At 40.7% G+C, this 70196-nt stretch overlaps 2 protein-coding genes across 10 annotated transcripts in view; one reads left to right on the top strand and one right to left on the bottom strand.

Annotated features, from left to right (window-relative positions):
* Nucleotides 1-12284: 12284 nt before the first annotated feature.
* pom121 (POM121 transmembrane nucleoporin) lies at nucleotides 12285-56998 on the top strand. 9 transcript variants are annotated; one of them, XM_033046042.1, is made up of 15 exons: nucleotides 12304-12957; nucleotides 17282-17497; nucleotides 19921-20070; nucleotides 20437-20517; nucleotides 22091-22262; nucleotides 23903-24000; nucleotides 24752-24831; nucleotides 25902-25987; nucleotides 28506-28608; nucleotides 30136-30318; nucleotides 32184-33707; nucleotides 33849-34031; nucleotides 41902-41940; nucleotides 48198-48320; nucleotides 49607-56998. In XM_033046042.1, exons 1-15 carry the CDS (start codon nucleotides 12431-12433, stop codon nucleotides 49699-49701), a joined length of 3660 nt encoding a protein of 1219 aa, XP_032901933.1. In that variant the 5' UTR covers nucleotides 12304-12430; the 3' UTR covers nucleotides 49702-56998. The 9 variants fall into 9 exon arrangements, with proteins under 9 accessions (XP_032901927.1, XP_032901928.1, XP_032901933.1 ...); XM_033046041.1 differs by having other exon boundaries at nucleotides 25863-25987; nucleotides 49610-56998; XM_033046040.1 differs by having other exon boundaries at nucleotides 25863-25987.
* Nucleotides 56999-59952: 2954 nt separating this feature from the next.
* nsun5 (NOP2/Sun RNA methyltransferase 5) overlaps nucleotides 59953-70196 on the bottom strand; it is a 14556-nt gene continuing 4312 nt past the window's right edge. Inside the window, exons 5-10 of the mRNA XM_033046031.1 lie at nucleotides 67230-67368; nucleotides 65398-65513; nucleotides 64338-64516; nucleotides 63331-63544; nucleotides 61594-61758; nucleotides 59953-60579 (exon numbers count right to left, since the gene is read on the bottom strand). Of these exons, the coding sequence (XP_032901922.1) occupies nucleotides 60444-60579; nucleotides 61594-61758; nucleotides 63331-63544; nucleotides 64338-64516; nucleotides 65398-65513; nucleotides 67230-67368 (949 nt within the window). The 3' untranslated portion in view covers nucleotides 59953-60443. The remainder of the gene's footprint in view (nucleotides 60580-61593; nucleotides 61759-63330; nucleotides 63545-64337; nucleotides 64517-65397; nucleotides 65514-67229; nucleotides 67369-70196) is intronic.

Here is a 70196-nt window from a genome sequence, read left to right as displayed (position 1 = left end):
AGAATTATGTTCTCTAGTTTATGATTAACTTGTTGATTGCCTTGCTTCTGCATCTCCCTCCAGAAACATTGCTACACTATGCAGTATTGTGTTATTGGAAGACCCGTCATTCAGATAGAATATTAAATTGAGGCTGAACCTTCTCTCTGGCATGAATGGTCACAACCTCGCAGGTAATTAAATAGAAAAGCACTGAAATTTCCCTGACACTGGTTAATATTTATCCTCCAACAAAATCATTCAAAAAAAGGTCACAATGTTTGCACGTCAGCTTTGCTCAAATGCGTGGTGCTTCCTTCAGCAGTGTCTATGCTTCAGAAGTAACAAAATGTCAGACCATTTGTCCTCTCCCCAGGCCCACATTAATCTTGTGCAGATGGTGCAGCGGTAGAGACCCGGATTCGATCCTGATTACGGGTGCTGTCTGGTGTGATGGCGTGGATTTTCTCCGGGTGTTCCGGTTTCCTCCCACACTCCAAAGACGTACAGGTTTGTAGGTTGATTGGCTTCGGTAAAATTGTAAATTATCCCTAATGTGTAGGATAGTGTTAGTGTACAGGAGAGTGTTGGTCGGCGCGGACTCGGTGGGCCGAAGGGCCTGTTTCTGTGCTGTATCTCTAAAGTCTAAAGACTTTAACATGTGTCCAATTGTTTTCAATTTCCTGATCCCAGAGGTAGGCAAGGAGACATGGCAAGGCCTCAGTGATGATTAAGGACCCCATGATTCCGCCCAGGTGACATATTGTCTTTAGACTTCCATCTTTAGAGATACAACATGGAATCAGGCTGTTTGGTCCACCGAGTTTTCTCCACCCAGCGATCACCCCGTACACTAGCACTATCCTACACAATTTTTACAGATGTCCATGTCCACGTTTCCACTTATACAAATGTCCATAAGTCTATTTTGTCCTTTAGTTGGAAAAAACACAACAATATCTCGATATGGTAAGCATACCACCACAGTATTGTGATGAATGGCATTGAAAGCATCGAAAATTGACAAGAAGAATTACTAGAGATGGAGAGTGAGAGGAAACTACATGGAATAGTATAGCACAGTACGGCCCACAATGTTTATGCCGAACATGATGCCTAGTTAAACTGATCTCATCTGGCTGTACATGACCCATATCCCTCCATTACCTGCACTTCTATGTGCCTATCTAAAAGCCTCTTAAACGCCCCTATATCTGCCTCCACCACCACCCCTGACAATGCGTTATAGGCCCCCACCACTTTCAGTGTATAACATGTGCCCTGTACATCTACATTAAACTTTCCCCCCTTCACCTTATAGCTATGCTCTTTCGTGTTGGACATCGTGTTTGGAAAAAGGTTCTGACTGTCTACTCCATCAATGCCTCTTATAATTTTATATACTTCTATCAAGTTCTGAAATTCATAGGAACAAAAAACGTAAGTACGTCGGATTTTTGAATTTAATGATATGATGACAGCTCGTTTGTCTGCAGCGATGTTTTTTTTTAAATTTATTTATTAGAAGTAAGTACAATGCATTGGAACAAAAATTATGTTAACATATTACATTCTCTGTACAACTTCCTTTTTTTTTTGTAAAGAGAGAAGTGAGAAAAAAGAGAGGAAAAAGAGGTTGTGAACAGTGAAGAATAGTCTAGTGAACGTGAGAGGAAAACAGATAAAGAAAAAGTTTTAAAAAGGAATAAGTGAAGAAGGAAAGCAGGAGGGAGATTATTCATTCGCCACAAGGAGATGAATTTTTTATATTCTAAATCATCTTTCACCCATACCTGAAACTTTTAGTTTTCATGATACCATGTCACCACATGAATCCAATAAATCGATGTTCATAAGTTGGGAATTTCATTACCCAGGGACAGCGTGCAAATGCAATTTCTTTCTCATTATGAAATTCTCCAATTTAAAAAGATTTTGTAATATGCGATGGATATGGAAAACTCAGCCAGTGAGACTTGGGAGTGGAGAGACCCAAACACAAAGGAGCTGGTTAATTTTTCACAGGATTACTGCTCAGAATTAATCATTGCTTCCAGCAAGGCCAAACAAGAAGTTTAAGGTCAAAGCTGTGAAAATTCTTACTTCCTTTCAATCAGAAAATTGTGAACGTTTTTGCTGCAAAACTAAGAAGTGGGAACTCCTGTGGACAATAGAAAGGGAAGGGAGAGTGACGCATTAAAGTCATAGAGTCACAAAGTAGGGAAACAGGCCCTTCAGCCCAACTTACCCATGCCAACCAAGATGCCCCACCTACACCAGAGCCACCTGCCTGTGTTTGGCCCATATCCGTCTAAACCTTTCCAACCCATGTACCTGTCCAAATGTCTTAAATGTTGTTTATAGTACCCAGCCAAAGATCTCATTTCAACAAGAGGCAATCATTGTAACAAGAGGATTGCCTACATTATTATAAAGTATCCGTTGGCTTTAAAATGCATTTGAAAGTCTGTAGCGGCACCTAGTGGTGGTTTGGGGAGGTCAGAACCATCGTCATTGGTCGCCTCGGTCACGTGACCGCAGGGGTTCGTTCACGGGCTTTTTTGTTAGTTCGTCAGCGCTCCTCCCAGCAACAGGAGCTGTTTTGTGTTAGCTAGCCAAACACGCATACTGCACGAGGTTTTGTTTCATTTTTATTTGTTAATAAAAATTACTTCACTCAACCTGCCGGGTCCCGCTATAAAGGGCCTGTCCCACTTGGGCGACCTAATCTGCGAGTTCTGGCCAGTTTGCCCTCGACTCATACTCGCAGCATGGTCAACACGAGGTCTTAGGAGGTCTTCGTAACTCTCCGTCATGCTCGAGAGTGGTCTCCGCGTACTCGAGGCCTTAGCTAGGTTGCGGCGTTTTTTTCAATATGTTAAAAAATGCCCGCGAGTAGAAAAAGGTCGCCATGGAAAAAATCGATACTTTTTTTACTCGTAGGTTTAGTCACAGTAGGTCGGCATGTTAGCCGTAGTTAATCGAAGGTAGTCGTAGATAGTCTTCATCATAGTCAAAGGGAGGTCAAAGGAGGTCGTCTTCACTCTCCACTATTCGGTGTCCAATTTTCCCGGTTAGTCGTAGCTAGTTGTAGCTAGTCGAAGCTGGTCTTCAACATAGTCGAAGGAGGTCTTCTACATAGTCGAAGGAGGTCTTCAACATGTCATTTTTTCAAACTCGCCAATTAGGTTGCCCAAGTGGGACAGCCCCTTAAGTCCTTAGATTTTTGTAAGTGGCATAAATGCAAGTCCTTGCAACCACCAATCTACGCCACACCTATTACCGCCCTTTGCCAAATGAGCTTGTGAGCCGAGAAGTTATGGGCAATTGCTTACAAGTCATGGAAAATTATGATTCACAATGGAATAGAAAGGGTTTGATCTTCATTTACTGGGCAAGTTCAGGCTGTGGAAATTTTTACATTAATTTACATTAATTAACCAACTTGCTGAACGGCAACCAATTTCATTATTCACTCTCTTTCTGCATGAAAAGTCACAGAAATGTTGCCAGTTCTTCTAGTACTTTGCGTTTATTTTTAACAACAGTATTAATCATGTTAAATATAATTTTTTTAAGACACTGGCTAACTCTGAGCTTCAGGCATCTGCCTGTGCATGGATACGTGGACAGCGATTAGTCTACGGATATCCATAACTTAAAGTCAGGAAATCCACTTGTTTAGTCTGCTGAGCAATTGTTTCTAGTACGGTATGACTGGAATCTTTGTTTATGATTTAGGAATGAATATAGAATATGTTTATAACACATTCTCTCCCATTTAATTTGCACAGATTGTTTTAAATTACTTTGTCTCTGAAAATAATGAACAAAGAAATGAATGCAGTAAATCTTTGTCCACAATTACTGCAGTAATTTCAAGCTGCTGCAGCATTGCACTGGCAATTGGCAAGGATGCACTCCTGTATATTCCTGCCATCTAGTGGTCATTGTTATATATTGCAATGGGGACGGTTTAATCTGATGAGAAATGTTTCCTTTGTTTCGTAGTGAGAATCCTTTTCTTAAAGTTCGTACATCGGAGATCATTGATAATTATCCTTGATAATGTGACAATATTACCTGGGATTTATACAAATTTGTTTTATCCTAAGTTGTTTTATTGCACATTTATTGTATTGTTCCATACGCTCTCCCTGTGACCTGCGTGGGTTTTCTCCAGGTGCTCTGGTTTCCTCCTACACGCCAAAGACGTACAGGTTTGTAGGTTAATTGGCTTGGTAAAATTGTAAATTGTCCCTGGTGTGTGTAGGATAGTGTTGGTATGCGGGGATCGCTGGTGGGTGTGGACTCGGTGGGTCGAATGGCCTGTTTCCGCACTGTATCTCGAAACTAAACTAAACCTGGGATGGACACAGAATGCTGGAGTAATTCAGCAGGACAGGCAGCATCTCTGGAGCGAAGGAATGTGTGACATTTAGGGTTGAGACTACCTTCAGTTTAAAACCAGCATCTGCAGTTCCTTCCTAAACTAAACCTGGGTCTGCCACTGTAAAGCAGCGGTACGAGCTGCACCATTTTGCCACGTTTATAGGCATTAGATAACACAAATGGGACTTCAAGATAAAATTTGTATTTCTGTTTTTAAAAAACTACTTCATAATACTGAAAAAAATCAAGCAAATGTCATCAAAATGGGACACAATTAAATATAATTAAATCTAGAGAAGGGTTTTGGCCCGAAACGTTGCCTTTTTCCTTCGCACCATAGATGCTGCTGCACCCGCTGAGTTTCTCCAGCTTTTTTGTGTAACTACAATTAAATATAATCTGGATCATGTCTATTTTATCATAATTTATGTGATAAAAGATTTAGCAAACTGAAGATTTTTGAATGCACAGGTCAGGAAATTTGTGAGTACACACTGATGGTGATTTCAGATAACAAACTGAGAATTATTTGGAATACTGGTGATATTTTAATTTTTAACGATGCAGAATTAATTTAAAACCCAACATCCAACTTGTATCTTTTTCATGTCACTTACAAAATACGTCTGTAGATTTTCTGAGGAAGTGTAAACTGAAGAACACAATGTTTAATATTAAAAGGAGAGACACAATGGTAGTTCCCAGTGTGCTTAAGGCAGTTTACCTTGTAAAGCCACCAGGTTAAATCGAAGCCTCAGAAGTGCAGACACAAACAAGTTTCTCGAAACACTTGAAACATCTCAGGAGAATTTCTAAAACTGCCTTCCATCTGCTAACCTTCAGAAGATTAATGGTTTCAGAAACAGAAATTAATCTAAAATTTCCTTTCGGGGAGGATGTGGATGGGGCAGACCAAAAGGGGTTGAACTTTGCACAGAATAAACAGCCTTGTGGAATAAGCAGCTGCCTGTGAAACACAGCCAGTGACAAAGAAGTTTTGAACTTCCTCTGACCCTATAAGCTTTAGTCAGTGCAGGAGGATATTTCCAATAAATAACTCACATCCTTCACCATTTTGCTCTGGGTCCTCACACTTACATTTGAGGAGAAGCTATTTTCAGAAGACCTCCTTAGAATACCAGATGTTTGGCTCGTGGGCATGACTGGAGCATGAAGCAAACAGCAGAATAGACAGTGGACAAACAGAAGACAGGGTGAAGGGTGTGAGGTAACTCCTTGAATTGTCTAAAATTGAGGAATGTTGCAGGGACACAATTTCCATTAGCAATTTGTACTATTTAAAAATGTGCAGCTAGCACCAACTTGAGTGGTGCACTTAATACAATGGAATAATGTGACAAAACATAGACAGACTTGTTTAATTCAAAATGGTAAAATAGTCTTCTAAATGGCAAATTAAATGTTCAGTATAACTGAGGTGCTGCATTGGGGCGAGAAAATAAGAAAGGTACACACTGCCCACCAGAAAATAAAAGTGGGTTCAAGGGTCAAAGGGATGTCTCCACTTCCATTGTCAATCACCTTGCGAGATTATGTCTAATCACACACTAAGTTATGTCAATCACCTATATTGCCACCTGCCTGAGCTGTACCTAAATGTTAAAACTTTTTGCTTTGTTTTGAATTCCCTGTGTAGTCAAATAGCTCTGCATTCAATACGGTCATCCCCACCAAGCTCACCACCAAACTCCACCAGCTTGGCCTCAGCTCACCGATATGCGATTGGATCCTGAACTTTCTGACGGAGCGACTGCAGGCAGTGAGACTGGGCCTGCACCTGTCCTCCACTATCACCCTGAGCACTGGCACACCACAGGGCTGTGTACTAAGCCCCATGCTCTACTCCCTCTTCACTCACGACTGTGTTCCTGCATTCGACACCAACACCATCGTGAAGTTTGCAGACGACACAACAGTGATTGGGCTGATCACCAACGGTGATGAAACAAAATACAGAGCGGAGGTGCAGAACCTGGCGGACTGGTGCGCACGCAACAACTTGTCACTAAACACCTCCAAGACCAAGGAGCTGATTATTGACTTCAGGAGGTCCCATAATGGAGAACACGCCCCAATCTCCATTTACGGGGAAAGTGTGGAGAGAGTGTCCAGCTTTAAGTTTCTGGGCACTCACATTTCAGAGGACCTCACATGGTCCACCAACACCGCTGCACTGGTCAAGAAGGCACAGCAACGACTGTTCTTCCTGAGGGCATTAAAAAAGACTGGTCTGCCCCAACAGCTGCTGACAACGTTCTACCGCTGCACCACAGAGAGCATATTAATGTATGCCATCTCTGTGTGGTATCTCAGCTGCACTGAGGCGGAGAGGAGAGCTCTTCAGCGCGTCGTCCACAGAACGCAGAGGATTATTGGGACACAGCTACCAGCCTTGGAGGGTATCTACCACACACGGTGCCTCAGGAAGGCCGTCAGCATCCATAAAGACTCCTCACACCCCGGTAACGGACTGTTCGAACTACTTCCCTCCGGCAGACGTTACAAGGCCTTCTACGCCCGAACCTCCAGACTCGGAAACAGCTTTATTCCCAGAGCTATAGCGGCACTGAACCGGCGCTGCTGAGTGCCCCCCACCCCCCGGACTGTCTCCCTCGGATGGTCACGTCACACAGCTTATTTATTTATTTATTTTACTTTTCTTTTACATCGGTTATTATTATTATTATTATTAGTCACATCTCTCTCTGCCTTTGTAATCTCCCAATATATTGGTGCTCCTATTATCCTGGTTTCGTGAAGTTCAGCCTCCAGCTGCATACAGCTACCATGGTGCTTAGAACTAAAATTCCAGCAGCTCTTGTTTCACCTTTAATATGCTCTCTTTGATCAAAATTCTGGTCATCTGCTTCAATATCTCCTCGTATGGCCCAGCGTTAATTTTGTTTGATGGAGTTTGATACAGATTTACTTGGTTAATGAAGCAAAATAGTTTTTAAAATGCTGTGTACAAAATAAATCATTAATACAATGTTGGAGTAATTTACATGAGACGTGGGTGACAGTTAATTCTTCTTTATTTGCAATAACTTATCAGACAAGAATAGTCCAGCAGGAAACTTTTCAACAGATTCAAAGCATGGAAAATAAAACATTTTTTATTTTGTTTGTGCTGGGCAAGTTTTTTTAACACATTAAATATTAGGGGCCTGGAACACTTTGCCAGAGGTGGTGGTGAAGGTAGTTACAAAAGTGGCATTTAAAAGAGGCTTTTAGATAGGCACATAGAAGGATAAGGATAAGGATAATTAAATGCAGATGAGATCAGTTTTACTTGGCATCATGTTCAGCACAAACATCATGGGCTAAAGGGCCCATTCCTGTGCAATACTGTTCGATGTTCTAATGTTTAAGAACTCAGCACTATCCAGATGAAAACACCCCACTAGATTGCTAACACATTGACTAGTTTGAACATTCTTTGCCCGCAATAGTCTGCACCATGGCTCCAGTTCATACTGTCCTTTAAAAAATGCACAGTAATATATCATAAAGTCTGTTATGGTACAGCCTCTCAAACTACAACCTCAATTTCCCAGAAGATACATCAGCTGTCACCTCCCACAATAATAATAATAATAATAAATTTTATTTATGGGCGCCTACAAAAATTGAGCATGTAGAGGAAAAACATGTAAGGGGAATGAAATAAACAGTAGAGACATGACTAATACACAAAGTAAAGACAGAATTCAATACAAAACACAGTATGAGGCAATTAATGCACAGATGAAAAGGGACGGGGACGTGGGGCTAAGGATAGGCAGAGGTGAAGAGATGGGTCTTGAGGCGGGACTGGAAGATGGTGAGGGACACGGAATTGCGGATCAGTTGGGGGAGGGAGTTCCAGAGCCTGGGAGCTGCCCTGGAGAAGGCTCTGTCCCCAAAACTGCAGAGGTTGGACTTGTGGATGGAGAGGAGACCGGCTGATGTGGATCTGAGGGACCGTGAGGGTTGGTAGGGGGAGAGGAGGTCAGTAAGATATGGGGGGGCCAGATGGTGGAGGGCTTTGTAGGTGAGGACCAGGATTTTGTAGGTGATCCGGTGGGAGATGGGAAGCCAGTGAAGTTTTTTTTTTGAATGGCTCCTTAGTGTCAATTTTGGAGGTTATCCCAAATCCTCTGCATGGTAAAAATGTACGGAAAGAAAATGGTAAATTTCCACTCCACACCACCGAGAGGTGATTTCAATGTTGTCAATTCTTTCGGAGACTTTGTATATTTATGGAAACGTGGGTCCTTTAATCCCAAACCTACTTCAACCACTAAATGTACAAATATCTTTACAATGAAAACCAAGAATAATTTTGCTGGAGTATGATATATTCAGCATCTCACAAGCCTTCTACTGTTACTTGATATGAAATTATATATAAACTAACTCAAAACTAACACCATCCCGACTAAAGGATCTGCAGGTGCTGGAATTTTGACCACAACACAAAGTACTGGAATAACTCAGCAGGTCAGGCAGCACTTGTACAGGGAATGTATATGCAACGTTTGGGTTGAGACCAAAATGTTGCCTGTTGAGATTGTCCAGCACTTTTGTTTTGTCCATCCTGATTAAATATTTTCTCAATTTCCTAAATTGTTTCCCAGGGAACTCTCAGGATTCCAAAGGATTAGAAGAATCTCCGAACCAGGGAGAAGGCAATTCTGGATTTAGTGTTATGTAATGAACCGGATTTGATAAAGGAACTTGAGGTTAAGGAGCCATAAGGAGGTAGTGACCATAATATGGTCAAGTTTAATCTACAATTGGAGAGGGAGAAGGGTAAATCGGAGGTGTCAGTATTACACTTGAAGAAAGGGGACTATGGAGCCATGAGGGAGGAGCTGGCCAAAGTTGACTGGAAAGATACCCTAGCAGGGATGACAGTGGAACAACAATGGCAGGTATTTCTGGGAATAATACAGAAGGTGCAGGATCAGTTCATTCCCAAGAGGAAGAAAGATGCCAAGGGGAGAAAGGGATGTCAGGGACAGTATAAAAATAAAAGAGAAGAAGTACAATGTAGCAAAGGAAGCAAGAGGATTGGGTAATGTTTAAAGAGCAACAGAAGATAACTAAAAAGGCAGAGAAAAGATGAGGTACGAAGCTAAGATAGCCAAGAATATAAAGGAGGATAGTAAAAGCTTCTTTAGGTATGTGAAGAAGAAAAAATTAGTTCAGACCAAAGTTGGACCCTTGAAGACTGAAAAAGGTGAATTTATTACGGGGAACAAGGAAATGGCAGATGAGTTGGACAGGTACTTTGGATCCCTCTTCACTAAGGAGGACACAAAAAATCTTCCTAATATACTAGTGGCCAGAGGATCAGGGGTGATGGAGAAACTGAACGAAATCCACATTTGGCAGGAAATGGTGTTGTGTAGACTGATGGGACTGAAGGCTGATGAAACTACAGGGCCTGATGGTCTGCATCCCAGGATACTTAAGGAAGTGGCTCTAGAAATTGTGGATGCATTGGTGATAATTTCCCAATATTCTATAGGTTCAGGATCAGTTCCTGTGGATTGGCGGGTAGCTAATGTTATCCCACTTTTTAAGAAAGGCGGGAGAGAGAAAACAGGGAATTATAGACAGTCTGACATCGGTGGTGGGGAAGATGCTGGAGTCAATTATAAAAGATGAAATAGCAGCACATTTGAATAGCAGTAACAGGATCGGTCCGAGTCAGCATGGATTTACGAAGGGGAAATCATGCTTGATTAATCTTCTGGAATTTTTTGAGGATGTAACTAGGATAATGAACAAGGGAGAGCCAGTGGATGTAGTGTACCTGGACTTTCAGAAAGCATTTGATAAGGTCCCACATAGCAGATTAGTGGGCAAAATTAGGGCACATGGTATTGGGGATAGAGTGCTGACATGGATAGAAAATTGGTTGGCTGACAGGAAACAAAGAGTAGGGATTAACGGGTCCCTTTCTTTCTTAAACTGTGGCCCCTGTTTCTGGACTCCCCCAACATCGGGAACATGTTTCCTGCCTCTAGCATGTCCAAACCCTTAATAATCTTATATGTTTCAATATGATTCCCTCTCATCCTTCTAAACTCCAGAGTATACAAGCCCAGCCGCTCCATTCTCTCGGCATATGAAAGTCCCGCCATCCTGGGAATTAACCTTGTAAACCTACACTGCACTCCCTCAATAGCAAGAATGTCCTTCCTCAAATTAGGGGACCAAAACTGCACAAAATACTCCAGGTGTGGTCTCACTAGGGCCCTATACAACTCCAGAAGGACCTCTTTGCTCCTATACTCAACTACTCTTGTTATGGCCAACTTTCTTCACTGCCTGCTGTACCTGCATGCTTACTTTCATAGACTGATGTACAAGGACCCCCCAGATCCCGTTGTACTTCCCCTTTTCCCAATTTGACGCCATTTAGATAGTAATCTGCCTTCCTGTTTTTGCTACCAAAGTGGATAACCTCACACCAAAGTGGATAACCTCACATAGTGGAGAACCTATTATTTCTGTATAATCTTTTTGTTTCCCTGAATCTGTGTAAGTGCAATGCTGCAGCAGGCAACATATTTCATTGTACCTGTAGCTCACCGTAGTCTGCATATGACAATAAACTCGACTCGAATATCTAGTTGTGAAGGTCAGAACAAGTGAGACCATGAAGCCTCTGATGAAACACAACGTACCTTGTTCCATTTGAAACGCCACTGATTAGATATTTCCCTGAACCAGGGACATTATTAGCATCATAGAGCACGGCAACAGATCCTTTCTCCCAACTTCCCATGCCGACCAAGATGCCCATCTACATGTTTGGTCCATATCTCACTTAATGTTTCATGTCTTGTACTCGTCCAAGAATGATTAAAATAAATAATAAAGAGAAAATACTGTAAACACAGTGTGAGAAACAGAGTAAACGGTTCAGGTCGTAGACCCTTCGTTGGAACAATTAACATCATAATTTAACAATTACTTGCTTTGAAACCAGGCACAGCTGGTTGGGATCTGAAGAAGGGTCGCGACCCAAAATGTCATCTGCCCATTGCCTTGCCTTCACAGACGCTGCCTGACCAGCTGAGTTCATCAGCACTATGCGTTTTAATTGTAACTGCAAAATCAAAATCGCACCCTGGCCACTCCCTCTTCTCCTCTCGGGCAAAAGCTATGGAAGTGTGAAAACGCATAAAGATTCAGGGACAGTTTATTCACAGCTGCTATCAGGCAACTGGAACATCCTACCACAACTAGAGCGCAGTCCTGCGCTTCTGTACACCTAATTTGGAGAACCTATGACTTATTTGATTGGACTCTACTGGCTTTACCTTGTACTAAACGGTATTCCCGTTATCCTGCATCTGTACATTGTGAATGGCTCGATTCACGTTATTCCCTTTATCCTGTATATGTACACTGTGGATGTCTTGATTGTAATCATGTAGAGTCTTTCTGCTGGCTGATTAGCATGCAACAAAAGCTTTTGGTCTGAAGAACGGTCTCGACCTGAAATGTCACCTATTCCTTTTTCTCCAGAGATGTTGCCTGACCCGCTGAGTTACGTGACCCGCTGTCTTTCTTCGGTAGAAACCGGCATCTGCAGTTCCTTCTCACACACTGCGCTTTCCACCGTACATGTGACAATAAACTAAACTGTGAGCTTTATGAATAGGTAATTCGGAGGTCCAGCGAGTCTAGCTTTGAAGCTGAATCAGAAGGAAAGCTGGAGATGGGCCGCTGCTCGGGAACGGGGCGGCGAGGCGAGGCGAGGCGAGGTCAGCAAATGGCGGCGATGGTGATGAAGCCGTCTCTCCCCGTCGCCCGGCGACCAGCAGGCGCGCGCTGACCTGGCGTCACAAGTGCGCGCGGATGACGAGACGCACGTTGCCTGGCGATGGAAGGGGGGAGGGGGAGCGGTAATCCGGCGGGCAGTGGGTGCCGGGTAATGGCGCGCATGTGTGCTGTGTGAAGTGTCCGGTAATGGCGGACAGAGCGAGAGGAGAATGGCGGAGAATGAGACGGAATTAAAGCCGCCGCCGCCGCCGCCATGTCTCCCGCACACAAGCGGTCTTTGATAACGTGGGTGGCGGGGTTGAGCTTCGCTTTATTGCTTTCCTTCTACATCTTGGGTTGGTACTTGCTGGGCCTGCTGGCCGTGGCATCCGTTTGGGTTTATTATTATTATTATTCTCCGCCAGGCGTAGTGGGCCTCAGGCCCGGGCCGCAATTTCATCCAAGTCGCATCAAGGCGTTGATTCTCGGGACGCGTTGGATCGAGGTGGTGCACAACAAATTAAACGGTGGGAGCAGTCAGTGGAAGGGGAGAGGTCGGAGTGCCAGAGGCAGGCCGCAGCATCCCGGCAAGACGTCGGGTAACAGCTGGAAGTGGGAGGTGAACTGCGAGGAGCACAAACCGCTGATGACAGCGAACGAGCGGAGTCCGGCCGACCTCATGATGGGCAGCTACCTGTCGACCGAAAACCCGGCGCAGACCACGTTCTGCAGTCAGGAAGTGAAAAGACGCTACAATCGGCCGAGTGCCCTCCCATCCCCAACCAGGAGATTGTCTTTCGGGTAAGAGTCCGGAGAGATTGAATTAGATAAATTAATCACCTTGAAACCTCACATTGACCATAGACTCTTAATTGTTACTCTTTCGTGCTTCCATAAACATGAATCGGTTATACATCTTTATCATCCTTAATTCAATAAGTGAAAATGTTTACCTCTTATTTTATGCGTAACTTGGGAACATTTCAGTGGGTTGGCTGTAAATTTAAAAATCAAATGTGGAATAAAACTAGAAAAGGTGAGATGTGTATCGATTTCGAAAGAGAATGCAGTCCTGTACTTTGTTTATAATTCTTGTCAAATAGTTTCATTCGAATGTGTTACTGCACTTGTGGGAATTTCAAATCCTTTTATGCACCTGAATTTTTTAAAAATTTGCTAACTGATTTAAAGAAAGACTTGTGTAATATCTAGAACGAAGGTCGCATGTTCTGAAGCAGTTTACAGCCAATAGATGTGTTTGCAATTTCATACATGAGGTTTGGGGATATGAATATGAAGACAAGCTGATCTGTTTTGGGAAAATCCAGCAGAATAGTATAGATGCTGGAAATCTGAAAATAAGAATGTGAAACATTGGAATTACTCTGGAGGCCAAACAGCATCTTCTGATGGAGGAATAGGGTTTTCATTGGCATTGAAAGATCATAATTATAACGTCAAATGTTTGGATGTCAGTCGCGCTTTAGTCATTGTCACAGTAAATGACTCCCTTGGCCTTTAAAATAGTGCTATGAGATTCTTTACATACAACTGAGAGAATGAGTGGGTTCCCTGATGAATAATATCAAACAAGAGATTGTACTCGTTACATAGGATCTCTGCAGTGGCTGCCAGACTGGAATTTGTATGTCTTTGTACATTCTTCCAACGTGAAGTATTTTTGAAGTGTAGTCACGTTATGAAATACATACGCTTTTTATCTCATAAGGGGGATTATTTGAGATTAACTCGACACTGTCAAAATGCTTATAGTCTAGAAATGAAGAGCCATCTTAAAAAGGTGATATTTTAAAGGGATTGGGAATTTAATATGACCAGTGAACATAATAGTGGAGATCCTTGCTGGAGGCATATAATTGAATTACAGCAGTTTGTTAAAGTAAAGAACATTGGTTTCATCCCACATAAACTACTGTGCAGACCTAGTCTATAAATGACATACAGTGCCCTCCATAATGTTTGGGACAAAGACTCATCATTTATTTAGTGGCCTCTGTGCTCCACAATTTGAGATTTGTAATAGAAAAAAATCAAATGTGGTTAAAGTGCACAAAGTCAGATTTTATTAAAGGCCATTTTTATACATTTTGGTTTCACCATGTAGAAATTACATGTGTGTTTATACATAGTCCCCCCCCATTCCAGGGCATCATAATGTGTGGCTTCACAAGTATTTGTAATTGCTCAGGTGTGTTTCATTGCCTCCTTAATGCAGGTATCAGAGAGCACCTAGTCTTTCTTCCAGTCTCCCTATCACCTCTGGAAACTTTTATTGCCGTTTATCAACATGAGGGCCAAAGTTGTGTCAATGAAAGTCAAAGAAGCCATTGTGAGACTGAGAAACAAGAATAAAACTGTTAGAGACATCAGCCAAACCTTATGCTTACCAAAATCAAACATTATGGAGGGCACTGTAGCAGCACAAGATGAAATGGAAAATCATGTGTTGTGTCAGGACTGAGATTGTATTTAGTAGATTATTTTTCTTTTCGCTTATGATAGAATTTAATATATTGGAGATGATGTCTTCTTCATGAAGGACAAGTCGTGAGCGGCAAATACGATCATTATATAAATAAATCCAAGGAAGAGTTATGGGAAATCTCTTCACTACATACAGAATTAACTGCTGTTGTGGGTAGTTAAGGCCAAGAGTAATCGTGGATTTAAGATGAGGCTCAATAAACAAGGCAGAAAGGAATAAATAACTACACCTATGGAATGGGCAAAAACTTTTGTGAAGAAGAAACTGCAGAGTGCTGAATAGCCTGAGTCTGAGTGATATATTCAATATTACAGAAAGGAAGGACCTAATGTCATGTTAATGTTTCCTAATAATCTCTTCTAGAAGTCACAAATTGTAATTCATTTGGAAATGGTGATGTGATTGAACATTTTGTTGTAGAATCACTTCTGTTTGCTGCTACTGCTAATATTTTAAAAATATTTCTGCCAGGAAATGTAGAAGGCAGAAATATGGAGCATTTGGCAATTTTGTTACAATAAAACTTAATTTTATACTCCACCTCTTTCCAAAGGCATAATTTATATTGTTATTGAATTATATTGGTAATAAAGTCAGTGAGTACTAAGACGTTAAAATAATTTGGTTAACTATCTCACAATTAATTTGATATTTTAATTGTCTGGATTTTGTAGGAAAATATTGGTTATTCTACATAAGTGTCAAAGGTTTGGAATTCTTGCAAGCTCGCGCATTCAGAAACATTCATAGTTGGCATTGAGGCAGCCAGTTATGCCAGGTGTGCATCTTATTGGTCTTGGTTAATTTCAGCATTTCCTTGATAGAACCTCCCATTGATAACATTTACAGGGTTAAGGTTTTATACTTGTGGACTGGAATGGCATTTTGCAGGAAGATGACAATGGGCGAACCTTTAAAGCTATGTTCAGGATTTCCATGTCAGAAATAAGTGGAGGTGATTCAACTCAAATGCTGGGCGATACGTCGCCTTCATTTGACAAAAATGATCATGGCTCTTTGGATGCAATGACCTGCTTGAACTGAAAGGACAGGTGATTCTCCATGCTATTTATTACCTTACCATGTAAGTTAAATAAAGTGGTAAGTAAAGACTCCTATTTCTCATTACTTAAATGACAGGTTGCTTCGAAAAGGTAAATAGCAAAATATCCTTCACTCAAGCTATTATAAATCTTGGGTGCTACTTTATTGAACATTTTTGTTCCTTTTTATTTATTCACTGCAATTGTTATTATGATGAAAAAATCAATTGAATGATCTGAATTATTTCAACAAGATCTGTATGTATATATAAAGTAAGTATTAACCATCCTCTCTAAGTGGTTAACAGCTGCAGCCTTCGTTTTCCATTGCAGTGAAACTGAGTGATTGATGGCAAAATGTTTATGCACTGAAACCTGATTTGAGACTTTAAGAGATTGATTAGGAAATGGTTATTATATGTTAGATTTTTCACACTTTCACCATGAATCTGGCTTAGCATATTATTGGTACACTTGCAATTTTCAGTGGAGGTATGTGGAACTGATAACAACAGATGTGATTTTTGAGAGCATAAACAGAACTAAACTGTTAATTTGTTCACAGCTGCAGAAACACTTTCGCATCAATATCAAGCAAAGATATAACTGGAGGTGTACAGCACTACTATTGAGATTTTCTTTTGAGTCGTGTATTAGATGTGATAGTTTGGTCTGAAGTGTCGGTAGTTCATATAGTAAAACATAACAGAAAAGATAATTCATTACATTACTCGCCTCATAATATTGTTTTGGTCACAGCTGTGATGTGTTGATAAAATCTTAATTGGTATAGTTAAATAATCTTGTCAGTTTGGCTTCAGCACAAAATAATTTTCCCCAGTTAATCACATGTTTGTCAGAAAAAGTCTCGATCACAACATTTTGCTCGATCATTTTAGGACTTCAGAAGTTCACAAACTTTTTTGCCGATGTAGTCCTCTGTCCCTTTACAACCTTGGGATGTATTAACATAGTGGCAGAAATATCAAATACCTTTGAGGAGCAATTGAGGTGCAAAAGAATAACAGCCAGTTTGCATAAAACAAGCTTTCACAATCAACATGTGATGATGACCATTGAGTGAAGAATAAATTTTATGGAAGGGAGCATTGATGCTTGTACCAATGGAGAATGTATGGTTCTATTGATTATTGTTGTGCTGTTTGTATTAATTTAGAGATACAGTGCAGAAACAGGCCCTTTGGCCCATTGAGTCCACACCGACCAATGATCCCTTCGCACTTACACTATCCTACACACATTAAGGACAATTTACAATTTTACCAAGCCAATTAACCTACAAACCTGAACGTCTTTGGAGTGTGGGAGGAAACCGGAGATCCCGGAGAAAACCCACGCAGGTATGGGGAAAGTGTACAAGCTCCATACAGACAGCACCTGTAGTCTGGATTGAACCTGGGTCTCTGGCACTGTGAGACAGCGACTCTACCACTGTGCCAACGTGTCACCCTAAAATATTTGAGATATTTTGCAACTCATGAAATATCTCAAGTCTGTCAAAATCACTCCACAGCAGAGTTTAACCGTTGCATCTAAATTATTTTGTCTCCTCCAGGGAACATCAAGCTATGGTAAACAAATTCACAGTGACCCCTCGCCGTCGGTATCCTATCCATCAGCCCCAGTATTCAGTACCTGGAACCCTTCCAACTGTTCGATGGGATGGCTACCAGAAGAAAAATATTCTGTCCTCCAGAAACTCTATTATGGTACATAGTCCAGTGACTGTTAAAATTGCACGACCTGACGCAAGTATAATTCATTCACCACTGTAAGTAATACTGAGAACTATTTTATACAGTCAAAAATTTATTTGTACTTGTCCAGTTTATGTTGGGTGATCAGAATGAGTGCACAAATTAACCAGTTAATTCTTGAGAAATAGAATACAGGTCTTTCCCAGGTAAGAAATGCCTGATTTACAGACAGCTGTAACATGAATGAGCTTTTGGTAAACTGTCAAGATGGATTAGCTGGCTGCTGCAGGTATCTTCCATCATGTAGCAATTTGGTTCACGGCAATGGAATTGCACATTTCTGCAAAGTCTAAATGGTTGAGCTGAACAACCAGGTTTAATTGTATGTTGCCCTTTGTCGGCCTATGTTTTTAAAATATTGTTCAGAGATCATATTTCCTATTTGCAAGCTGTTCTTGGGTTGCAAACAGTTGTAACCTAGGGGGGGACCTGTATTAGGTAGTTTATGATTTGCAGCTATGAAACAGAATACAATCTGTTTGGGTTGCATTTCCATCATAAATATTACAGATTTAGATAAAATAGAATATTTAATTCTGTGAGCAGCGTCTTCACAGTCTTACCTCTTCCGTGATTGGAATGAAATTGTTGTCCAAAATATGGTTTACAAACCTTCATGTTCACATGACAAATTTTGTGGTAGAAATGACACATTTAAATAGAATAGAATAGTTTCTTTATTGTCATTGTAACATGAACCATGTACAACGAAATTGTAAAATGTCAGCCAGTCAGTGCACCATTCAAACATTTCTAAAAGCTAACGATACATACAAGGTAAAATATTTTAAAAAGATAAACAACTAAAATAAATATCATAAAAATAGCACGCATAAACACCCAGCCCTACATCCTTCTGTCGATTTCACAGTCTCTTAGTATGTATCGCCCCTGCGTTCCTTGGCGGCTACATTTAGTGCCTTTATAGCAGTGGGGTAAAAACTGTTTTTAAGTCTGTTTGTCCTTGTCCTTGTAGATCTGTACCGTCTGCCTGACGGTAACAGTTCAAACAGGGAGTGTCCGGGGTGGGAAATGTCAGGAACATCCTGACTGGTCTTAAATTTACCTCATTTTGTTTGTACTTTTTAATCTTCACGTCACTTTTTGTGGAATAGCTTCTTGAATTTACCTTCTGTTCAAATTGTGATTTAAATGCTACAAATAAATAATAAATGTTATTGTCGTTGGTTCAGCGATAATGTTACCCATATTTCTTCAGACCACTCTTTGCAAAGACCAGAAGTAATACTACTTAGCAGATATTAGTCCATTTAAGGGAAGTGTTTTTATATAGATGATATGCATGCTGAGGTGCAAAATACAGTAGAGGCAATCTTATTGTGCCTGGTATGCTTTGGGAGTTGCATTTCAATTTTATTACACCTGACATTCTTTAGAAGTTGTGTTTCAGAAATATTCAGCACTACCATGTGACCAAGAATGCTATAACTGGTCTTCATACTTTGACTTTGCAGCAGAGGCCAATGTGTAAAACAGGATAGGTATTATGGCCAATGTCACCATTCCCCTCCAACCTTTCCTAACCTCTGGAGGGTAAGAAGATTCCTCCAGGATTAACAATTGTCAGGTTCTGATGGAAGTTAATTGGCTTGAAATGAAACCGGAACATGTTTATGTTCAGAAAATGTTGAAATAAATTCTTCCCTTGTTCCTGCCTTCCCATCTAATTTTTCTAGTTGGATTGTTGCATAAAGTTCGAAGAAAAAATAACCAGGTGATAAACAAGTACTATATAGGAATTCACTTGGTAATAAAAGAAAATAGAATGGTGCTTTGCCATACATGGTTAATGCAGTTGTCAGTTGAAAGCTAAAATGAGGCCAAACATGATCTTTCACCCTATTCGGTGCAAAAGAGGGATGGTCAAATCTATGTCTTAACAGTGCCTGGAGTTTGAAGTTCAGTAAAACAGATGGAACCAAAATTCGTCAGAGGTCTGTAAATATGTGGGTTTATTGTATTATCAAAGTAGGTAATTTGACCAGGTAGAAATGGCACAAAAAAAAGTCATATTTTCTCCATCTCTCAATCTTATAGGAAATGCTTGAGGATGTTGATCTAAAGTTTTTTGGGTTTTTTTGTGTGTTCATTCAATATTCATGAATGCTTTCACTGGTGGCCATAATGCTACTAACTTAGTGAATCATGCAAGTTGGATTGTATGTCATAAAGGCTAACAAAGTCACAAAATGTTGGGGTGCCATTCTGAAGTCTGATGGAGCTCCACCATGTAACAAAATTATTCTGTCTTTTGCATTACATGTATGTCAATTGACCCCTTTTGTTTATTTCATATATACAAACAACCTGATTTAATCATAAAATGTCTTTGACATGTAGCATGTAATATATAAAACTATTAGATAAGTACATTTTCTTGTGGTAGTAGTGGACATGTACTTTGTTCACTTCCCAGATTAGACCATATGATGTCCCCTGCTGTGTCTCCTTTGATTGACCCCTGCTCAAAAACAACTGTGCTTAATGCATTGAAAGAAAGTCGGAAGAGAATGGTGGAAGATGATCCTGAAAGATCTTTGATCTCCGAACATGAGAATAAGCGCAGGTGCGTTGGTTAGTTTGAGTGGCATATTGAATCTTGGAAAATAGGTTTTGGAATAATTATGTGAATGCTTGTGGCATGATATAAAGATACTATATTGAGAGGTGGCATTTTTAATCCATAAAACTGATGAATAATATGTAGACCTAGTGTCCTATTAATTTTGAACTTTCCTGTGATTCCCACCTTATAGTTTAAACGAACAGAGGTTCTGCTCCAATTTGTCTCAAAGATTTCAGTTTGAAGAAATTAAATGGGATTGCTTAACAAAATTAGATTTTCATGGCTGCTTAAACCTTTTGATATATTTCAGTTCCAGTCATGCCTTGCGTTGTTTGTCTAACTTTTTGCTTTTTATTTTGATTTCAGGCGTCACGACAGTAGTGGAAGTGGTCATTCGGCATTTGAACCCTTGTTGGCCAATGGAGCTCCAGCTTCGTTAGTTCCAAAGTAAGTTTTTTAGTATGGGTGAAAGGATGATATGAAATAAACTGGGCCAGATAAACGTCCAGTGCAACCTATTACTGCTTCTGTGGATATAATTTCAAAATGAGTTTTCAGATGTTTGAACGACATGTGTGGGTGCTGTGTTCCACTTGTATACAAATACTTTCATCTGAATATAACATAATTTATGCTGTTCCTATAACTGTATGGTCAAAAGTATTTGGTGTTTGTGACAGTCAATTGATGGGGGTGGATTTAATCTCATTCTTTTGCTGGGCCAAATGCAGGTAAATGGGACCAGCTTAGATGTGACATCTTGATTGGCACGGATGAGTTGGGCTGATTAGTCTATTTCCATTGCTGTATTACTCTATGCAGTTTGTGATACTGGGATTGAGCCTGGCTTCACAGACCTTTAAAATAGTTAGAGTACATTTATGTTTCTTGTTAATCTTGATCCATGTTAATGTTTTAGTTTTACCTTATAGCTGGAAGTTAGTTGTAATTTCTCCCCCGTGGTTAAGCAAAGTTATCGCTTTACACCCCATCGGTATGAACATTGACCTCCAAATTCAGATAGTCCTTGCTTTCTCCCTCCTTCCCCTCCCCCTTCCCAGCTCTCCCACAAGCCTAATGTCTCCAACTCTTCCTTTCTTTCCCCCCCTCCCCCCTCGACATCAGTCTGAAGAAGGGTCTCGACCCGAAACTTCGCCTATTATTTCTCTCCATAGATGCTGCCTCACTCGCTGAGTTTCTCCAGCATTTTTGTCTACCTTAGCTTTAAACTAAGCTTGTTGGAATGGCTTTGTACTTTAATGGGAAAGTTCATTAATGATTTTTACTTTGGCTCATCAGGCAGTCAAATATTCCTCAGCCACCCACATTAAAAAGTAAGGTACAATTGTGAGAATAATGTCTTTTAAGATTTTATGTTGGATATTTGAAATAAAGTGTTATAAAGCATCAATTACATTATGAAAACCAATGAGAAAAGACCAGATGGACCGTAGAAAGCATCCTATTGGGATACATGACACCTCTACAGAAATTGCATGGAGTTGTGCATGTAGCCTAGTCCATAACAAGAATACTTCCCCCCTCACCCCCTCACCCCACTTCCATCGACACTATCTATACTGCTTGCTGCCTTGGGGAAAGCATGCAACATAAACAAGTCATTCTTTCTTTTCCCCTCTCCTCTCAGGCAGAAGATACAAAAGCTTGAAAGGAACTGCTTCTTCATTGTTATCAGACTACTCAGTAATTCTCCCATAAGCTTAGATACAGTCCCAATCTTCCAGCCTACCTCATTGTGGATCCTGCACTTTTTTAATCTGCACGTTCTCTGTAACAGTGCTATAACACTGTATACTGCACTCTGCTATTTTTCTCTTGTTCTACTTGTGTATAACTAATTGTATTCATGTATTGTATGATTTGAATGTTTTGCATGTAAACAAAGCTTTGTACTGTATCTCTTTCCACATGACAATGTTAATAAAATACATTGAAACATGCATTGTTTAGGACTTTGAGTTTACTAGCTGTCTTTGTTTAATTTTACTTTGTTTTCTAGACCTGGAACGCTAAAGAGAGGCACCAATTCCCAGTGTTCAGATGACCCCATCTCCAAGAGATCACGAACATCCTCCATTAGTTCATTGAACAGCATTTGTGTGGGTGGAAAACTGAGTTCTGTTCGCAATCCCATTTTCAGTTCTTACAGTTCCACCCGGGGACAAATCCAGGTTAGTGTAATTTAAATGATTAATGGGATGTGGGTGTTACAAAGGAGACTAGCATTTATTGTCCATTGTCTTTAAACTGAGTGGTTGGCTTGCAATTCTTTGAAATGTATTTAAAGTAATAATGTTTAAACCTCATCTGGATGTGACTGTTTCCATGTTTCTGCATAGCTTTGCCACTGCAAAGCAGAACTGTTTAGCTAATATTCAAATATTCTGCTTTCTTTTCTGTTCAAGATGAGAAATGGTTTTGAAACCGAGTCACCAGGTTGCATATGCTAGCCCCCATGTATTATAGGCTGCCACATCAGTGCAATACTGAGGAACTCCATTGTTTGAGGGTAAACAGAGGCATCTTTGGGTGGATGCATAGCAGTTCATGTCGCCATAAAAAGGGACTTGCTTGATTGTGAACCAACATTTGTTTTTGTTTTTAGATAAAAGAAAATCAGCATCACATTTTTGCCAGTTACTGAACTTGTATCTGAATTAGTTGCCCTTTAGCCCACAGGCATTCTTGAACACACTTGAGAAGTCCATTGGTGGTAAAGTTGTTTTATTCCCATAGGTATGCCTTCCCATGGTAATTTCCATCATGCTTGGAATACACTTAAAAACAATCCCCTTCTCCTTGATTCTTCCATGCTCCTGTTTGCCAGCATAAGCACCCAATGACCTATGCACTAATATTCTTATTTTCTTGTGTAATGTGCCGAACACGATTTTTTTCCACGTATTGTAATGTTATCCAAGCAGGGCTCGAAATTAACGGTAGAACGGGTGCCAGAGCGAATGACGGGCCCGCACAGCAGTGGCGACGGCGGCTCCACCTCCTCCATCAAAAGAGAGCCCGCCCTCAGAGCTGCTACTGCACCAACAGCGATAACCGCTTTCAAAACAAACCTTCTCGCACGGCGAGGCCGGGAGGGTTTGTTTTGAACCCCCCCCCTTCCGCAGGGACGGCCAAGGCTCTCTCTCTCTTTTTTCTTTCCCCCCCCCCCCCCACCATTCATCCTGTACTGATCACCCATTCATCCTGCACTGATCTCCCTATCGTACCTGTACTGACCCCCCCCCCCCTCCATTTATCCTGCACCGATTTCTCCCCATCCATCCTGTACTGAACCCCCCCCCCCCCCCAATCCATCCTGCTGTTGACACGTTATTACAGAATCCATTTTAATGGCAAATCAATGCTCGTAATATCGAGTATCAGTACTGAGTATCAGTATAGTTATTTAATGAGCAACATTCACAACTATTCATTAGATTTATCCAGGTTTTACTTCTATAGTCAATATACATCACAAATATACATTCCTCATATTGTATGTATTTACAATTATGATGGATGCTGTCTTTTTAAACTTCTGATCAAGGTACCCCTTCCTGCCGGCATAGTTGTAGCAGCATTGTCTGAAGACTATGATGAGAGTTTTACACGTTTGATTAAAATATGTACATTATCAATATGTTGTAGGAATTTATAATGAAATTAACATTATGTTACAAAAACATTTCCATTCATTTTTCTAAATGTGGATTGAAGCTTGAATTGGCCACATTTTTCAGTGCAATATGAATGTTTTCTGAATAACTCTTTGCAAAAATAATTGGATTGAATTCTTCTGTCAACATTATAGGGCTTGAGGAACTATCTCTCTGCACGAAACACAACTCCACTCCCTAGCCCTGCATCTTCACGATCTGAAACTCCTGAGAGATCAGGCAAGAAAATAAGGTAATAATAAGTTAAAATAATTATTCATTGAAATGTATCACTTGATGTGGCAACACTTCTTCATTCAAAGTTTCATTGAAGACACAAAGTGCTAGGGTAACTCAGCAGGTCGGGTAGCATCTCTGGAGAATATGGTTAGTTAATGTTTCTGGTTGAGATCCTCCTTCAGTGTGATATACAGCATTCACAAATCACTACCCAAAAAATTGAGATGAGGAATGAAATTCATTCTCATGGAGTGTGTGTAACTAAGTCCCCTTGCCACTCCCACACTGAGCTTTCTGTCCACAGCCGTCTCCATTACGTGAGGGTACATACAAACTGGAGAAATGCCACCTCTATTCTACTCCGGTAGCTGAACCCAACAGTGTGAACATTGAATTCCTCAATGTAGGTAATTACCAACATTAGATAAACATATCCTTCCCCTTGCGCACCGCACCCACCCCACCCCCCGAACATCTGCCTTATTTTCCCCTCTCCCATGGATGCGTACCCATTTCTCCCTTACTTAAAATTCTAGCATCTACAGTTTCTTGTGAGTCCTTAAGTTCACGGATGTAAAACACCCATATGGGTATTTGAGAGGGCAAAATGCAGATTGGTAGGTGTAAGCTGCTGATAATGTTTGTAACAGCAATGGAAAAAAAATAGAGGGTGAGTGGTGGTACCTTTTGAACAATGCAACAGAGCAGAACAATTAGTTACATTGAGGATATTGTTTTTAAAATGCAATAATGTTTGTTCATAGAGAGGAGGAAATACAAAGATCAAATTCCTCTACCCCAGTTAGAGTGGACAGGACAGAAAAAGACCAGGCGATCGAAGACGGTAAGAAGTAAATGGAATACCATTTTGTAATATTTTGTTTAATTGCTGTAGAACATGGGTTTCAGTACATGCCAAGAAATACTTACCAACAAAATATTTTGTTTGAAATATCAAATACTTTAAACATTTAGAGCATTTGGCTATCGTGTATAAAACCCAACTATGACTGGTCGTACAAAGAGGTGTGCATATCGTTGTCATCACAATACATTTTCCAGCTTCCAGTCATGTGTTAAATGTTTTGTCTGTCATAAGGAAAGATGCTCATTGCTGTAGTAAAAAAAAACGTCAGCTGCATCCAGCTGGAGGATTTTCACATGTTATCCTCCTAGTAAAAAAAGTATTGTATTGTTGCCTTGGATTTGAATTACTTTTGACCCCATGCCAGGTTTTGAGTCTGAAGTGGGCTGGGCTTGCTGTGATACCTGACTTCCAAAAGCCTTTCAGCCAACTGAGGTACAAACCTATAGCGCCACTTGGCTGATGAGTGCGATTCTTGTAACACTCAAACTCAATGCCATCAGGCCAAAGCAATAGCCACACATCTCCTGAGCATTCAGTCTCTCCACTACTGGAAAAGCATAGTTGCGTAGGTGGTGTTTACAAAGCACACTTCTGCAGTTAATCACCTAGACTACTCCATCGCCACCAAGAAGGATGGGCAGCTGGCACATGGCCACGCAACCAATTGTATTTTGCCTTTTAAGTTGCACACCATTCTGACCGGAAAATATTGTCAATTCCATGCAACTCAATTTTGTCAGCTAAAAAATGAAACCAAGTTCTATACCCGTAGTCATGGATGCTCCATGGACTTATTCTCAAATCCCAAAATTTCCCTCAAAATTTATATCGTGATTGTGTTTGGCAGTGGTGATGTGAAGATTAATTGAGGCATGAATGTATGGTGAGTAAATTAATGCATGATATTTTTCTCCTGAAATCCTTTTTTGAAGATATATTCACAAAACTTGCAGTCTGATCCCAGAGTAGACTTTTAATGGAATAATATTTATTTATTTCTGTTTTAGAAACTGTAACTCCACTGTCAAAATTGTCACCTTCAACAGTAGATTCTTCTCCCATGGAAGGTGATGGAAAACGGAAACGGAAAATTCCTCTCCTAACGAAACGCAAAGGAGATCAGCTTACTCTGGTTGAGTGCAACACTGCTTATTTCTTGCTGGTTTTTAATTCATTCTAATATTAATTGTGATTGAGTGAGGTAGCACATATCTAGAGCCAAAAATAAAGTGAGCATGAGAAGTGAGATTGTGAATGCTGGAAACTTTTGTTAAACATAAACTGCTAGGGGAACTTGGTGGGTCAGGCAGTATATGTAGAGAGACAGCATTTCAGGTCACTACTCATTTTCAGACTTGAAGCATCCAGATCCAAAACATCACCTCTCTATTTCCCTCCACAAATGCTAACTGACCCACAGAGTTCTTCCAGCAGTTTGTTTTTTTGTTCAATGTTGAGTAGATGTGTTGCTGGAGTTGACCTTGTGCGCCCATATATTAAGAAATAACAACTACATTAGGATTTCCATCCCTAACAATTATTAATCCCAAGCAACTGCAAAGAGCATGTGTTGATGTTTATTGAGATTATGATTGTACTTGAGTATGATATAAGTTATACACACATGAAGAATACTTAAAAATACCAATGTAACTCCATTTTTATCTCAGCATATCATTGTTTCAGACAATTCTTTAAATTTATTTTTTCTCTTTCAAAAATATTCCCTAAATACATTGCAGAGAATAGGGAAGAATCACATATGATGTTTTGCCTATTGCCACCATTTATAGCTCATTCTCAATTACCATTTTCCGTGGTGAGCTACCAGGGGAAAGTACACCATCATTTTAATAGGATAATATGTTTCAGGATATGATTTGGAGCATAATGAAGGACTGAAATATAGGGCAAATAGATAGAAGAAAGCAGGATGATCCTTTTCCCCCTCCCTCTTAACACTCCCCCCCCCCCCCCCCCCCCCATGCCTATGAACCATTCCGCAAGATTGTGACTTATCTGTCACTTTCTTGCACTAACCTTGATTCCCTTTATGTAAAAAAAAAAAAGTATACTTGTTTTAAATACTAAGCTACTGGGCTTCAACAACCTTACTACGTGTAGATTTCCAAAGATTCGCCGTTTTGTGGTAGAGGAAATTTATTAATGTCTCTGTTCTGAATGGCGAACACCTTATTTTGAGACTGACACCCTCCCTCCCCCCCCCCAAGGTTTTAGACCCCAGACTGCAGAAATAATTACATATAACCTGTCGAAGCATTTTGAATATCTTCAATGTGTTCACCTTTCATAAACTTGAGTGAATAATCTGAACGATCTCTCTCTGCATCTAATTACCTGTGTAGACTGCTGCTGAATTGGAATTATTGCACTGAGCAATGCTTTGTTACAAACTATTTTCATAGAAGAGACATTCAATTGTATTATTGCTAATATTTCATAGTTTAGATTCACTGAAGAGTGAGTAGCTGTGATGACATTGGAACTCGTGATCTGGATTCTAACACCAGATTTCCATATTATTTTCTCCCAGACTCTATTAACCATTCACTGAATCTATCTTCTGTATATATCACTAAAACTCTCATCTTGACCACTTCCTGTCTGCGTTGTATTAAATTGGCACAAAAACTATCCGCCACAGCGCAACGATTGTTCGCCACCTTACTCACCATTCTCCTCTGCGGGAAGTCAAAAAAGTTTTGTCCCGAAGGGTGAAACAGCACAAAAGTAGTGAAGGTTTTGAAGGTCCCCCCCGACACACACACACACACACACACACACACACACACACACACACACACACACACACACACACACACCCCAACACACACACACACACACGCACACACCCCCACACACACACACACACACACACACCTCCCCCCCCACACACACACACACCTCCCCCCCCACACACACACACACCCCCCCCACACACACACACACACCCCCCACACACACACACACACACACTCCCCCCACACTCACACACTCCCCCACATCCCTACCCCCCCCACACACACACACACACACACACACACACATACCCTCCCCACATCCCCCCTCCCCAGAGTGGCGGAACATTGCTTTCGGGGAACGGGTTGTGTTGGGGGGGACCAGTCCTCCCGTGTGAATGGACCCAACGGGTCCCACTTAGTCTAGTAGTTACTTATAAAGTGGTGTTTTAATGAGGCTACTGTAGTAACATATTCTGAGAAAGCAAGGTTCTGCAACTAACAAATGAAGGAGGAAACTCGTGGTTATGGGGTAAATATTGACTGGGAGAATCCATGCTGCCTTTTACGTTGTTGGATCATTTGTATTCAATTAAAAGATTGACACTCTTTTTTAACATATCAACAAATAGAATTTCAACAATCATGGTATAGTCTGGAATACCAATGTAATTTAATTGCTGCAGTCTTGGGACTGGACTATGAATTGATGACGATAGGCTTCAGACTATCAACTGAAGTTTTAAAAAGAATGGCATGGTCCGGTGTTTTGTTTTTTTTACAGCTCTGCATCATATTACTTCACGCAATATAATTTCATTCTCTTTCAAATTGTTGAAAAAATGAATTGGTACAAGATTGTCCTACTAATTCAAAGTTTTTTTGCTTCAGCATCCTCCATTAGAACTTGGATACACTATTACTGCAGATGACATGGACTCTGAAAAGAAAGCACGTCTTGACAGGATTAAAAAAGTGTTGCAGGAGAAAGACGGTAAGGCAATAAATGAGTGATGAAGATCATCTTTAACTTTTATGTTGTTTGGTTAAGTGACATAATTAAGTTGTTCAAATTTAGTTTGTTGTGGCTTTGCTCATTCTAGTACGTTTTATGATCGAGGTGTACCATATGTTATTGCAGAAAGTGGTAAGAATAATAAGGGTGTGATTGCAACTTCCCTCATACTGGCTGGGACTTGTGTAACGGAATTTATTAAATGTGTCTTTTCTCATCAGTCTGTCTATGGCCTTACCAGCAATGAGGCAAGCCGATCTATTTGGAAGGGCGTCACTGAAGCGTTAGAGGGGGAACATTTGGGATCAACCGTAATTCTATTATTATTGGGGGCGGGGGGTGAAGAAACAGTGTTTGTAGGGATGGTGAGGTTTTAAAGGTGAAAAAAGGAGAGTTCGGGGCCAACATGTTCCTGTTGGAGCGAAGGGCAAGGCTGCCAGAATAGGGAACCGCGATTGATCATGAGGTATTGAAAAGAGGAGGCACATGTCAGGTAGAGGCAGCTGGGGTCAAGCAAATCCTTTGGAGTCAAGTGTTTTATTGTCCTATGTCCTGAAACAGAACTATAAAATTCTTATGGGGCCTGTCCCACTTAGGCGACTTTTTTGGCGACTGCAGGAGACTATGCGGTCGCCACATGTTCGCGGGTGGTTGCCGGGGAGTCGCCTTCATGGTCTTGAAAAGTTCCTTCATTCTGGGAACTAGTCGCGGCCTCATTATGGTCGGCGTGAATTTTTCAACATGTTGATAAGTTAGTGGCGACCAGAATAAACCGCCATGGAGATTAGCGAGAATTCTCGTGGCGTAGGTGCAGGGGTTGCCAGGAGGTCGAAGGTTCTCGTAGGTTCTCGTAGGTTGTAGCTGGTGCTGACCAGAGAATTTCATTGGGAAAAAAACATAAGCAGAACCAAGTTTTCAGAACCAAGGATAACCAACCGGTAATGTTAATGTCCGCCGCACTTCAAAACCGTGTATCTCTGGCTTCTTATAAGTTGTCTCCACTCCTTCTTTCCCCCTCCCTCCCTCCCTCTTTTAAAGGACTTGCGTGACCCATACCGTACACTGTGCTTCCACCATCTTCATTACAGTGCCAACCTTCCTGTTCATCAAGGCTTGTGTCTGTATCACATTGGCTTTGCACTGTGTGAATTTCACTCAGACAGCGCTCCCCCCCGCTTGCCCTGTCCCCCACCTGCGTAACGGGCTGGTGAAGGAAGTGACTGTGTGTGTGTTCCACTCTGACAGTCGCCTGAAAAATCGCCTAAGTGGCGCAGGCCCATTACTTGCAGCAGCACAACAGATATGTAAACATTGTACTCGATAGATGCCATATATGATAAACAATAAAAAGTTCAATATCTTTTTTTAAAAATACATAGTGCAAAGACAAAACCAAAGCCCCAAGTCCTTAGTGCTATCAAAGCAGTTTGTAATATTATGTAGTTTGTAAGTTCACAAACTTTCGAGCATGTTATTGAGACTGGGGTGATGCTTGGTGTTTAACAGAGCCTTCAAAGTCTTTGGAGCCTTTGATGATAGCGCCCTCAGTGCCATTATTTACTACTCCCATCGTGGAAAGCTCTGCTGGCTCAACACCCATTTCCACCTCCATTTCTGCCATCGTCTCCAACCCCTTGCTGGACAGTTTGAAGATGATGCAGGAGCACACAAGCTTTACAGCCACTTCAGGTATGTAATAATGGGAACAAGCTAGTAAGTCATAACTACATTTTGCAAAGAGTTGAAGGGTTAAACTAATATATTTAATGATTATCATCAGAGTCCAAGATAAATCGGACAAATTGATCCAGTTATGAGCTCAGATAGAATTCCTTTCACCAGAATTATTTAGCATACTGTGGTTGGTTGCTGTCTGTTTGGTTCCCAAGTGAACTGAGTTTGGATTGTAAGGCAAATTTCCCCAAAGGGCGTGAATTGCAAAACTGTCCCTCATTTGACACTGTAGATCGTGCCTTTGTCAATGCTAACTCAGAGCTGGTCGAAATGAGTTTGAAGCTGTCATTTGTTGTATATGTGAAGACATTTCCTCTCTGCTCTAAATCCACTGTCAAAGCGAATGGACTTTCTTCAGACAAGTATAAAACAGTTTTGCCCCAAATTGACACTGGGAGTCAATCTAGTACATATCCAGATTAATTCTAAATGGCACCTGCATGTAGTCAAAATGTCTATTCTTCCGAAATGCAGATTTGATTATTACATTTCATCCCACATTTATTGTGCTTTGCTTTCATTATTTTCATAGAATCTCTTATTTAGGTATTTTTCCAAATCATACTGGGATTCTCTCTACTTAACTGCTTGCTAGTTTGGTTCCAATCTCTGCTGAATTGAGTGATTGTTCAAAATGCGATTCACTTTCATGAAGGTTCACACAACTTTGCCGATTTTGTAGAATTTGAAAAGAAAATCCTTCATTAGCTGTTATTCTTCATTCAGTCTTTCAAAAACACAATGTAAGTAGCAGCAAAATGATAATGTGAGATTTAAGGGATAGAGGCAGCACAGGCACTAAATGAATTAAATCGTTCAGGAGCACAGAGACCTTGGTTTGTATATCCCCAATACTTTGACTATGACACAGCAAGTTAAAAAGATGAGCAATAAGCATGTGGAGTCCTTGATTCCATTGGTATAGGCATCAGTCCAATATGAGAACTAAGGCAATTAAAATTAAAATAAACCATACTTGGACCTCATTTGAAATGCTATGCATTTTAAAGATGATGCCTTGAGGGTATGCGGTTAAGCTTTGAGGATCCTAGAAGAATGAAGAAATAGCATTGTGCAAAGAGACTGGAAAAAGATGGAATTTCAGTCATCAGAGGGAATGTGTAAAGGATATTTGAAATTTTCAGTCATGAAAGGTTTTGATAGACTAGGAAATAGTAGTTCCCGGTGACAATGATATAGATGTAAGAAAACTAGCAGAAGATGAGTAAAATGTGTTCTCATATTGGAGGTAGATTTTGAAAGGAAATTAAGCAAGTACTTCCAAAATGCTGTAAAATATCCTTTTATATTTGACTATTTAAGTTATTTTTTAAATACCACTTGCTTCTGGTATGTGATGCATTGCTGGAGGGCTCTATAAAGTTAAGTGTTGAGGTAAATAAATCATTACTACTTTTAATTTTCTCAAACTTTAATTTTAATTTTATTTACTCAATACTTAATTTGCTCGTATCACTTGAAGTCATCAGTCTTTGATGCAAATCTATTGTAATGAAATTATCTGCATATCAGGAGAATTAGAATTTTAGATCTGGTGTGGATATCTTATAGAATTCATGCTAGGTTTGTTCTAGATTGACTCCCAATGTCAATTTGAGGTAATAGTGTAACTCAGAGGAAGCACTTAAGATATTTTTCTGGGAAAACCAATTGGATCAATACCTGCAAGCGAGATGGAATGAGGTATTATAGCTCGGAATAATGCATATTGAGGATTAAAGAATGCAAAGTTTATTGTTTAATTAATTGACCTCCTACAGTGACTTTTCATGAAGTAATTGACACTTTTTCTTCATTAGATTCTGTTAATGGAATGAATCCAAGTAAAATGGATAAAGCTCCAGAGGTTTCCAAAAAAGCTTTCATGGGTGAATTATTGCTTCCACCTACTCCTACAACTGCTGCCATGACAATAACAACTGATATTCCAGGATTTAAGCCAGTTGATGCTTTGAAATTCTCATGCCCCACCATTACCCAATCACTTCTAACATCAATTAATAAACCTGCTCCCAAAGCTATCACCACGACCACAAACTCATGCCAGGTTTCTGCTGTGGTTAGTGCACAAGAAAGTAAACTTAACAAAGGGCCAGAAATGAGTGCGTCTGTCTGTACAGGGAATTCTTCAACTCCAAGCACAAGTTTTGGCCTTTCGGGCACAATGACTGTAATCCCAACAGGAATTAGCACCACGGCATCTTCATCTGTCAACATACCCGAGTTTAAGCCAGTGTTTGGTTTGCCAGTCACGCAGCAGACTACTATTGCATCAACAACATTAAGTTCGATTATGTCAATTACTACACCCATAAGCTTGGCAGCACCAGTAACATCTAATTCTGCAGCCTCGATCATTCCATTCAAGCCTGTGTTCGGAAACTCTGTGACACCTACAACTGCGACGACCACATCGGCACCGTTTAATTTTGGCCAGTCAGTTCAAGCGAAGGTTAATAATGAAGCCCCTCCTCCCACAACTACAAAATCAAATTCAACTATGTTCCAATTTGGAGCTTCCAGTGCATTAACAAGTACAAACATTGAGACAGAAGTGAAGTCCTCAAACGCTGCAATTAGTTTTGGCTTAAATGAAACTGTTTCTGCAAAACAAAATATGGCTCCTACTGCAAGCAACAACCTATCAAGCCAGCAGCAATTTCAGTTTGGTTCAAACCCGTCAACAACAACAACAACAACGGCGACTACTGCTGCATCGGGCTCTGTGTTCCAATTTGGGAATACTTCTATAGATGCCACTGCAACATCAGCTGGCCCATCAGTTCCTGTCTTTGGACAGCCAAACGTAGTTACAAGCCAGGCATCAACAAGCATTGCTGCTACTTCAAATTTATTTGGGAATTTTACTGCTGCCGTGTCGGCACCTTCAACCACATCAAGTGTTCAGCTCACACATACATTTGGAAACTCAGGAAAGACATCCCTGTTTAGTAATGCCACAAGCACACCTCCATTTGGGGGCATGACAGCCCAGCTAAACTTTGGCGGCACAAGCAGTCAGTCATTATTTGGAGCTAATGCTGCAGCAACTCAACAAACCCCAACTAAACCCCCTGCCTTTGGCAATATTGCAACTCCCTTCAACTTTGGAGCTACGCCTGTCAAACCAACCTTTCAGAATACTACTTCACAGTCTGCATTTGGAACTCCGAGCCAGCCAGTGTTCGGAGGTGTTACAGCTCAGTCTGGATTTGGGCCAACTTCTACACAACCGACTTTTGGTAGCACCTCAGGGGGTTTCCCATTCGGTACAACCACCTCTTCCACTGCTACTCCAATGTTCACTGCTACCAAGAGTTCAGGTACTGGTGCAACTGGTTCAATCTTTGGCTCTGCACAAGGTGTTGGGTTTGGTTCCACAAATCAGCCAGCCATAACAACCAGTGGTTTCAGTGTTGCTGCCTCAAATCCAAATATAGCTTCAGCTGGTTTCTTTGTTTCAGGTCAGAGTGCATTTTGTGCATCAACCCCTTCCATCCCATTTGCTACTTCCACCCCAACAGCATCATCATCATCTCAAAATATGTTTGGGTCCTCATTGACTAACCAAGGGACACAGAACCAGAGTACTTCACAGTTCAACTTTGGAGCTGCAAACGCAGTTGAGAATAAGTCTACTTTTGGAGGTGAGTGAACCGTATAACCTTATGTCCTTATAACATGTTAAATCAGTGAGATGTAACCCCTTGAGAGGAATTACTATAAACCAGAGACTTTGGAGCTATGTACCACGGGCCAAATTTTGCCTGTTGCTTCCCTCCTTCATCTGGTTCACCAGCCTTGGTATTCTGCAATCTATAGGGTGTTGTAGAACTACTGATGTTACGATTGAACAGAAGAAAGATCATTTTGGGGAGCAGATCGTGGGGGATACAAGGGACTGCTGGTGCTGGAATTTTGAACAAACCGAAAAGTGGAAGGAATGAACAGGTCACGTTTCATGTCAGAACCCTCTTCCAGACTGATTGTAGTAGCGGGGAGGAAGCTGGAAAAGAACTTGGGGGCAGAACAAAACCTGCAAGTGATGGGTGGATGCTGCTGAGGGAGGCTTGGTTGGCACATGAGTGAAGTAAGTGACATGGGGTAGAAATGAAAAGTAGACAAGAGGGTATCAGATAAGGAGGGAAGATGACTGAAATGTAAAGCTAGAGGGAGGGATTATAGGTGAAAGGGACGTTGGGGGAGGAGGAAATAAAGCGGGGGGTAGTAGGATAAATGGGTGCACACCAGGCAAGGGGATGGTGGGGATATTACTTGACCCAAACATACCATACTCCCAATATTAAGTAGAGTCAATAGGAGGAGTACTTATGTGGAAGGGAGTTGGTACTATGGGTCGGAGCAGAAGGGTTGATGCAAATCTTTTGAGTTGTGTGGGTTAATTGCGAATGGCATGTTGAAGATAGGATTATGATATGGAAAGGGAGACTTTCACAGAGTGGATTTGGAATGGGAGGTTGGCAGGTATGAGGTTGGGAGGGTCGAGGACAAATGAAGTTTGGGAAGCAATGAAGCATTATTTAGGGAAAGTGTGTGGTGATGGATTGTGAAGGGAGAGGTGATGTGATTTTAGTGCAGTGAGTGGAGTAAGGGAAATGTGCAGCATGTAAGGCGATGAAGATAGACAATAAAAGCTGGAGTAACTCAGCGGGTCAGGCAGCATCCCTGGAAAACAGGAATAGGTGATGTTTCGTGTTGAGACCCTTCAAGATGAGATCGCAAATGGTGAGATTGGGTGGTGTGATAGAGTTGTGTTGGGGCCAGGGGAGGGCATGTCTTGTAGATTGTTTGGGGAAGGAGATGGACAATTTAGGAATGAAGGAATGGATGAGGTGGCAGTGGTTGATCAGGAGTTGGATTGAAATGAAGATATCAACAGTGATGTGTCGTGTGGATTAAGGATGGTAGTAATCTCCATAATGAAAATTAAATAAGGCATATACCTGATGGAACTCTCTAGCGGTGGCTAAGGTAGGGTCAGTTTTTACTCTTGCCGACAATGTAGTATTGTGCTGAATTCCCTGTCTTGTCGAATGTAACATACAATAATATGACAGTCTCCCCATTTCAATCAACTTAAGCAGTGAAGATAATGAAGTCCCCAGCACAAGCTGCAACTCCTAAAAAGGACTATTTCTGATGACATCAGCCTGGTAACTTGGAGAAAGTACTGCAGAGGTTGTGGTTGAGGATGTGCCTGGGTCCTTGAGGCTCACCGGTGCCAAGGACTGTGCTTGTCGGAAGCTGGCATGAACTACAATTTCAAAGAGCGTTTTAGAAGGCGACAATGGAATGCATCCCGGCTGAGATTTTACTCTTGTAAGAGGAAGGCATACATATATCAACTTGGGGAATTCCAGGGTAACGCTGGGTAGGCTGGCAGATTTTGTGGGCAAATAAGGAGAACATGTATCCTGATTCCTATCTTGGGGTAAAAAAAAAGGCATTGAACATATCAATAGTACTGGTGAAAATATTGAAATTGAGGGGCAATATGTAAATCACCATTGAGAGACGGCTGAATCAAGGCCAGCAAAAGGATTTACAGGAGTATTTTATCGAATTTGAATTTTTGCAGCATGTTCAATGAACCACACAACTCGTATAATCTCTATATAAAAGATAGATACATAGTAATAATGCAGCAGGGCCTCTGGAGAAAATGGATATGTGCCATTTTGGGTTAGGACCTTTCTTCAAAATGAAAGTGGGGGAGGGGGGGGGAGTAACTGGGGAGGTGAGAAAAGACCAAGAAAATTAAGACCGGCAATCGATGATCTCTGGCAGAGTGGTTGCCTGGTAAGGCAATTGTTGGGTAACATCTACAAACACTCCCCTCTCCCCTACCTCCACCTATTTGTCCAACCAATTCCACAGTTTGCAATAATATATCCCTCGAGATCATACCTTCCCAAACCAAAAATAGGCGTATCAGGGAACCACCCTGCCTGAGGACATGTGTTGCTGTAGACAAAAGTGCTGGAGAAACTCAGCGGGTGCGGCAGCATCTATGGAGCGAAGGAAATAGGCAACGTTTCAGGCCGAAAGGGGTTTCGACCCGAAACGTTGCCTATTTCCTTCGCTCCATAGATGCTGCCGCACCCGCTGAGTTTCTCCAGCACTTTTGTCTACCTTCGATTTTTCAGCATCTGCAGTTCCTTCTTGAACATGTGTTGCTGTCCCTGATTTATCCTAGTCTGGTCTCATCTCCAGTTCTTTTCCTCTTGCTTTATCCTCCTCCCCCCCCCCCCGCCCACAATGCTACACACAATACCCCATAATAAAAAAGCAAAAACAGGTGATTATAATTTTTTGCAAAGTAATTACAAAGAAATAACTGAAATATCACATTTACATAAGTATTCTGACCCTTTACTCAGTACTTTGAGGCACCTTTGGCAGCGATTACAGCCTCAAGTCTTCTTGGATATGACGCTACAAGCTTGGCACACCTGTATTTGGGTCATTTCCATTCTTTGCCGATCCTCTCTAGCTCTGTCAGATTGGATGGGGAACGGCGATGCACAGCTATTTTCAGGTCCCTGCAGAGATGTTCCATCGGATTCAAGTCCGGGCTCTGGCTGGGCCACTCAAGGACATACACAGACTTGTCATAAAGCCGCTCCTGCGTTGTCTTGGCTGTGTGCTTGGGGTCGTTGTCCTGTTGGAAGGTGAACCTCCGACCCAATCTGAGATCCAGAATGCTCTGGAGCAGGTTTTCATCAGGGATCTCTCTGTACTTTGCTCCATTCATCTTTCCCTCGATCATGGCTAGTCTCCCTGTTCCCGCCGCTGAAAAACATCCCCACAGCATGATGCTGCCACCACCATGCTTCACCGTAGGTATGATATTGGCCAGGTGATGAGCGGTGCCAGGTTTCCTCCAGACGTGACGCTTGGCATTCAGGCCAAAGAGTTTAATCTTGGTTTCATCAAGCCAGAGAATCTTGTTTCTCATGCCTTTTGGCAAACTTCAAGCAGGCTGTCATGTGCCTTTAACTGAGGAGTGTCTTCCGTCTGGCCATTCTCTAGCGGCAGATTTTTATATCGTTCAAGAGATTACTCCCTCTAGCCGCTAAATGGACTGCATGGTTAAGGGGAATGTCTTTATACGCATGCGAGCTCACCGTCCGAGACCTTCAGAGCTTCTTCACAGATAAGTCTTCAAAACACAGCCCTTTGATTAATAAATTCTTTATTTTTGATGAAAAACAATAAGGTACATCCAAACTTCTTCCGACTCGAACACTATAATCTTAATCGAATTCCAGCTTATTGCATTAAAGGTTAGAAAACTCCTCGTGTCTCAGTTTCGCTTTGCATGGTCAAAGGGTAAACCTTCTCCATGCTGGTCCCAAACTAAACAGGCAGTCTAAAATGTAAAGACACATGCCACACAAAACAAGCCAAATGGCCACTACACACTCGATCACAAGGGCCTGATTGGTGGAGTGCTGCAGATGTAGTTGTCCTTCTTGAAGGTTCTCCCATCTACACAGAGGAACTCTGGAGCTCTGTCAGAGTGACCATCGGGTTCTTGGTCACCTCCCAGACCAAGCCCCTTCTCCCCCGATTGCTCAGTTTGGCTGGGCGGCCAGCTCTATGAAGAATCCTGGTGGTTCCAAAGTTCTTCCATTTAAGAATGACGGAGGCCACAGTGCTCTTCGGGACCTGCAATGCTGCAGAAATTGTTTTATACCCTTCCTCAGATCTGTGCCTCGACACAATCCTGTCTCGGAGGTCTACGGACAACTAATTCTTCTTGACGGCTTGGTTTTTGCTCTGACATGCACTGTCAACTGAGGGACCTTATATAGCCAGGTGTGTGCCTTTCCAAATCGTGTCCAATCAATTTAATTTACCACTGGTGGACTCCAATCAAGTTTTAGAAACATCTCGAGGAAAATCAATAAAGCAATGTTTTTTTTCTCCGTTTTTAACTCAAACTAGCATCTCCATCACATTGTAAGTTTTTCATATTTTGTATTCTGTTTCTGGCATATTTTATCCCCCTGTGTAACACTTGTTTTTTGCGAGAATTGGAAAGAATAACCTGACTGCATGGGTGAACTTGGTCTGATTCTATGTCCAGCCTAATGAGTAACTAACCTTCACGATGGCTAAAACTTTGTAAAGCTATCGCCTCATTGTCTCATAGATTTTTGATTTTTGTTAGCTTAAACTTGCTTGTTCCAATGAATACTAAATGGAATAGAAAGGTGAAAAAGAGATTATTTCAGTAGCTAATGGTTTATTTTACTACATCACCTTGTATGCACAGAATTCCTCAATTCCTTCAAAGAAATCGACAAGGTTCCACATGGTAGGCTGCTCTGGAAGGTTAGATCGCATGGGAGATCTAAGGAGAGATAGCTGAATGGATAGAAAATTGGCTGCATGAAAGGCAGCAGCGTGTGATGGTGGAAGTTTACTTCTCGGCTGGGGGCTTTGACTATTGATGAGCCTCGGGGTTCGGTGCTGGGCCCGTTAGTGTTTGTCATCTATATCAATGATTTGGATGGGAAAATGCACGGCAAGATTAGCAAGTTTGCAGATGATACAAAAGTGGTGGTTTTGCAGATAGTGAAGATGATTGTGAAAAATTGCAGCAGGATCTTAGTCAAGTAACCAGGTAGGATGTGGAATGGTTGATGGAATTTAATTCCGAGAAATGCGAGGTGTTGCATTTTGGGAAGTCTAACATGGGCAGGACCGACACAGTGAAAGGCAGGGCTCTGGGTAGTGTTGTAGAGCAGAGGGATCCATGAGTGCAGGTGCATGGTTCCTTGAAGGTGGAGTCGCAGGTAGAGAGGGTGGTCAAAAAGTATTTTGGCACATGGACCTTCCATCAGTCAGAATGTTGAGTATAGAAGTTGGGAGGTCATGTTGCAGTTGTATAAGATGTTGGTGAGGCCGCATTTAGGGTATTGTGTTCAGTTTTGGGCACCATGTTATAGGAAAGATGTTGTTAAGCTGGAATGGGTACAGAGAAGATTTATGAGCATGTTGCCAGGACTAGGTCTGAGCTATATGGAGAGGTTGAGTAGTCTAGGACTCTATTCCTTGGAGCGCAAGAGGATGAGGTGTGATCTTATTGCGTTGTATAAAATCATGGGAGTAATAGATCAGGTGGATGTACAGAGTCTCTTGCCCAGAGTAGGTGAATCGAGGACCAGAGGACATAGGTTTAAAGTGAAGGGGAAAAGATTTAATAGGAATCTGAGGTGTAACGTTTTCCGCACAAAGGGTGGTGTGTGCATGGAACAAGCTGCCAGAGGAGGTAGTTGACTATCCCAACATTTAAGAAACAGTTAGACAGGTACATGAATAGGACAGGTTTGGAGGGATATGGATTAGTGTAGCGAGAATATGTGGGACTAGTATAGCTAGAACATGTTGGCTGGTGTGGGCAAGTTGGGCCGAAAGGCCTGTTTCCACACTATCACTCTATGACGTTATGATTTAATACTCGTTTCTGTAAAGGCTTTTTTTTGTGAGACTCAGCTGAAAACCCTGGGGTTGGTTGATACAGAAGCACCTGAGCCCAGTAATGTTTTGACTAATCTGGGTTCCTTTTGCAGCTTTAACATAGACAGTGTTCAGCATTGGTGAATCCTGGGTGTGGGACGGGGAGGGTGTTTTAAAAAAAAAAAAAAAAAAAACGTTTTGTGCTTTCTTCATTATTCAAGCTTTGGAAAAGTAATGTTCTAGTAATTGAGCTAAATTTGTGCAGAGGAAAACTTAAAGGTAGGTAAAAACACTAATCAATATCTGCTATCTGATGGTTCTAGACACTAGCTAGAAAATTACGTCGACCTTTTGGCAGACGTTGAATACTTCTGTATTTTGCTTCTGAAGTGGATGACTGCACATTTTACCATATCTTTGCCTGCCTATATCATCCTTGCTGTTTCATCCTCCTTAATTTGCACTCCTCCCAGCATTGTTTCAAGAGCAATTTCAGATATATTATACATGATCCCTTTACTGCATCATTGATATCGATTAGGAACAGCTGGGGCTTTGGTGCTAATTCTTGTAAAATTCAAAATGAGAGCCCACAAACCCTAAAATGATCTGTTTATTCCTACTTTTTTAAATCTTTTAACTAATCAACAGTCCACATTTTGAGCAAACATAATGCATTATGTGTAAGTTTTGTGAAGTTGCTGACTGCATGCATCATTGTCCTAGTTCTTCATGCATTCATTTGAATAGAGAAGGGTAAGAATTCTTATGATACATTACTGTTGATCTGGGGCTCAATAAATGTTAATGTAATATCTCAAAAGATCACTGAGTACGAATTGATGTTACTTCTGCAGTATTTCTCCACCCTGCCTAATAATTTTCGGCAAGTTTAAAGAAATTGGGCATAGTAATGACATGCGATCAGCTGCACGACTGGAAGTCCTAATCCCAAATTGCACTTCCACGCTAATAGGAAAGGCACAACAGCACTAGAAAGGTACAGAGTGGATTCATCAGGTTATTGGCTGGGATGGGCCAGTTTCTGCATTTCGTTTCTGTAAAGAGGAGAGACTGGATGGGCCTTGTTTGTTTTCCCTGAAGCAGAAGAGGCTTAAGGGAGATCCAATAGGTATATAAAAATATCATAGATAGGGTAAATAATACAAAACCTTTCCAGATGGCAAAGATGTCTGATCAGAGGGTGTAGGTTTAAAGTAAAGAATAAGGGGTTTAGAGGGTTCCAAATACAACACAATTTTTAAATTTTATTTATTTATTTATTTTTACCAAAGGGTGGTTGCAATCTGGAATGCACACTGCTTGTGAAGTTTGTAGGGGTGGGTATACTCAACATTTAAGAGCACCTGAACAAGCACTTGAATTGCCAAGATATAACAGACTCTTGGCCAAATCCCTGCAAATGAGATCGTTTCAGATAGGAACGTCATGGTTGGCATGGATATGGTGGGCCAGGGTGCCTGCTTCTGTGCTCTCTGACTCTGTTGGAAGGAACTACAGATGCTGGTTTACACCGAGGATAGACACAAAATGCTGGAGTAAATCATCGGGACAGGCAGCATCTCTGGATAGATGAAATCGGTGACGTTTCAGGTCGAGGCCCTTTGAAGACCCTAAACGTTACCCATTCCTTTTATCCAGAGAACTCCAGCACTTTGTGTGTATCTCTCTGACTCCAATTGTCTTGAATGGTCATAATCAAATTTACACAAAGAAGTCAGTAGAGCTTAATTTAACAGATTCTATTTCCAAGACAGCATAATTTTGATTAATCCGTTTGTAGCTCTTAAAAGCTGAGCTGTGTCATAGTTTGATAGCTGTAAGATTACACTGCAGTGTTTACTAGCTTAATGCAATCCAGCTCCATTATAGAAACCTATAAGTGAGCTGTAAAAATTGTATTAGAGATCATTGAACCTCCCTCAAGATGCTGTAAATATGATAAAGTGTAAATGCATTTAAACCAAAAGACATTGTTGCTGGTGACACACCATTTTGTTTCATTAGGGTTCAACTTTGGAACTCCCAGTTTGAATTTTGGAACTGGTAAGTTCATGAATACTACAGTGTTCTGTAAGCTTTAGCTGCTCACTATTAGTTGCTTTCTAGCAATGAGAGACTTGTAAGCAAAAAGAAATATGCGCTTTGGAAAACCTTTTTGATGTGTTTCTAACACCTCTGCTGTTTGCTCCAACAAGGCAAGTTGCTTAATAAATACAGCATAGATTCTATAGAAGTAGCAGTTGCTAACATCTTTAGCTACTGCTTCGGCAGTTGATTTTCACTTAACACAGGTCGCAGGTACAGCTGTGCAGCATGTGAACACAATTGACAGGATGAATTTGAATACATGAGGATGAAACATTCTCATCTTTATGATTGGGTTTCATATTGGATACTGATTTATTGCAAAATCATGTTTATAGTAGTTGGCTTTAGTTGCATTATTGTTGTATGTGCCTTAATTCCCCGAAGAAAATCAGTTGGTTCTTTCTAAGTGTAAGCAGAAACATAGAAAATAGGTCCAGGAGTAGGCCATTCGACCCTTCGAGCCAGTCAATATGCTCATGGCTGATCATCCAAAAATCAGTACCCTGTTCCTGCTTGGGTACATATGGGCTTCCCCCCATATCCCTTGATTCTGTTAACCCCGAGTTAAATCTAACTCTCTTGAAAACATCCAGTGAATTGGCCTCCACTGCCTTCTGTGGCAAAGAATTCCACAGATTCACAACTCCCTGGGTGAAAAAGTTTTTCTTCGTCTTAGTCCAACATGGCCTACCCCTTATTCTTGAACTGTGACCCCTGGTATTGGACTCCCCCAATATCGGGAACATTGTTCCTGCATCTAGCCTGTCCAATCCCTTAAGAATTTAATGTTCCTATAAGATCCCCTCTCGTCCTTCTAAATTCCAGTGAATACAAGCCCAGTCGACCCATTCTTTCATCATATGCCAGACCTGCCATCCTGGGAATTAACCTGATGAACCTATGCTGCACTCCCTGAATAGCAAGAATGTCCTTCAAATTAGTAGACCAAAACTGCACACAATAGGTGATCTCACCAGGGCCCTGTACAACTGCAGTAAGACCACCTTGCTCCTATACTCAAAACCTCTCACTGTGATGGCAAACATGCCATAAACAAAGGTAAGAAGTGAGAGTGCTGTGTCATATAGGGAGTGAATTATCCCCTGACATCTTGAACCATCCTTTTTCAGATAACAAAAATGTGGCAGAATGTTCACCATGTGCCTGGATAAATGCAGCTTGATCAAAATTCAAGTTGCTTAAAGCCAGAATAAAACAAAATATTTCATTGACACCTTAGCTATCATCCCAAACATTCACTTTCTCCACTATAGGTGCGTAGTGGTTACTGTGTCATCTACAAAATACACTGCGGTTGCTTGCCTAGACTTGATGCAAAACAATTCTCAAACCCATGATCCAGGAGCGTCAAGGACAGCAGGCACAAGAAAGTGGCATCACCTGCTCATTTTCATTAAATCACAAATCACCCATATTAAAAATACATTTCTTATCCACCATTGAGTCTAAATCATGGAACTCTTTACCATATTACACTATAGACAGCATTTTCCAAATGGATTGAAGTAGTTCAAGACGACAGCTCACCAGCACTTCAAGAGGAATCAGGGAGGGACTAAGTAGAGCTAAGTGCTAAGTAGAGTTAAGTGCTAATTACAAGCAGTCATTGGAAGAAATTCTACCTTGATGTAAAGCAGCCATCTGCTGTTCCAGCTTTACACTAAGGATTTTGTTAATGTATGTTGCTGTCTGCTTGAATACTGAAGTCACATTAAGAATGTAAGGAATAGAAACAATTGTGGGCCAATTGATCTTTGTGTTTGCATGCAAGTCAGTAGGATTGAAAATGATCTTGTATTCCAGCACCACCTTTCTATAATCCCATATCTCTTAACCCCCATAATATTTGAACAATCTATCAATATGTCTTGGGTATACTTATCAACTGAATTTCCACAAAGTTAGACAGAGCTCTGGGGGCTAGTGGAATCAAGGGATATGGGGAGAAGGCAGGCACGGGTTATTGATTGGGGACGATCAGCCATCATCACAATGAATGGCGGTGCTGGCTCGAAGGGCCGAACGGCGTCCTCCTGCACCTATTTTCTATGTTTCTAAACCTGTTTTGGATGAATTGTGGATGCTGGGCTATGAAAGCTGAGGGAGATTGTTGGACAATGGGGGAATCAACGGTTTTTCAGGCCAGGCAGGAAAGTAGAGTTGAGACCAGTGATCAAATCAGTCTTGACCTGATGAATGCAGAAATAAAAATAAAATGTTAGAAGCACTCAAAGGGTGGAATCTGTTGAAAAAGAGTTGATATTTCAGGTTGAGACACTTCATCAAGAGTTTTTAAAAATAATGTTGTGCCATACTTGACTCAATTAACCCCTTTGTCCTGAAACTAAAAATGTCAGCCAGTTCACATTCTTTGTAGGCAGACATTGTTTGAAAATGAATGTCAATTTAAAATTGCATTTTAATGATAATTCCTTGGTCAGGACAATATATTCTATCTTGCATTAATTAACCAATGACTTGTGAAGAAACCAATTTGGTTGTATTAATGTTGAGATAGCTGCTCTCAGTTTAATTTCAAGGACACAGTTTAGACGTCATCTGACAATGCAAATGCAGTCATTTGTGCATTACAGAATCTTACGGAAAATGCCATATTTTTATCCTGTAAACTGATTATTTTTTTTTAGTTTAGAGATACAACACGGAAATAGGCCCTTCGACCCACCGAGCTCGCACTGACCAGTGATACCCGCACATTAATACTATCCCACACACACTAGGGGCAATTTACATTTATACCAAGCCAATTTACCAACAAACCTGTACGTCTTTGGAACGTGAGTGGAAACTGAAGATCTTGGAGAAAACCCACGCAGGTCATGGGATCTTAAATCAATTTCAAATACTATGTATGATTACACTGTCACTGCAGATATGGAATAACAATCCAAACCTGGTGTTGCACATATATCTGATCAGCGAGTTCTTTTATGAAAAATACACTTTTCTGCAAAGTTAATGATTATCAGAATTTGTATGTGACACACGTTGAGCTGTTTTAATTTGTTCAAACAGATTCTATGTCTGTGTTGTAACTGCACCTCTCCTCTTTATGGTATTTTTCGCTGCTGTTTGAAAGTGGGGGCTTTTGTTGGTAGGGAATGCTTTGCATGGCCAATGATCTTTACTTAGTTATTTTCCTTGTTAATACTTTGGAATTAGCAGGAAATGTAGATCTTATTGACCTTGAACAGAAGAATGTTCTCATGATATTCTATCTTTGTTACGGTATTTTAGTTTGTCAAGAGTATTGAGGTTCAGTGAAACGTTTTTTCTGGTTTAGGTTAGAAATACACCGTGGAAACACGCCCTTCGGCCCACCGAGTCCGCACTGACTAGCGATCCCTGCACGTTAACACTATCCCACACGCACTAGGGACAATTTACATTTACACCAAGCCAATTAACCTACAAACCTGTACGTGTTTGGAACGTGGATGGAAACTGAAGATCTTGGAGAAAACCCATGCAGGTCATGGGGAGAACGTAGAAACTCCGTATAGATAGCACCCGTAGTCAGGATCGAACCCGGGTCTCTGGCGCTGTAAGGCAGTAGCTCTACCGCTATGCCACCTTGCTGCCCGTTGAGTGCTATCCAGTCAGTGGAAAGACTATACACGATTACAATCAAACCTGTACAGTTGCAGGATGAAAGGAATAATGTTTGGTGCAAGATAAAGTGCAGTAAAGTCTGCTTAAAGATAGTCTGAGGATCTCCAATGAGATATATGGTAGGTCAGGGCAGTTCTCCAGTTGGTGATTGGATGCTTCAGTTGTCTAATAACAGCTGCGAAGAAACTGTCCCTGAATCTGGAGGTATGTGTTTTCACACGTCTGTACCTCTTGCCTGATGGGAGAGGGAAGAAGAGGGAGTATCCTTGGTGAGACTCATCCATGATTACGAATGTGGCCTTGCCGGAGCAATGTGAAGTGTAGATGGAAGCAAGGTTATTTTGTTTCGATATGGTACTCTTTGCTTTAGCGCTATTTATGTTAGATAAGTATGTTCACTTCGCAATTTTTTTCAAATAGACAATAGAACTATTATCTTGAATTTCAATAATGACAATGTGAGCAATAGTGTAAATGTAAATTCCATTTTTAATATATTCTTGCCCCATGAAATTCGACCAGAATTGATAGAAAGTGTTACCATGTCAGTTTCCAAAGCTTGATTGTTCCAGGGTGTCCAGTGCTTTAGCACAAGGTGCAATAATTTAGAATGAGCATCATGGATAGGATAAGGATTTGGAAATGCATTACTTCAAATAGATTTGGGACACAAGTTATGTTAGGATCATGAAGGGAATAGAAAGTATGAATGCAATTAGTCTTTTTTCCAAGATCGGGGGATTGAGAACGAGAGGATATAGGCTTACGGTGAGAGGAGAAAAATTTAATAGGAAATTCAGTTTTAATAGGAAATTGTTTAATAGGAAATTCAGTCTGAAGAAGGGTTTCGACCCGAAACGTCACCCATTCCTTCTCTCCGGAGATGCTGCCTGTCGCGCTGAGTTACTCCAGCATTTTGTGTCGACCTAAGATTTAATCGGATCCTGGTGAGCAATTTTTTCATACTGAGAATGATGGGTATATGGAATGAGCTGGCAGAGGAATTAGTTGAGGCCCACGAAGTAACAACAATCAAAAGACATTTGGACTGGTGCATAAATAGGAAAGGTTTAGAGGGATATGGGCCAAAGGCAGGCAAATTGAAGTAGCTTAGTTGGGGCAGTTTGGTTGGCATGGGTGAGTTGGGCCAAATGTTCTGTTTCCATGCTGTATGACTATGGTGCTATAATTCTATATCTGTGCTGATGATGAAAGAGCCAACTTAATCCCATAATGGAGTGTTTGGGCCATAATTCTGATGTTCACAGCATTTCAACTATGTCAAATGCTTTTCTAAAATGTGCTGAGCCATTCTGCCTCAACCAGCCGTCAACACCCCTATCACAAGCTAATTCTTTGCCCTGTTCTTTCAAATCTGTATCTCTTATTTGACTACTTTGCTAAAGGAAATGGGAATATCATATTTTCAGCAACTCTTGTTTGTCTGCCTTTTCCTCCTCTGTTTCAATGGAAAACCCCAGTTATTCAATCTTTCCATGTATCTAAAATCTCCCAGTCCTGGCAACATCTTTGCAAAGATATTCTGCGCCCTCTCATGTAATCACTTGTTTCCTGCCATGGTGCCCAGAACTGTAAAAAAGACCTTGTGGCATCATTTCGTCACTCCCCTGGGACAACAGATTATATGTTTTGCGCAACAGTTTTGAGCATGCTTTGATGTGCCTTCGGAGCCCCATTCTGGCTTTGACTGTCTCTGCTCTGCAACTGAAGGCAGTGGACTGAGATAATGGAAACTTCCATCCCGTTGTTGCCTCAGGGCCTTCTTCACAGCCAGCTGACCTTTGTCCTTGCCTTTTCTCATGTCCTCCTTATCAGTCAGCAACCAGGGACCCTGACCATCGACAGCAGTCTTCCAGTTGCCAATAATTACTATATGTGTACATCACTCATGTCCTTTTACAGTAGGAAGAAATGTAATAACTGCAACTGTGCTCAAGCAATGGCCCAACTAGTGTTGTTTATGTTTCTAATGTAACCTGGTTTTGTGCCTCAACAAATAAAGCATGTTACCTGCCTTTTAGACCACATTAGTAATCTGTTCTGCTTGCAAGGATCTGTGAATGTACTGTTCAAGGACCCTCTGTTTCTTCACATCACTTAATATCCTCCCATTTGTGGGATATTTCTTACATATCAATATTTCATTTTGCTGAATTAATTACTTCACTCTTCAGTTGCAGATTTGTCAGCCATTTATTCCAAGCTGAGGAATTTTGTTACCGTTGGTTGTGAATTTTGGGAACTATTCTCCCTCGAGAGCTAGAATCCATCATTGTGTGCATTAAAGTGTGCATTAAAAGTGGAAATTATTAGAATGTTAGATGTTGAGGGAATCATGAGATCAGCAGGAAAGTCATTACTTTGTTGAATGATGTAAAAAAGGGAATAAATACCTGGAGGAAGAGGCTAGATATAGTGGGATTGGAAAGTAGGAAATCTGTACCTGCAGTTTTCGAATGGATATTTTAGTACTAGCTACTATTTCTGTATAAAGTAGATATTTAACAGCTGCTCCCATTGTTATGTTGTTCTTCCAGGGACTACGGCACCTGGGTTTGGACAGAGTACTCCAACTGCAAATTTTTCCTTTGGGACCACTAATACTCCAGCATCAAACTTTGGGAGTCCAGGAACAGGCACAGCAGCGGCATCAGCTTTTGGTGAGAAAATCCACCATTTTGTTTGTGTAATTAGAAACACTTTGTTCATCTTCAGGATGTAGCTAACATTAGTAATTACTGACTGTTTTTTGTTGTCCTGTAAAAGGTGTCGAGCCATTGAACCACTACAATAATTGGTGTAGATTTGATGCTGCTTGGTGGTTTGCTAGTTAATTCAAGGGCGTTTCATCCACCACATTAGTAAAAGCAAGTTTGGGTTCGGTCTGCACGTCCTTTGGTTTTAAAACTTCCAGCATATCGGTCAGGTTTTGACATTTTGAAATTAATTTATTTTAAAATTTATTTGCAGTTTGTTTGATTTGAATCTGTATTCTGAATTTGTCTCGTATCGAACGATGTTGCTTTATTCCTTTAGGCAGGAATCAAAATGTGATGAAACAATTAAACAAGTTCATGGAACTTAGGATCACTCAGGAGTTCACTTAGGATAGGCAAAAGGTTAAAAAGCAGGACCTCAAAGGTAGTCATCTCCTGGTGCCATGTGTTAGCGAGGGTAGGAATAGGAAGGTAGGACAGATGTATGTGTGGCTCAGGAGTTGGTGCAAGGTTTCAGATTTTTTGTCTATTGGGATCTCTTCTGAGTTTGGGTGAACTGTACAAGAGGGACCAGTTGCACCTGAGCTAGAGGGGGATCAATATATTTGCAGAGGTTCTTTACTCAGGAGGGTTTAAATTAGATTGGCAGGAGGGATGGGAACAAGGGCAGGATATCAGTGAATGTTTGGACTGATAGGAAGGTAGAAATTATGATCAGTAAGTCTCAAATGAATTACAGGCAGGAGAGATTAAAGAGTATGCTGAAACTGAAAGACTTGTGTGTGTTTATTTCAATGCAAGGAGTATTATGGGTAAAGCAGCTGAACTTGGAGTCTGGATCAGTGCTTGGGACCATGGAATTGTGGCATTACGGAGACTTGGTTGCAAGGGGGGCATGAATGCATTAACCAGCTACAATAAAATGCTGGAAATGGTCAACATTTCGGATGCATTTATGAGAGGAAAACAAGTTGTGCCTTTGTGGCAATTGTTACCGTATACTTGGATTGCTCAATCTTTGCTGAGTTAACTTTCAATTGTTCTGTCTGTGCTCTGTTTTGTTCCCTTATCCATTGTCTCTGGTTGTATTCTCCTAAGTCATCTTATATAAGGAACAAAAAGACACACACTCTTGTCAGGAGACGGAAGTAATATCTAGGAATGTTTCGGGTCTAGGAAGAAGAATTTCCACATGTTATTAACCATCCAACATCAATTCTTTCTCTCAGCAGCAACACCGGCCTTTTCTATAGGAGCTGGATCTCGATCTACTGGAGGCAGACAGAGATTGCAGGCTAGACGGCAGCACATACGGAAGCGATAGACATTTGGAAATGTGAATAGTGCAAATGAACATTACATGTTGACTATTCTGAAACAATTACCACTTTTTACTTTTGTACCCTAAACAACGCCAGTCGTGGATGTGCAGGCAACTGACCTCAAAAGATGACAATATATACTTGAGAAAAATTCTGTTTAAATTTACGTCTTTTTTTCTGGGCTTGAACTGTCAGAACAAATGGCTTATGGCTGCTGAAAAAAAATTGCTGCAACAATGCGAGAAGCTCATTGGACTACAGTGAAGTCCTTGTCTTAAGTTTGTATACTTTTTTCAAAACTAACCATTGCAGAATGGTGATCTGAGTTTAGTTCAGGGTGCAGCAGTAATGGTTGACACGTAAGCAACAAACATAGCTTTACTTGAAATTTTCTATTTTAAAGGTTGCTGTAAGATGCGATTTGAGAACTTTTCTGGACTGACCCTTTTTTGGTACATACTGTTGCACTTCCTTTTTTTGGGAGGGGAGGGAGTGGGGGGGAATCATTTAAGGGCACAATTCCTTGCAACCACACCATTTTTCTGTGGTGTCTGGGTCAAAAGGCAAACTGAACTGGAGGCGGATGTTAAATTCTCTTCATCCTTTTTCCCCTTTCCTTGAAAACACTTATTCAGTTTGAATATTTCTGGCAAGAAATCTAAATCTTTCTGTAATCTTTTTGTTTTTGGGCTAAGAAATCGTTAACGCCGTTTGAGTTTCTTCTCAACATCTTTTGCTAAGCAACCTACCTCTCCTTTTTTTTTTGTTCCTGTGAGTGGATTTTAAGTCTGTTTAGTTGGGTAAGGGAAACAAAACCAAATTGCTTTCCTTTCCTAACTCCTCTTTCCTCCCTTTCTCTCCCACTCCCCCAAGCTGTCAGTTTTTTTTACATACAGTAATGTTATCAGTGTTTGCTTGTATATCTCATGTCTTTACTCAGTGAATCGAGTTTGGAGGAAAAATGTCAATGTATGTGTGGCGGCATGTTAGTAATGCCGGATCTGGCTGGTTCATTGGATATATGTTAATCTGACTCTTGCTAATCTGTGATAGTGTTTTGCTCTATAATTGCGTGACACATTGAGCAGTGTTCTCTGGAGAAATGGCAGTCATAACTAGTTTTGGAGGTGGTTCCCACTGTACAGTGTTGGACTCTCAAAAAAAAAAAAAGGATTTTCAGAAGTCTGGTGCTATAATGTTTAAAGAAAAAATACAAATTATTTCAGCTTATACCAAAATTTTGGCTGGCATTGTTGAGAATTGTACGTGTATACTATGTATATTTTAATCGCAACTAGATATTTGCATCTTATTTTGGGTGCAGCTCTGAAATGTGCCTATTTTAATTTTATGGAAAAACAAGTTAATTTTTCAAATCTTTTTTAAAAAGTGATTCATCAACCTTTTTGAATAATCTTTAGTGTCTTTAGATTGAATTAGAAGAAATAACCAAGCTGGGTATATCTAATTGCATCAAATAGTACTTTCTACAACTGGTGGGATATTGTAGAAAGAGTTATAGAAACTCTTTATCAACTCTTGCCACAATAGTCTTGTATGAGTAGAGCTTCAAAGTTCCATTTTAACCAGCCCAGAGATTATTCTACACTTTGTATGCCTAGTTTATTGCTAGGTTATGACATCTGATTATTATTTTTTGAAAACTAGATATTTAATTTTAGTAAGTCTTGTTCCATGAGCAGGGCTTAGTTATTGGAAACCAGAATTGTGTCAAGCAACCTGCCTCATCCCATCCCTTAAGGCTCCCAAGTTCTGGTGTTCAAATTTCAGGATTCGGTGATTTTCAAATTATTCTATTTCCCCCACTCCCTGAATTCCATAAATAGATTCCATTTTTTTGAGGATGTGTGACCAGACTGCAGGAAGAAGGTTGATGCAGAATGTTCGTGGTTGCTCCAGTGAAATCTGTTCCAAACTCCTGGTGGATGGATGACCATGTGTGAGCTGGAAAAGTAGCACAGGGCACAGAGAGGAATACAAGTCAATATGCCGCACAGATGGATCATTTAACAAGGGCACAATTCTCACCGTTTTTTGATGAAATCACTTGGAAATGTTATGTTTGAAAGAAGAGGGTGCTGTCTCCATGCAGTGAGAAAACTGGATTCTATAGCCCCCTCTATAGTTTATTTTCCCCAAAAGATGTGTTTGTCTGACCTGCTGGTCCTCCACCCTACCTCCGTCCCTTCTTCCCAGGGTATTTTACATGTTGCAAACAATATTTAATTGGTACGAGTCTTCATATTTCCCGTTGAATAAACATCCAGTAATTGAAAAGACCTTGCATTAGGTCGTTTTATGAGGTGGTGCATTCGCTCATCATCTCTGGAATGAGTCTCCTTCCTTCCGTGAAGACAGCTTGTGGGGAACTGCACATAATTCATCAAATCAAAGGCAACAATAGAAGGAGAACAAATGAGGAGAGGGTTTAGGAGGAGGTGGTTGCAGAAGATGAAAAGTTAATATCTCTCTTACAGCACCCGATCGTTGATTGGATATATTATCCATTAGAAGACACTACGATCTAATGACTTATAAATTCATTTTCAGAGAATGTCTGTAATATTTCCATATGCATGATTTTAAGATATTTCTGCTGGTCCCGAGTGGCTAGGCAGATTGAAGGATCCTCCTCATCCCGGTATAATGGCTGCCATTTTGTGACGTCTGAGTATGAATGTGTGCGGGTGATTGGCAACTTCTAAATTTAGATAAAATTGTTTAAAAAAAAAAAAAAGCTAAATAAATTTTATTTTTATATTTAAGCAAAAACTGCCTTCTACGTTCCTTCAAGCTTGGTTCATTGAGACTTAACGCTACACTGGTTAAATAGTATGATACTTCTGATAAACAATTGTATGTACAAATTGGTTTTTAAATATGAACTATGAATGAAGTTGGTGTGAGTATGTTTTGGAAACAAACCAATGGTGTGTGGAAAAGCAGTTGGGATACTATTTTTCTTGCTGAAAGTTGCACATAGGCTGATATACCCACGCCTGTCTTTGGGCCAAAACAATATTGAAAAAATTTGGATGGCATTTAATTACAAACTTTTTTACATTTTTCTTTTGACAGCTGATAAGTTTGCTTAATATGTATATTGATAGGATTCAAAAATCAGCTGTAATGTTTGTAATAAATCTGTTTCCAGATTTAAATGCAAAATGACTGATCTGAAACGAGGGTTCTCTCTGATCATAATGCAGGGCACTGACACTTGAAGTTTCTGCTGCACGACAGTTAAAATGAAAATAAGATGGATTAATCAGTTTTCTTCATCTGGAGAGAGGGGTAAACTAGAATTAGCACCAAGCGCAGAGGCGAATGCTCTTGAGATTTCTGCTGAGGTAGCAGAACACAGTTGGGTTAGCTTTATGGATGCTCAACTACAGAAGGGAAAATAAATGACCCATATATTCTATTTCTAATCGCTGTCCATTGATATATACTGGAAAGTGCTCTTTGTCTGGATACTGTGTAAACGGAAGAACTCTTGGATGTGATGCCAAATTGCCAGGTAGCAATTAATCATCAGGCTTCTGTTTGAAATGGAAGGAAGTGAACATTTTTATTAAAAAAAACAATTACATTTTCTTTGGTTGTTATCTATTGATTATAAAAAGAATGGTAGTGAAAACGTAACAATGGTGTCTTTGCCAACAGCTCGTGTTTTCATTCAGTTACACTGAATTTAGATGGCGAATAATCTGACTTGTGGAGTCAGTGGAATCTCGAGTGATACATGATTAGGCACTAAAATTTTGAAATTGAACATCTATTTGGAACAAAAAAATCAGACTGCTTCTTTACAAATAAGAGCACTTTTTTTATAAACTTCCTTTTGAGATGCAACTTTCTCCATTGCTTTGCACTTGGCTATTTCTCCCAAGATTTTCTCTTCAGAAATGTACTCATGAGGTAAATGTGTTTTTAGACTCCCCAACCCACCCACATTTAACTCATTTTGTTATTCAGGGCCTTAACTTTAAATATAATGAAGCAGTGTGTTTAATAGCTAAATAAATCATTTGGTGGTGGTATCTCTTACATTAACTAAAATCTTAGTATACAAATCAATAACATCTCCAATTCATTGTTTAGTATTTTTTGTTTTAGTTGCTCCCAGCTAGGGGTAGCTATGCTGCAACCCCAGAGAACCAAGTGATCGAGACTGTCCTCATCATTTTCACATGCCTTTCCTCGGGCATGTTTTTGTTGGGTGAATGAGAATGGGATTGCACTCAACTATGGTTGCTTTGAACTGCTGATCCTTTCTAGAATATGCAATGTATTAGTGATATGATGATCTGTGAAAGACTGCATCATGTCAAAATGTTCTCCAGAGAAGGAAGAAAAAGCTTGATTTCTAGGTGTGATTTTGTTGAGGTGATACTTTCTTGCCAGTTATGCATGCTGTAGTCTTAAATCTGACAAGATCAAATGCCTCTTTCTCCAAATACCCACTTTATTTAAGCATTAAAACAGTAGATTCAAAAGTTTAGAAACACCAATCTGGGGGGTCATATGCTCTTAACAAAATGGCATTCAGGATTTCTTCCCTCCATTCCTTCAGTTATTAAGTTGTTATTCAGAATTAACATCTTTAAAATTATAAATGTGTAAATACATTTTATTGCTGCTGAATAAATATGAAGTGGAAGATACAGCTGACATTTGTATTTGGCAGCAAATAGGTCATTTCTAAAAATGATGAGATCATGGGACTAGTAAATGATGTGCACTAGAGAAATTCAATTTAATAGATTATTTACTTGATTTAGTTTATGCCCCTTCCTTTTAACGGCACTTCTGCACAATTTGTCTTTGGTGAACAAAACATTCTGAGCCACTGTTCCTTTTGGCTTTGCTTCTTGCCACAGCGACATACCTGATAGGTCCATTCTAAATTCCTTACAATGTCACATGGAATATTTTGCTTAACTGAAGACAGCTCATTACACTAACTTCCTTTCCATTTACCAGATTACTTAAATCAGGGGTATTAATGTTTAGTTTTGATTCACATAGATGCATGCTCAGGAGCTCCTTTACAATGTGTAATCATTTGCAGATTTGTTCCCATTCATTGGCGCATATCTCAAATTGCAATAGTACAAACCCTTAATATGATTTAGCATTTCTGCAACAGAGATAATTAATTTTGAAAAGTCATTTCCAAACTGTCACGGCCAAATAATTACAACAAAACAACAAATGGGTTGGCAGTGGTGGGATGCCGGGTTTGCTGCAAGCTGTTCACTGGGCTTCTGTTTAAGTCATTTTGTAGGTCAATATAACTGCTTAGTGAAGTAAATTGAAAGACTTGTGCTAATTTATTTCAGTATCTGAGTTGGTTATTTGAATTTGATGCTGATAAAATAGCCTGGAAAGGCCAAAATTAAGTTAGAACCAATTTCTCATTGTAATCTATTTTCCAAACAAACGTATCTTGGGTTTTTTCTAGCTTTTTGATGGGGAACTTTAATTCCCATGGCAACAAACTCAAGTTGAGGTGCATTGCTTTGTCAATTATAGAAAAATACTGAGCTCGCTCTTTATAGTTCAAAATGACTTGGCATCATTTTGTACCCAAGTATCTCCAGTAGAGAATTAACAAGTGACTCCCAAGTCTTCTACATAATGTCTCTTAAGGAGATAATGATCCTTTTATCCCAAAGTGCATGTTTTAATACAGGGAAAATTGATCAGAACTATAAATATAAAGTAAGAATTACTAAAGCATTGTGATCTTGTAACAGTGACTAGATTTCCTTCCCAAATAGAACATTTAATACTCATGAAAGATTCTATCCAAAACTATCACTCGTAGTTTTGTGCATGCCTGCATAAGGTGACAAACAAAGTGAGGTGGAGGATCTGCTGAAAATAAAGAGTGGACCAATCAATGCACAATTGATTATAGGGAGGTATCCATTAAATACTGAAAACCGCAATATAATCCCATTGTTTTTAATATGGTCCCCTGAATTGTTCCTCTCACCAATCAGATGAACTGCCTGGTCTCTATCAGTGCTACTCTTCACTCTGAAATGTAGGTGACATGGGGCAGTTCAGGCTCAAATTTTGTTTTCCTTTGGGAAAAGTGAAGATCCTTTATTCCCCATTTGTCTAGCTGTGACTGCAACTTAAGCTCTTGGGTCAGAGGATGGAATTTGGCAAATAACGGAATACATTTACAGACTGCTCAGTCTTAAGAAAATCCTGATTTAAAGAAACCACTATCCCACATCACTTTGGTTGTAAACAGTTGTTAGGACACTAGTTGCATCGAAGCCTATTTGTTCCATTTAGGTCATGTTCCGTTTAGGTGCATGGATTTATTTTAATAAAATTTTGGTCTTTAATCCAATAAATCTGATTGTCAATAAATGATTATCAATTTTTGCCCTAAATAATGCAAATTAAAATTGCACAAGCAAATTGCTGGAATACCGTTTGATGATTTCCTTAATGCCACACTTGCATTTGTGTTTGCCTTCTGCCAGGCCACTGGATGGAGAACTTTGGCAGCAAAAATGCCTTTGGTGAGGAAATAAATCACATCTGTATGATAGCTGATCTAAAGGCCACCATGACTAACTCAAGAAGGCTGACTAAATTTAGTTTGGGCAGATTATGCAAAACAAAATTGTCAAAATACACATTTAAATTTTTTTTTTTAAACTGATAATTGACAAGTGGGATGCTTGCAGATACTTAAATCTGCAAGCAACCCACATCACTGCCAAAACTCAATAATGGGCTGGGGAGATGCAGGCATGTCATTCTGCGAGTCATTGCAAAGATTTAAGCTTCATTTAGGCAGTGACTTTTGATAATTTCTCAATTGCCTACATTTCTTAATTCCCGTTATCTTCCTTTAAAACGTGTCATATCTCCTGTTTAAAGATAATGTTTCGTGCTTAAACATACTGTTTTGACCCAGAAAAGGCTTTTAAGAGTATCTACCTATGTACATCAAGACTAAATAAACAGCAAGAAATGCATTGATCCCAATGGCATGAGTGGTCCCTGATGACTTTGAATGGTAACAAACATGCGAGTGATGAATGTTGATGAGTAATCCTAGGACGGGTGGATGTGGAGATGTTAATATGCTTTAAAAACGTTGTAGACTTCTATCATTGCAACTTGGGTTGATAGAACTAGTGAGTGAATGTGCAGATGTAAAGCTGGCTGCGAGTGCAAAGATCTGATTTTTTTGCTTATGTCATTAAATGGAGATAGTTTTAAATAAAAAGCTGTGATTATAAAGACTGCTTGTTTTGCTCTAGCACTGCATTCTTACACTGCACTCAAACTTTGCCAACTATTATCTGTTTTTAACATGGGTAAGAAATACATATTACAAAAATAAACACATTATTACATATACTGGAGTCTTGGAACTCCGTTGGGCCTCTCCTGAAATGAATGTGTAATGCCTAATTATCCTATCTAGAACTAAAACAATAGGAACTTTGGCATACTGATTTTTTTTCTAGGCAATCTATTCAACTTTTAAGGTTTCTAGGTCAACCTTTGTCAGTAATATCTTTGTACCTCAGCTGAATGGTGATTCTTTCCATGTTTTGTTCCAAGAGTAATAACAGGCCTACATGAGATCAGACCACATTGAGATCGACTCTCATTCAATGTCTAAACACACCTACTTTGAGCAGGAGTAGCTGGTTAGCAAGGAATGTACTTAGGAAAGCAATTTGAGAAGAGGACATGAGGTGGGAACAAAAAGGAAATGGGGTGAGCAGGTAAAGATCTAGCGCATAGAGAAAATGCAAAATGTGGAATTGTCCATTTTGCCAGGAAAAATATTAACCAGCTGGTCAAAGAATACGCAACACTATTGTAGAGAGGTCTAGACTGCAAAACATTGTAAACACTGCCCAGTCCATCACCAGCTCTGTCCTCCCCGCCATCGAAGGGATTTACCGGAGTCGCTGCCTCAAAAAGACCCACACCACCCAATCACACACTCATTTCACCCCTGCCACCGGGAAGAAGGTACGGGAGCCTGATAACTAACGTCCAGGTTCAGGAACAGCTTCTTCCCTACAGCCATTCAGCTTCTACCTGGGACATATGACAATAAAACTATCTTGACTCTCTTGAACTTTTATCAAGAGGGGGTGGGATCAGATTAAACTTTGAGAGCTGAGTGTTTGCTTCTGTTTGAGGAAGAAGTCCAGTTTTATATTAAGTGAGGTAGGTAGATTTGTAATTAGGAGAATGTGGAATTAAGGCTACAATCAGATTATCCATGATTTTATAGAATAGCCGGGCAGGTTTGAGGTGTCCAGTGGTTGAAAATGTTGTTGTTTTCTCCCTAATATGTATTAGGAAACCAGCTGCAGGACAGCTGAAAATCTGACGTTTGTGATGGCCGATCTTAGTTTCATTGGTTTGTGTCCATTCTGCAGTGGTGAATGGGGAAAAAAAGTTTCCACCATTACTAACTTAATGGCAAGGATCTTTTTTTAAACATTCTCCATACATGCTGCAAGAGCTGATTCCAAACAATCCAAAGCATTTGGTGCAAAAATACTCGGAAAAAGCATCCGAAAGATTCATAATGCAAGCAGCATGGGAGGACAGGGTGTTCAAAGATGACCCATCAACTTCTCAACAATTAGGAATGATGCTAGACTTGCTGTTTTTATAGATTAAAAGTCTTGCATTTGTAATGCATTTTACCTCCCTTTTAGGATATCCCAAGGGTTTAAAAGCTCCAGTGAAATTACAAAATGCGTAAACTATCGAATCAGTTGGATCGGTATGTATGCAGGACTAACGATTTTAATTAACTAATTTTAATTCTTTGTGAATTGAAACCTGATGCCAGCTTTAATTTATTTTCCTTTCTAAAAATAATCCAGAGGATTGCAAATGAAGGCCAATCAGGAGTAAAACCAATCAAATTAATAGACTGTAATATTAGCTAGCTGGGTCTCATATCACAACCGCAGTATGCCCTGGTTTTTTGTTGTGCTAATCATGGATGTAAAAAAAATTAAATGTTTGCATTAAAATTAACCTTACTCGGGTGTTCTAGTAATTTATATATCTACTCTATTCTCATAACCAAAATGTCCAGGTTTTGTGTTCACCACCATGCCATTAATTTGCACATTTCACAAATAAACTGATTAGTGATCGCTTAGCAGTATTTTCAAAAGCCCCCCTTAAAGCAGTCGATGAAACTACATTTTGTGACTCATGTTTATGGTTAGTAAGTTAATTGGCAAGTTAATTCCCTGATTTAAATTGGCTAATGAAAAAGTTCAAGTCTGCTTTTCGCAATAGTCTTGTTTTGGCAATAAAATATAGGTAAGACCTTTCACGTTTTGTAAAAGCTTTTCACTGTACCTCCTGCACTGTACGCGTGACAATGAAACTAAACATCTTTCAGACCACTTCAGTGTATCGATTGAAGAAGCAAATTTCATTGCCAAAGACCTGTAGCAGTGCTTAGAGTCTAATCAAGGTAATAATGGGAGTTTCAGGACAAGACCTAACAGGTGAAAGAACAGCTGCCAAAGGTAGTACGTAATCTGTATTAGAAGAGAACAGAAGGACAGCAGCTGGACTGTGGTTAGAACAGTGGAAGTACCTAAATATTATTGCAGTGATAGAAAATAGCCAGCAGGAGGCTGCCGTGCCGTACATTTGTTATTTCCAGGGCCTCTGCCATTTCGCTGTGCAATATTTTCTCAAATGTGATCAGCAAGTTGCTGATGCCGCCAGTTCCATGTTTTTTCCTTACAAAATTAGTCTCAGCTCTTTAAGTTCTTGCTTTGATTTAATACTTTCATTAGAGGTGAGCTAATCTTTCAATAATCTGACACTCATTTCACTCCTGGAGTTTTATCGTTTATCTTTTTTCCTAAATTATACAATTAAGCTTATTATTCTTCCCTCAATTACAAATGATGCAAAGTCGAGTTGTATTTAGCTGCCATTTACTGATTTGTGTATTTGAATAGCTCTGACGTGTGGAGGTACTGAAAGAGGTAAAACAAGTGTACCTATTTTACTCCAGCTTTTTGTGTCTATCTTCGGATTAAACCAGCATCTGCTGTTCCTTCCTACACATTTTGTACCTATTCAATATCTTAACTACTTTGCCTCGTGCTTCTTCTCCCACCGGATCTCTTCAAATTCAAATCGGGTGAAATATATCACTATAAACATATTGACGATAAAAGAACAAAAGCCGTGAGATAGCCTTTTATTGCACATATTCCAGTTAGGCGAGTTAAGCTTTCCTTCCCAGCTGCCCTGTTACAATTTTTTCACTCTGAAGCCTTCGGAGTACAAGTTTGAGTGGAGGTTGTCTGCATTCTATAAATCGCCAGATCTTGTCTACATGATGGTATCACCCACATGCTACCTGGTTGCTTTAACTTTATAAAAAAAGAGACTCAAGACAGCTGGTTTACGTGGTTCAAAAGGAGTTCATTCACATTTACAGCAAAACGACCCATCCAGCTTCACCTATCACCTAGCCAGCCTCTTCTCCCCCCCCCCCCCCCCCCCCCCTATTTTGCACTGCTATACACAGGCCAACTTTCCTGCTACTTTTCAGTTCTGTTGAAGGGTCACTTTTGCATCAACTTTCACGTTTTGCTTCCACAGATGCTGCTTGATCTTCTAGCATTTTGCGTTTTGCCGTGCATTCCAACATCTGGAGTTTATTTTCTCTTCATGTCCGTGATTGGACTTTCTTCCGTTTCACTTTTTTGGTTCGAGGAGCTGGTGTGCAAGCTGCAGGCTTTCCTTCCAATGTCTTCGCAGGAGCAAGATCAGACCCTGGCAGTGGCACCCTCTCTTCAGAGAAGCTGGAAAGATAAAACAACATTCCTTTGAGCCACTACATTTAATTCCACTCAACTTCTGAAACTACGAATGTCTACTTGTCCTCTCTGATTTTTCGACTCATTTTGACATTTAAATTCGACATCCTGTTATTCCTTGTCCCAATACACATCGCCTCACATTACTGATATAAATGTTTTATTTGTTCCATCTACACGAGTCAAGAGAGTTTTATTGCCATGTGTCCCAGATAGGACAATGAGATTCTTGCTTGTTGCAGCACAACAGAATATGTAAACATAATACAGAACAGGAGATAACTAACACATCCACTAACCTGTCTGTTCCCAAGTTTCTCACAGAACTCTGCACCTAATCATATCTCATTTTTGTGCCAACTGCAAAACTGTTATTGTAAGTAAAGGCAAATTGGTCACAATGACACTTAGGGAAGACCACTATGCCTACTAAAAAAAAACATTCAGGAAAGGATACATAGTTCCTAAGAAGGTGGCAACACGGGTAGACAGGATAGTGAAGATGGTGTCTGGCACGCGTGCCTTCATAGGTCAGGGTTTCAAGTACAGGAGTTGGGATGTCAGGTTACATGTACAAGAAGTTAATCGGGCCACATTTGGAGTACTGTGCACAGTTCTGGTCGCCTGCCATAGGAAGGACATCATTAACCTGGAGAGGGTGCAAAGAAGATTTGCAAGGACGTTACGAAGCATGGAAGGTTTGAGTTATAAGGAGAAGCTGGATCTACTGGAAGAGGTGATGTTAGAGATTTATAAAATCATAAGGGGCAATAGTAGATAAGGTGAACAGCTACATTCTTCTCCCAGGGTAGGGGAGTTTGCATTTCTGAATAAAGACAGGCCTCTCAGCAGCTTTGGAGAAATGAACACTTCTCAACTTTTAATTTTGTGCTACTAAAGAACCATGCATAAATATTTCTGGCATCAATTCCAATGTTTTACTTCATTAAGGTGGTTATTAAGGTTTTATGGGGAATATGTTCCTTATGCAATCATTACCTCTCTCTGTTTTGCTCCAATTCATTTTGTCCATTTTGCTTTTCCAACATAGCAACAAAAAAGCCATTTGTCAGTGTGGCGCTTGGCGAAGCACGGAGACACCTGGGACCTTCAGGGAATGTGTCCAGCCCACGACATGGCCACGAGGGCATCAGGTTGACTAGTCTGCATGGGACCAAAAAAATATTGTTAGGAGATCATATGTCCCAACATTATGTACAGCATTAAATATTCCCATTATCTTTCACTTAGAACCACATGGTTAGTTCCCAAATTTCTCTCTCAAAGAGGAAATAGCTATGCTCAAGGTTGGTTCCACTGGTCATTCTTTGTTTGTGAATCACAACAAATTGGCAGGCTGTGAAAGTATGGAAGTAATCTTGGGCAAGTGTAACTGAGTCCATTCTAAAATCAGCAAAACACATCGATTGAACTCCTATGGGAAGGGTCCTGACCTGAAACATAACTTGACCATTTCCCTCCATAGATGCTGCCTGGCTCGCTGAGTTCCCCCGGCACTTTGTGTGTTTTTTGCACTAAACAGGTCAGGATTGAGAATGCCAATGATTTTCTTCCTCCTGTCTTCATGAGTAATAAAAGTTCTAACAACTGCTGAAATCACATTCCTCACTCCAGGAATCTTGAATGGATTACTCTTCTTCTTCTTCTTCTTCTTGCGTATGGCATGCACAGCCTAAAGTTGTAGGACAACTTGTTCTATTTGATTGTGCACACCAGGTTGATTGCATTCGTCGAAACAGGTTGTTTCGTGAAGGTTGCAATCTCCCACCCCAATGGATTACTCTCAGACTGGACGAATAGATGTAGCCAAGGAACATTGGGAGAATCCAATGAAAATGAAGAGAAATGTTCATTGATTGCCTTTAAATGCAGAACTTCATCTCGCCGGATTAATGCACCAACAGTCAAAGGACATTTGACGCTCTTAATTCATTCAATACTTGCCAAAAAAAAATGAATTTACAGCTGAATTCATCCTGGAATCACGAGGAATTTCAGTTTGGTCTTTGATTTTCCTATTGCTCATGACATTGGAGGGGCGATTCAGCCCATCACATCTTTGCCAGCTACTTGATACCTTGCACTAAACGTTATTCCCTCATAATATATCTATACACTGTAAAGGGCTCAATGGTAATCATGTATTGTCTTTCTGCTGATTAGATAGCACACAACAAAAGCTTTTCACTACCTCGGTACACGTGACAATAAACTAAACTAGATAAATCCCATTGATCTCATTCCCTCAATGATCTCCCAGTGATCTGTTCTCTCTCTAATGCCCATTAACTCATCACGATTCTCCTGCCACCCACCAACATACTCTAAGGGCAACAGGCAACTGTGAAAGAACCAATCCACCAATAAACCTTTGGAAAGGGGGGAGAACAATGCAAACTCCACACATACATCACCACTGTCAAGGTCAAACCCAGGCGCCTGGACCTGTCAGACAGCGGCAGTAATCACCAAGTCAACGCTGCAAAATAGGAAACGTGTATGGGAGTGAAACCGCAGACATTAGTAATGGAGTAAGGCTCGAGTGAATTGTACAACCTGCTTCCCCAGCCATACTCTGTGAGGTACAATATCACCTCAGACTGTATTATCATGTCCGAAATTCATTAAATTCCCATTCAGTTCATGAAATGTGTCAAATGAAACAATCTGGGGCAAGAGGGAAAGATCACTGGGGCTCCTCCCCCTTGAGACTACCTGAAATGGTTTCCATATTGCTGCAGTATCTTCTCAACAACATCTTCATTCTCCTCACGGTTGACCGAACAAGTTGAATATATAACCCGTTCCACACTTGGAAAGCTCAGTGCGTGACTGAGGGCTTTATGCTGGAAAGCTGCTAACGCCTGCAGGCGCTGTGTGGATGACGAGTCCTCATCATCTGTGAACTGGTTCAAGCGGTTTACAATTCCTGATTTGGGAAAAGGACAAGGTAAGCAAAAGCCTCTCAGTATGTGTGGGTCAAATCAAATCTCACGGTGGCGCAGCGGTAGAGTTGCTGCCTTACAGCGCCAGAGACCCAGGTTCGATCCTGACTACGGGTGCTGCCTGTAGGGAGTTTGTATGTTACCCCCGTGACTGCGTGGGTTTTCCCCGGGTGCTCTGATTTCCTCGCACACTCCAAAGACCTACAGGTTTGTAGGTTAATTGGCCTCGGTAAAGATTGTAAATTATCCTTACAGGATAGTGCAAGCACAGTGTGATTGCTGGTTTGCGTAGGCTAGTTTGGCCTGTTTCCACTCTTTATCTCTGCACTAAACTAAAAAGTGTTTGATAGTCAACCAGTTTTCACGGCATTTTAAGATTTCAATGCTTCTTGATTAATTGCTGATGGGACCAGTCCAGTAGCGAAACATTATTTGTACTCTCCCGACAGTACTCAGAGCAGCCATATTGTCACTCGGAATAGAGGTGGTGTGTGGGTGTTCACTGAATGGAGCTGGCTTGGCTGTTAACGCTCTCCTTATTTGAGCACCTTTTTAATAAAACCAACGCATTCAGCCACCGCATGGCTGCTCTCTTTGCTCCATCCCTGCTTTGTATCCAACTGTCCCTTTACGCATTGTCCATTACCGGAGAGGACTACAACAAAACCCTTGTCTGGATTTCACCTATTTTTTTCTACCTTCAGTTTGAAGTACATGTAAACCACCTAAACTTTTTTGTTTCAAAATTCTGCCAAATGTCAAGAAAAGATTACTGACCAGAGCCGCTGCAAGAAGGATCCAGTAAAATGTACTTCACACCCTGGTACTTGGAGTCGCTGGCATCCACTAGCAAGAAGTCCTGGTTGGCCATTTCATGGCATGTGACTCCAGCCCGCAACAACAGAGTGCCCATTGTAGCCAAGCGTTTGGTGTCCAGGTCAAATGCAAAGAGTTTACTTTAAAAAAAGAACATAAAACAAATTGGAAAGGCGAAAAGTAGCCAGGAAATGGAAATAGTAAAATTAAGACTCGATTATGTGGGAATAAAGTACTAAAAAAAAATGGTAATAACGTTAAGAAAGAGTTATTTGGCTTTACTAAGCCCACTCCACCAGTCAACAAGGCCTTGCTGGCAACTCCTGATGTATGCTGGCACTTCCTATTAGCCCGAGAGAAGAGATTTATACACACGTCTATTTAAAATGAATTTCTAACTATGTTGTCTTGTTCACAACTGTCACACAAGGGAGAATTACGCAACATCTACCGTTTCTACAATTTGAGGTAAACCTTCATTCTTCTAAACGCTAAGGAATAAAAATATAATCTGTCTAGCCTCACTTGACAGAACAACTCTCGTATTCCATGAATTACCTGGAGAAGCATCTTTGGACATCACCTATGCTACTATATCCTTTCTTCGTCATGGTATTCCATGACTGCCATCACCAACACCCTATTATTAAACTCCTTCGAAATAACGCCAAAATTACGCTTGCCTCCCCAACTACTTATTCGATCCATCTGCTAACTTGTGTAGGAAGGAATTGCAGATGCTGGCTTATACCAAAGATAGACAGCAGGCCAGGTAGCACCTCTGGAGGAAAGGAATAGGTGACTTTTCGAACCTTCAGTCAACAATAGATGCCCAGGAAAAGGAGAGTTAAGTAACGATATGGAAAATGTGCAGCAGTGCCACCTGCCAGTTTCTGGACCATTATGCAAAAACAACTTCAGCTACAAGAAGAAGTGACTGGTTGCATTTGTAAAATTAATCTCTTTCTAGTATCACACACACACCTTGTTTTCCAATTTACTGAGCTATTGCCAGGCTTACCCTTTGTTGCAAAGAATAGCAGCGAGATGGCTGGTCTTGTTTCCAGGAGCCGCACACGCATCAATTACGTGAGAACCCACTGGAGGGTTCAAGAGATGTGCTGGGAGACAACTGGCCTGCGGATAAAAAAAGGGGGTGAAAAGACATTTATTGGACAAGTGACTGAGATGAGTGATTCAGGCAACATATATAACCCACACTGCAGTAAGTGAATCATTGAGAGCTAGAGCAGGATCGGCTGAGGGAGCAGAGTCATCACATATACTGATCTAGAACGGGCTGATAGTTCTTCACAAGGACCTAACATTTGCAACACGAGCAACGCCGCAGTAACTCACTTGCTTTTGACCCATCCAGAAATAAGACATAAATAAAACATTACAGATGATAGAAATCTAAAACAAAGAAAATACCGGAAAGGTTGAGAAGGTCAGGCAACAAGTTAACGTTTCAGGTGAATGACCTTTTATTCGAACTACGCAACAAACCTCTTTAGCCAGAGGGTGGTCTTCTTCTTGTGAATGAAACATAAACCAAAGGAATAGTAAGATCTCAAGACGAGTGTTGAGCAGCCAGGTTGTTGTCTCTGCGTCAAGATGTCGGCAACCTTCTCGTGGTCTCCTGTTAATCCAGTTAGTCTTCTCTTGTGGAATACTTTGTGGAGACAGATGCCGACAACACAAAACCAAACCAAGGATAGGACAAAGACTGAGTGTCAGAGCGGGCGGCAGTTGCCGTCAAAGACAAGGATGCTGGGATACCACAGCTGAATGTCGAAGGTCTCACCAGTGCTAGGATATCCATCATTGAGCAGCTCGCATACGCCAACAAAGCGACTGTCAAACTCCTGCAGGAGACACACTGCGAAACAGTGGAGAAACTCGCAATTCCTGAGGGTGGTGAATCTGGAATTCATTGCCACAGTCGGCTGTGGACGCCAAAACATTGGGTATTTTTGAAGTGGAGATTGACAGATTCCTGATTTGTTGGGATGTCAAAGGTTATGGGGAAAAGCAGTGGAATACGATTGAGAAAGAAAGTTAGATCAGCCATGTTTGAATGGCGAAGTAGGCTCTATGGGCTGAATGGCATAATTCTGCTCCTATGACCTATGAGATGTAGGCTTTTGCATCATGCACCAGGGTGCGACATATCTGTACTTACTGCTGTGCCAGGAAACTTCCACAGAGTCTCCAGAAATCTACGTTGCAAAATTCAGCAACTTTCTCTCAATATCATAAAACACCATTTACATACAAAGTGACCTGCAGCATCTAAATTAGAATACATCCCAGACATGGGAGAAATAGTTCCTCTGTCTAACAGAAGCATAGATCAGTTCTCAAAATAAACTTTCATTCTGGCGTCAATCATGTTTGTTCAAGTTCAAGTGAGTTTATTGTCATGTGTCCCTGATAGGACAATGAAATTCTTGCTTTGCTTCAGCACACAGAACATAGTAGGCATTTACTACAAAACAGATCAGTGTGTCCATATACCATAATATGGTATATGGTTTGTGAAATATATAGTGCGAGAATACAATTCTACGAAGTTACGAGCTGCCATTTATTGTGTCAAACTCACACTTTCAGACGAAGGATAATAAATCAGAATATGGAGTTTCAATTAATCTCCCGAAGAGACCTTTATAAATAACATAATCCCCAAAATGGTGGAGGTGGAAATGTGGAACCTGTCCTCTTTCAATACCACTAAAAGGCAAATTAGATTTTTTCTGTCAAATTGGAATATAGATCTTGATTAAACAATAAACATATGTATTTTAATGCTTCATTATGTGCAGCAGGGTGATGCGCAAGTAGGCTTACCTTATCTTGCAGAATGATATGTCCAGCTGTGTACAAGACATTTTCATGAAGGTCAATCTTTGGGTGGAAAACTAGTAATTCAGGGAGATGAGGATCAGAGACAAACTGTTTAGAACCAAGATTCTTCAAATGATCTGCACTGTGGGAAAAATAATTCACATGTAAGAGCACCAGACAAATACTGGGTAGCCAAAGATCCATTAAGTTAATGACAATCATTTTCAAAGTTTTAATTTAGAATTGATTATTTGGAGCAAACTTAATGAATAAACCCTGGATCCAGGCCCAATGAAGTATGATATATTTCACCAATTAACTTCACCACTAGATAATAGACAGTCATAGAGTCATAGTGATACAGTGTAGAAACAGGCCCTTCGGCCCACAACGGCCAACATGTCCCAGCTACACTAGTCCAACCTGCCTGCGCTTGGTCCATATCCCTCCAAACCTGTCCCATGCATGTATCCGTCTAACTGTTTCTTAAATGATGGGATAGTCCCCACCTCAACTACCTCCTCTGGCAGTTCGTTCCACAGACCCACCACCCTTTGTGTGAAAAAGTTACTTCTCGGATTCCTATTAAATCTTTTCCCCTTCACCTTGAACCTATGTCCTCTGGTCCTCGATCCCCTACTCTGGGCAAGAGACTCTGTGCATCTACCTGATCTATTCCTCACATGATTTTGTACACCTCTATAAGATCACCCCTCATCCTCCTATGCTCTAAGGAATAGAGACCCAGCCTACTCAACCTCTCCCTGTAGCTCACACCCAACATCCTCGTAAATCTTTTCTGAACCCTTTGAAGCTTGACAATATATTTCCTATAACATGGTGCCCAGAATTAAACACAATATTCTAAATGCAGTTAATAGACAGTAGACAATAGGTGCAGGAGTAGGCCATTCAGCCCTTCGAGCCAGCACCGCCATTCAATGTGATCATGACTGTTCATCCACATTCAGTACCCCGTTCCTGCTTTTTCCCCCATATCCTCTGACTCCGCTATATTTAAGAGCCCTATCTAGCTCTCTCTTGAAAGTATCCAGAGAACCGGTCTTTACCGCCCTCCGAGGCAGAGAATTCCACAGACTCACAACTCTCTGTGTGGAAAAGTGTTTCCTCATCTCTGTTCTAAATGGCCTACCCCTTTTCTTAAACTGTGGCCCCTGGTTCTGGACTCCCCAACGTCTTATACAACTGCAACATGACCTCCCAACTTCTATACTCAATACTCTTGACTGATGAAGGCCATTGTGCCAAAAGTCTTTTTGACCATCTTATCTACCTGTGACTCGACCTTCAAGGAATCTTGCACCTGCACTTCTAGATCCCTCTGCTCTACAATACTTCCCAGAGGCCTACCGTTTACTGTGTCGGTCCTGCCCTTGTTAGACATCCCAAAATGCAACACCTCACACTTCTCTGTATTCAATTCCATCAACCATTCCTCAGCCCACCTGGCCAATCGATCCACATCCTGCTGCAATCTTTCGCAACCATCTTCACTATCTGCACTATCATCAGTTTGTAAATTATTCCATAAAATCTGGTTAAGGGCCTCGTCAGAGACTGGTAAACATAGTTAGGCAATCCCGCAGAGAAAATAGCAGGGACAAGTTAGGAAGCAAATGTCTGAGGAATTGAGAGACTTCCTGCTATTTCCAGTTCTACACAATTGAATTCTGCAGTCGGACAAGTGGTTGTGATACTAACTTGGTTGGAAGTCAAAAGCAATAGCAAAGGGATACAGAATTACCATGACAAATGTTGTTAATGGGTGCAGTCATAAGAAATGTGATTCACACCAACATACCGAAACATGTAGGGTGTAACACACTGGAGGAAGGAGCATGGGTTCCTCTGGTCCACGATTCCCCTACTCTGGGCAAATGCAGCTGCTCTAGTCAACAGGAAAACATGCCCTTCGGCACACCGCATCCATACAATAGGAAATGTCAGCCAGGGACCCACACCATATTCTCAGGCAAAGTCACGTGCACTTTTCCCATTCTAGTGTACTGCATTTGATGTTCGCAATGTGGTAAACGGGAAGAGATTGAACTTTTTTTTCACCTTCCATCACAGTGAGAAATCTGTGGTGGATGTTTATGTTAAAATGTATTTTGTGTGTTCTGGTGCTTTTTATTTGTATGACTGACTTGGCAAATTCCTCGTAATGTTGCAAAACATATTTGGCTAATAAAGTAGTATTGCATTGTATTGTCTCCTCTACATTGGAGAAGCAATACACAGACTGCAACGCACCTGTGTCCAGCCCACAGGAGTGGTCCTGAGCTTCCGATTGCCTGCTGCTTTAATTCTCTATCCAATGACAACAAAATACTATTGACTCTTGAACTCTTGCTCTGACCCATCTTTATGTGGCCTCCTGCACAGTTACAAGAAGGCCCAATGCTTGAGGAACAACACCTCATCTCGCAACTGGACACATTGTAAGCTTCAGAACTCAACATCAAATAATCCAAGTTGACATAACTCGCTCTTTCTTTGTGTCTGTATCAGAATTGGTCATTTCTGCCAATCGTCCATCTGTGATTCTGGCTCTGTTTCTTTCCCCTGTTCTCCATTAGTACAGGTTGACCTGCTGGCCATGTCCCTCGGCCCTCCTACTAGCAACTCACAACGCAGATAAAGAAGCATCATCTGCTTACAATTGTTACATGCGGTCTCACCCCATCAAGGATATTCATTTGTTCTGCCCATTCACTGCAACTAGGAACTAATTTGTTTCCTCGCATTCTCAAGTGGGAGAGTCTCAGACCTGAAACATGAACTAATCAACAGATACTGCCTGAGTGTTTACAGCATTTTAAATTTCATTTTATATTGTAAATATGAAAAATGGCGAGACTTTCACTAAACTTAACATAAAGTTAACAGAAAGCAGTAATCACCAAAACAGACTGAACATGAAGCTCTAACATCAAGTTGGTAAATCCC

This window comes from Amblyraja radiata, chromosome 28 (assembly GCF_010909765.2).
Source record: "Amblyraja radiata isolate CabotCenter1 chromosome 28, sAmbRad1.1.pri, whole genome shotgun sequence".
Lineage (NCBI taxonomy): Eukaryota > Metazoa > Chordata > Chondrichthyes > Rajiformes > Rajidae > Amblyraja > Amblyraja radiata.
Note: the sequence above shows the minus strand (reverse complement) of the source record. Positions and strands in the feature narration are given on the sequence as shown.

Coding starts and splice junctions, on each gene's coding strand:
- pom121 (XM_033046033.1), top strand. CDS start 12,431: ATGTCTCCCGCACACAAGCGGTCTTTGATAACGTGGGTGGCGGGGTTG. Junction 22,263..23,902: donor CCACCCGGGGACAAATCCAG/GTTAGTGTAATT, acceptor TCAACATTATAG/GGCTTGAGGAACTATCTCTC. Junction 28,609..30,135: donor AGTGTTGCAGGAGAAAGACG/GTAAGGCAATAA, acceptor GGTGTTTAACAG/AGCCTTCAAAGTCTTTGGAG.